The following is a 70962-nucleotide window of genomic DNA, read 5'->3' as shown; positions in this document are numbered from 1 at the left end:
ACAGAAGCCCGATACATCCGACCGTTTACTCAAGTGAGCCATTGAGCTCGCCCAATTCAACATAGAGAACAAACCAAGGTTAGTCGTCAAAGGGCAAGTGTTGGCAGATTTCATCGCAGAATTCGCGGGCCCAGTAAAGGAGCCCGCCTCTTTAGTATTTCCAGTCTGTAATTATTTGTGGATGGTTCTTCCAGCGAGCATGGATCTGAAGCTTGTGTGCTCTCGATAAGCCCAAAGGGACACAAGATCCCTTATGCGTTGAGATTTGGGTTCAAAGCAAACAATAATGAGGCCGAGTATGAAGTGTTGTTGGTAGGTCTACGTTTGGCAAGAGAAGTCAAGGCAGAACGATTAGCAGTTTTTAATGACTCCCAGCTCATAGTTTGTTAAATACAAGGGGAATATCAAGCAAAAGGCCCAAATATGGTAGCCTACCTCCAGAAAGTTCAGGAACTAATTCGTCTCTTCGAGAAGTGCAAGTTGAATCAAGTGCCAAGGAACCAGAACTCTCAAGCCGATGCCCTCACTCGCTTGGCGTCAGTAGGAGATGCAAACTCCTTAGGAGTCATTCCCGTGGAGTTCCTAGCTACACTAAGCACGAAAGGACAAAATGAGACGTTAGCAATCGAGCTGAGGCCGGGTTCATGGATGATACCCATCGTTAAATATCTACAAGAAGAAAAGTTACCAGGTGACAAGTTAGAAGCATGGCATACACGAGCTTGGGCAGCCATGTACTATATCCACAACGATATACTGTACAAAATGGGGGTTTCAGCCTCATTACTAAGATGCATCGATGAGCCTGATTTCCAAGTAGTCCTCATAGAAATCCATGCTGGTCACTGCGACAATCATGCTGGGGAGTATCCTTGGCCCAAAAAGTATTTCGTCGAGGGTTTTATTGGCCTACCATGAAGCAAGATGCTATAAATCTGGTAAAGAGGTGTGACACATGCCAAAGATTCACAAAGATACCACAAGCTCCCCCTACCTATCTACAATGGATGAGCAACCCATAGCCCTTCGCTATATGGGGTATCGCCTGATCGGGCCATTTCCAATAGCTCACAGCAGATACAAGCATGCTATAGTGGCTGTTGATTACTTCACCAAGTGGACAGAAGCAAAGGAGCTCGCACAGATATCCACTACAAAGGTAAAAAAGTTTGTATGGAGCAATATCATTTGCAAATTCAGAGTTCCTCAATAGATAGTCACAGACAATGGAACCCAGTTCACCAACGAGTAGTTTGTCCAATTTTGTGAATCGCTAGGGATCAAGAAGAGCTTCACAGTTGTGGACCATCCGCAAGCCAACGGAAAAGTCGAAGTTGTCAACAAAATAATCAAGCAGATATTGAAAACCAAGTTGGAGGGCAAAAAGGGAGCCTGGGTGAACTAGCTGCAAACCGTGCTTTGGGCCTACCGGACCACGGCTCGCACCACCACGGGAGAAACTCCCTTCTCTATAGTATATGGGTCTGAGGCGATGATCCCGACAGAAAATGAAGTGATCAATCAGCTTAGAGCCACCTTCGACCAAGAGAACAACGACCAGCTATTGGCCGCAAACCTTGATTTTCTTGAGAAGCAAGGGAGCTAGCTCGTATGAGTAGCGACCTACCAACAACGCGTGGTAAGATACTATAATCGAAGGGTTTGGTTCCGGTACTACAATGTCGGCAACCTCATGCTACGTCTTATTCTCCCCGGAGCTCGTAAGGCCAGCGATGGGACATTGGGCCCAAACTGGGAAGGCCCCTATACTATAAAAAAATGCCTCAGCAATGAAGCATATCACTTGGCCGACATGGATGGAGTCATTCTCCCACGAGCTTGGAACGCGGAACATCTTAGGTCATATTTTCGATAAGCAAACATTTCTCTTTCACATGATATTAGCTATCAATTAACATCTCATTTCTCTAGCATTACTTTGTTAAATTAAGCATTCGATTTATGCGATATTAATGTGTCTTTCTCCTGCCGAATCTTATTACACCCACATTTTTTGGTTGTTAAAAATAAGAATCAGAAGATAGTTTGGGGTATGGGGGCTATGGTCTGCGAGTTGGGTCCCATTCAACTTGGTTTACGCGCCATGGTTTGAGGATCACCTGAGCATTCACCATAGTCCTCACCCTATACCAGGCTTCGAAAAAATAGAATCCACTCATCTTGACTTAGTGTCATGGTTTGAAATCTACCAAGCAACCACTTCCATTAAATAATTTCAAGTCAAAAGTTCACTAGCTAGGGTCCTTTCATCTTGGCACAAGTCATGGTCTGCGACCTACCTGAGTGTTCTCTCTCGACTACATTATTTTTATTGATGTTCGATTGAATATCTTTAAAAGTTGCGAGCTGAGACCCATTCCTCTTGACTTAATATCAAGGTTTGGCACCTACCAAGCAAACACTCCCATTATTTAGGCTAAGGGTTCATTAGCTGGAGTCCTTTCATCTTGACTCAAGTCACGGTTTGCGACCTTCCTGGGTGTTCTCTCTTAGCTTATTAAACTTGCAATAAGCCACGGTGTGTTAACTGAGATCAGCCTATAACCCACCTGGACACATAACTCGGCAATACAAGTCAATTAAGTGCAAGCCATAATATGTCAACTGAGGTCGCAGGATGATCTACCTGGATGTACATCTCGGCAAGGTTTTCAATATGATCTTTTTAAAGACATGCTAATCTAAAAGGTCATCCCAACGGGCCTAAAGTATGGTAAATACCTTACCGGACATGCATTTGCGGTTGTTATGCCTATAGATTAATGACCTATCTTTAAGCTTGCTAATCTGCGAGCTGGAAATTCTCTGGATCTATCTGGGCTTATCGTTCTTAAGTTATATTCTTGAAGACTTCTTCCAAGTTATACCTTCAAGCTTATCCAGATATGCAGGAATTTCTTGGAGCTCGTGTAAAAGTTAAGTCATGGAAATGGACTCAAGTTATATTATGAAGACTGGTTCAAGTATTATTAAGTCTAATTTAAACTTTGAGTAAGCTTGAGTTCGTTGCAAAATTAAAGTAAGAAATACGAGTTCAGAAAATTTTGGTTTCATTAATGAAGTAATTCTATTACAAAGATAAAGAGAATACAGAAAGGAAGCCTAGCTAGGAGGAACGACATCTTCAACAGGCTGAGCTCTGACAGGCTGAATCTGGTCGGCTTCAGCGAGCTACACCTCAGCAACATCGACCGGTTGAGCTTCGACGAGAACAGCTGGTGGGGCGACCTCAGATGAATCTAACAGAGTGGCAGCTTCAGCATTCTCAGCAGCTTCGGTCGAGTACCGTTTCACCTCCTCAACGGCCTGTTCCCCGAAGAAAGCGAAATCCATCTCGGGATGGTTGAGCCAGGGGGTGTAAAGGAATGCCGAGTAGGTGTCGGACTTGGATTCCTTGCATGATAAGTTTATCCGAGCCTCCACTTCCACTTTGATGTCATCGATGGCCTCCTGCAGCCCCGCCTCGGTCGATTTCAATTTATCCTGGGTCTTCTGTAGCTCCTCCCTAGCTTTATTTAGCTCGCCAGGTGAGCTTGGAGTTGGCAAGCTCCCACATATCCTTTGCTCGGTGGAGCTCCTCATCGAGGTCTTTATTCCTTTGAAATGTTCCCTTAGCCGCATCTCGAAGCCCCCGACCTCCTTTTGGGCAGCAAGAAGCTCGGCATGTTAAGTCTTTTTCTCCCCCTTGAGCTTCTTTATTTCTTCTTCGAAGGCAACCATCGCTGCCTAAAGCCACCCTTCAAAATCCTACCGCTACTTTTTGGCTTTCATGGCGGCAAAAGAGGTCTAAAAGACACAAAGGGTTAGCTCGAAAAAAAAAAAAAAAAAAGAGCAAGCTTACCAGGAAACTGTGGTGAGTTATGTAGTCATCAAGCACCGCCCCACTCACCTCATCCTTATCCAGGGTCTTGACAGACGTGCCTACGATTTGGGACATCTCGTCCATGAGGGCGTGATAGTAGGCCGACCCAGGCATCAGCTCTTGAGTGGACCCTTGTTTCCCTCTTTCCTCGGGGATTCTGGCCCTTTTTCCTCTATCACTCTCCCGCTGCTGGTCTGGTCCTCTTTTTGACCCGGCAGCAGAAGTGTTGGAAGTCTCCTTCAAGATTTCTTTCCCGCGAGCTCCGCTAGAACTCTGGTCGCGGGGGAACAAGAGGTCTTTGCTCTTGTCACTGTTGGGATTGCTGCTCTTATGGCGACTGCTGTTGTTGGGGCCTTTGTTGCTATTGACGACGCGATCGTGGTTGCAGTTGCTCCAACCTCCCAACCCTTGAGCTTGAGCTCGGAGTCGCGGAGGCAGCAGCACCCGACCTGGCCACGGACCTCTTCGGCGTAACGAGGTTGAGCTCCACCATATCTTCGGCTTGACTTTCTTCCCCCCCTGTTATTGTCGCTCGACTCAGGGACTTAGAAGGTAAACAGGAGGACTGTGGCACCCAAAACCTCGATGTGATTTCCTTTGATAATCTCGGCATTAAGAAGGGGTGCGAGCTCGTTTTCTCTAAGCAGCTCGTTTGTAAGCTCGAGATCCTCTGAACCTGACCCCGCAACGATAAGCTTATCGAGGATGTCGATCTCGTAAGCTGACGAAATTGGTTTCTCATTCCCAAAACCTACATCACAGGATGAGGATGTCAAGTCATATATATGAAAAGTAAAAGAGCCCTGTGCTAGCAGATATGTTCTTACCTAGGGTCAACGCGAAGCTGAAGCTTCTGAGTGACGATAGCGAAGGGCAAGAAGCAAAGAACCAACTGGACTTATAGTCACCCACGTTGGATTTCCCTTTCACTTTGCCCTGCGAAAGGATGGCCTTATATTGAGAAGGACGAGCTGCCAGATAGTACAGCCTGCCCTTGGCATTTTTAAAAGAAAAAAGAAATTTTACTAGTTTTGGTGATGAGGGAGGAAGTTTATTCCTAAGATATAAGACAGTCAGGGAAGTGAGTTGGGTATTGATCGAGACTATCGAACCTCGATGATTGTAAAAATATATTTCGGATCTGCAGCAAGCGTGCGACCCCAAAGTCGTCTCTCAAAGGAACCTCAATACAAATCTGTCATGACAAGAACTGAACGAGGGAGGTTTTTTGATGAAAAAGAAAGTATGAAGATTGAGTAAAAATATAAAAACGAAACTGTCTATGGATCCAAACGCAACCAGTTACAAATCTTTCCCTTAAACCAGGTTTTCATCATCCCTTCTTATAGATTAGATCTAGTCGAGTTTCAACACCCAAAATCTGCATAAATAAATCTCCAACAACCGTCTAGAGATCAAATCAAAGCTGATATAAAAAATCAAAGAAAACCTCCTTCAATCAGTCTACCAATTTTAATCTTCATTCACACAGATTCCAGAACCTAGTATCCATAACCATCCATACCAAGTTATTTGTTTCTGCTTCTTTCCTTCGTGTGTTGTATCAACCGACTATAACATTAAAACCGCAATATAGAAAAGAGAAATCCACCCCGTATATGTTCATACAACAGTCTTGAACATGCACTAGAATAAGCGAAAAATAAGTAGAGAAAACTTAAAACAAATATAATTGAAATTCAAACCAAATTTCGTAGAAGCTTTCGGGATTCAAACCATGGAATAAGTTCGGATTTGCAACTGATTACAAGTGTTTAGCCCTCCATGGAGAAGAAAACAAAAATAGAGAAAAAAATGGCTACTATTCATGAGACAAAAAATATATATCGCCCTCCACCTAATGGCCTCCTAAGGTGCTTAAATAGAGCTTAAGGAGGAAACCCTAGGTTACCGTAACTTCACAGCCGATTTTGAATAGGATAACATGCGTTCTAGGCTTCTGCCCCTTCATAAAAATTGTAGATCAGGAAGAGTAGATGAATTTGGGATTTTTAATCACTTGATTTGGATATCGGACGCCCAAGTTATGGCCTTTTAAAGAATCAGTGTTCAGTGTAGCTTTCCTAATTTAACCCAGCTATCTGGTCTCGACTTTGAAGCGATGTTTGGAGGCCCAAACGAACTCGGATTTGGACAAACCATACCATTCCAGAAAGCCTAAGAAGTCCTCTACAATATCTCTGAAGACATCATTCACGTTCTGGGATTATAACTTGGCCAAAAATTTGAAAGGAGCACAGAAGCTCAAATCTGTCAGCACACTTTTGCTTCTTTGTCTCCAATCTCCTTGTTTCCCTTCTTGCCATCAAAATTCCTTATGACCCAGGAAGCCCTAATCTGTCCAAAATAAAATAAAATAGTGTGAAGCCCAATTCCTATAAAATAAAATAAAACAAAATCAAGATGAATAAAATGACACAACTAACGTGCAAAAAGACTAAAATGAAGGCTAAATAATATGAAAATATGCGCTCTATCAGGTATACAAATTTGGTGTCAATTGAAAAGGTGCGAGCTTGACCTCGTTAAGAAGGTTAAGAAAGTATGGAGCTATAGGGAACCTAAACCTAGACTCAAGGTGTTGGGGGCTAATGGCTATGAAACCAGGAGGTGGAGAGGCTACGTGAGAGCTCGAGGCGGGGATATATACTAGTCAGTTCTTCGGGAAACGAAACTCCCGAGTATAAGTCCCCACCTCAAGGAACTTGGCCTTAGAAGGAAATCTTTTAAAAACCTTGCCCCCCATGCTTCCCTCAGTGACCTGCTCGCCGATGACAGGATCAATTTCGAAAGACGACACATCTATGGCCTCCCTAACTCGTGAGCTCGTCTCCTCAAGGCTATGCATCTCTATCGCAAGGCAGTCTTTCAAGTTCGAGGTATCGTCCTCTCCTATGACATGGTTGCAGCGCTTTTGGCCTGAGTTCCCTTGAATAGATTCGGACATCTACAACGAAAAAGAAAGAACAGTCTGGTTGCACGTCGCAGACCAGACTTCAAAAGAAAATCGGAAGAACCCTAAAAAATATTCCTTATTTGAAAGGTCATGTGCTTTGCGACGAAGAGCCGCCTAAGGTGGAGGAGCTATGACTACAAGCCCGGTATTCCATTAAGGGCTAATCCTAAGGTCATTAAGCCCAAAGGCTCGGTGAACGCCTAACTAACAGATGCGAATCGATCCCCCAGAAAGCGAAAGTAACGCCAATAGAATCGAAAGACCGAAAGAACCATTGACGGCTAACCGACGATAGACGGTCTAAACAGAAGAAAGAAACAAAAGCCACGAGAAGCTTACCAATCACTGAGTCCTTCGCCGGTGTAAGAACTTGAAGCAAGCCTCGGGCAGAGATGGCCAGCGCCTAAACGGTTGCGGGCAAAAGAGCCTAGTCACAATGGAAGTCTCAAGGACGAAAGCAAAAGCAAGAAAATTCGAAATGGATTGAAGAGGGAAATAGTAAGGATTTCCCTTGCATTTATACCTTTTAGCTCAATCAACCTCAGCCATCAGATCATTGCGACTTATGGAATGCTCTGCATCTATCGGCTGCACGATAACATCTAGGTCCCATAGGCATAATCATGCATAGCAATGGGGACGTGCGCACTAAATGTGCAGCAGACAAGATGTGATGCATGAAACAGCGTGATTTGAACCAATTGGGCAGAAAGCTGAAAGGTGGATTAACAGTTGGAATAGCTGGCACGCGTCAACTCCTAGTCCGAAGATCGCACTGCAAGCTGGGGGGCTTAATGTTACGGGTATTTCCCGCTCTACTCCTTATGGGCTGGGCTCGACCCAGCAGGTTGGTCCAATCACATAAAGCCCAGTAGACCCCAAACTGAGTTCGCTGAAGCAAGCTCGCACATCGCTGGAGCCCAAGCTCAGATCGCAAGGCCAAGCGGACTTTATACTAGCAAGCTCCCAACTACACTTCGAACGAGCTCCCAGCGACTCTTGCAGTTTGCCAAATTAACTGATCAGCTCATATAACGAAAAGGCCACAGGCCAGAGAACATTAGTGGGCTAGGTGCCGTCCTAGTTAGGCCATTCAGGCCCAACCTGGCCCAATCCTCTCGGCCCATTTGACCGGCCCATGTCCGTCTCATCCTGGCCCCTTGCAACAACATCTGAATTTTTGCGCGCCCACCTTAGATCCCATCCTCAATAATGACGGATCCCATCAACATTAATGAGGGTCCCATCGGTACCTTGCCGCTACATGGGCGCCCCCTGCCGGCGTCGGATATTCTGTCCCATCACCTGCAAACGTACAGCACATGTAAGAGGACATCTCTCCCTCCTATATATCAACCAGCTCTCCCCAGAGCTAAGGAATGTTTTTTCCTGCCAACTTGCTGATACTCTGCATTTCCTTACTTACTTACTTGAGCATCGGAGTATTTTCCAGGGGCCGATCGGCCGGCGTATCAACAAAACCAAACCAGATAACACCTTTCTCCCTTTCAGATTCATTACACCAGTGCGGGCCAACGAATCACGGTCGACCAATTTTGAACGTCTACAACATATCTCTTTTACTTAAAAAAAAACCTTGAAACCTAAACTCTGAACTCAAAACCCTAAAAATCCTAAAAACCCTAAATACTAAATCCTGAAAACTCTAAATTCTAAACCCTAAAAACTCTAAACTTAGAGATGTCAAAAGCGTCGGCCCACGGGCTTTTTAAACGGGCCGAGCCAACCCATTTACTAAAAGGGTCCAACCTGGCTCGGCTCTTTCTACCATGGGTAGGGCCCGACCCATGGCCCCCTGTAAGAGGGTGTGGCGGGGCCAGCCCATAGGCCCTAGTAAGCCGAGCCCACCGAGCCCAACCCCTTTTTCTTTTTTTAAATAATTTTTTTTAAAAAATAACACATATATAAATATCAAAATAATGCATATATAAAAATTAATTCTTTTCTTTTTTTTCTTTTTAAACAATTTTCTTTTTTAAGTTTTAAATATTATTTTATTATTTTATATTTCAAAATTCTATATACCTTGTAAATTTTCTTAGAAATTGATATGAAAAATAGTGCACATATAAAAAGGAGAGTATTTATTTATAATTTAAACATATAAAAAAATTAGGTTAAAAATTTTAAATATATTTATGGTTATTATTATATATATTGCAAAATATAAATTTTTTAGCATCCAATATTAATAATTAATAAAAAAATAACATAGTTAAAAAAATAAATAAGCAACAAACGTTGAAATTCCCAACTTGGAAATAATATAAGGTCCCAAAGGGCCTGACCCAGTGGGCCTAACTAGCCGAGCCCATAAAGGCCTCATGGGCCCGGCCAGTTTGAACAGTCCCATCCCGGTCGTGGGCCACCCGGCCCTTTTGACACCTCTACCTAAATCCTAAACCTTAAAATTTTAAAACTCAAAAATCAAAACTCTAAACCCTAGATCCTAAACCTTAAACCCTTTGTTGGATGATTTTTCAACTACAATTATCCGTTTACACATAAATAAATTGGTGAATGGGTTGAAGAAATGGAAACAAAAGTCATTACCTTTCTATATTAATCATATTCAATGTTATGAAATAGTTGAATGTGATGCATGATTCTGGTTTCTTGTATAGATAATTATTATTTATGCATGTTGTGTGGTATAAAAGGATAAAGACGAAGAGAAAACCAATATGATTAAGGCTACTACTCCATTTTGCTGCCAACCCCACTCAGTGTGATTACGGCTTGGGATTCTTGTAATCTTTCATTCAATTTTGCTGCCAACCCCACTCAATGTGATTACGGCTTGGGATTCTTGTAATCTTCCATTCCATGTTGCCAATTTGGCATTGCTCCTGATGATGCGGTAGCCGATCACCCTCTTCCACCTCTTCCAGTGTGCCTACAATGGAGATGGGGACTTACTCCCCCTGTGAATCTCCGACGATCAAGTCAGATGTCTTTTTTACCAGTAAAAACCAATATAATTACTTATACTCCAATTATCAAGAGATGATTCGATCCCTTACCTTTGCTCTTCCTCCTTCTTTTATCCTTACGTTGAGATCAAGATTTTGGATAGAGATCTTCGGGATCTCTATCCCACTTTTCTTGGAATCTTATCGATAAGGATTCCTTAATAGTCGCCCTCTCCGAAGAGTTCGGGATAGCTTTCTTCCTCCGTCATCTTTGGCGAAAGGATTAGTCCCAAAGACCTCGGGGACTTCCTTACCGAGCATCCTGCCAACTAGCGTGGCGATACATATCTGCCATGTGTCCTTCTAGATCCAAACAAGATAGCATCTGCGAAGTACCCCTTAAGCAAACCCGTGGCACGACTACTATAGGACGCCTTTCCAGGGCATGGGAGTAATTACGGACCCGAAGGTATTCTCCTCATCATTTGCCCCCTCACTCCTTGAGCTCTTCGATTCGAAGGGCTCGTGGAGTGCTGGAATCTCCAAAGCTCAAGCTCTTATTATCCCAAGGGTTAGTATCTACGGGGCCCGAAAAGCCGATGCGTCTTTTTCTCTCACGCGTATATGGAGGGCACAAATATCCATTTTGTTCCAGCGATATTTTCTCTTCCCAATGCTCTATCCAAACCTTTTCGTCTTTGGAACCGTGCTGATCTGGGGTAGTTAATGTTCATCATTACTCGCCCTTTGATCTTCCGCTCCTATGATTTAAACAGGGGTCTTCCACTCTTCCTTTCTTTCTTCCGATTATTCTCCACTTCCTCCTCATTGTCACGGGGCCAGGTGTTCTCATCCTCTTTACCTTCCTTGATCAATCTCTCTACAATGGCGATCACTAGCTCCGGACATTTCACCTCAACCGGCGTCGAGCTCGTAGAATGGGAAAAGCATCATGCGGCCTCCATTACTTGCCAGTGGATGAGTGAGTCGGAATGCCAACAATTTTGGGAGAAGTACGCGATTCCCGACGAATGGGAGGTCGAGTTCAACACCCATCTCCGAGCGTGCCATCCCGTCGCAGGTCGACTCTGCGTTTACAAGTGCGCCTTTGATCGGGGCTTTCGACTACCTTCTCGGGGGTGGGTTATGTCACTTCTTCAACATCTTACTATCGCCCCTGCTCAACTTTCCCCTTTCGAGTGGATGTATTTGATGGGCTTCATCGTTATCTGCCGTTTTTCTCGAGTGGAACCCACGGGAGAGCTCTTTGACTGTTTTTTTACCACCAACCACGACCCCGGTGATTGGATTTCGATCTCTCCAAGAATCATAGAGGAGGGTTGCCTCCTTGCCCCCAAAGAGCGCATCGAACTTGAGATCAAAGCCTCAACCCTATTGCATTCCGACGGATCGAAAGACTCAGATGATTGGAAGGAGTGTTTCGTCTTCGTCCGTCCTCTATCAGCCGGCTCTACCGAAGAAATTTGATCTATTAGCAATGGATGGACTTTGGATACTAAGCACAAACGTCTGAGCATTGAGAACATCAAGGAACCTACCAGCAAGCTTATGAAGGTCAGCCGGGACTGGGTAGAGGGATGGCTTTCTAACCCAGCTCTTACCGAAGCGGGTTTGAAAGATGTGAATTGTAACTTTTCGCCCTTTGCCTTCTTCTTCATTTCCCACTCCTATTAAACGTTGACCTTTGTCGCTATTTTCGCAGTTGAAAATCATTGGGAGATAACATATTCTCCCATTACCGAGAAGACAATCTTAGACTTCCCGAAAAGCAAGGGCCCCTCGGCCCCTCCTAGCAACAGGAAGATACCTGAAAGGGCTGCCCCCCACTGAGCGAGCCTCGAAGAGCAAAAAGAGTAAAAAGTCCTCGACACCTTCCCGATCACGAAGAATGGCGAAGGAGGATCCTCGGACTTTCCAAGAGGCTTCCAAGAACGGCGCCAATGGGGGCTCAAAGGGCTTTTCTTCAGAGCCCCTTGCCTCAAAAACCAAAGACCCCCCTTCTACGCAACAAAGGTCCCCAGTCGTTTCTGCCCTCTTGCTGATCCCCTCCAAAAATGATACGGCGACCATCGCCCAGGTACTCGAAGCAACTAGCACGGAAGCACAGAGAAAACAAACTTCTGTAGGTACGGAGCCCACTATAACGTCTCTCAGCGTTCCTATCAGTTCTGTGTTTAAGCGAATATTAACGCCATTAGCACCAAAGGGGCTCTTAGAATTGACGGGGGAGGCTTCGCTGGAAGGGGCTTCGGTGCTATCAACGAGGGAGATACTAGTGCGCCGAACGAAACGTCGTAGGGTGGAGACTGCACCTTCTGCCGATACTATTTCCAAACCTTCGATTCCCGACGCCAACAATGCCCCCCCCAACTACTTTGGCCCTCTCTAGCACTCTACCAACTTCGAGCGAACCAGATTACTCTGCCGAGATTCTAAAAGTATGATCACAGTCTTTTCCTTTTGAATTTCTTTCATGTGGATGGATCTTAATCCTGACCTCGTTTCTACTTCTCAGAATCTTACGGGTTTCCAAGATTTTGTGTTCCGGCGAGAGTCCGAACTCCACGCCCAACTGTCAGGTCTCGAACACCGCGTCCATATTTTGACCAAATCTGTTGAGCTGGCACAAGAAGATGCAAGACTCGCCAATGAAGCCGAAGCTCAGGTGCGCGAGGATCTGGAGTTAGTCCAGAGAAACATGCTCGAGGCTAACCAAGCTAATTCCCGGCTCGGGGAGGAACTGGATGCTGTGAAGGACGCCAATGACCAGCTCCAAGAAAATATAAGCAAACTCACCTTAGAGCTGAAAGAGGCGAAAAATGGGCAAGTCGAGGCGCTGAAGTCCTATTCTCGGTGCAAGGAAGACCTTCGCACCGCTCATGCTCAACTTCAGTTTCCCCTCAAGGATGCCCAAGTGGCCTTCCAGAATGGTCGCGAGGATTTCCGAATCTCTGAAGCTTACGCCGCAGAGCTGGAAGAAGTCCTTCGGGGCGGGTTTGAGCATATGAAGAAACTTACAAAGGAGCATTTTCCGAACCTGGATGTGGACTCCATCCCCTTCGATATTACTGTTGCCTTATCCTCCTTAGAGTAGATATCTTTCTATTCAAGCTTCATAATAAAAAAATTTATCTTTTCGTCTGATCTTTGGAAATTTTCCTTAGCTATTGCCTTTCTTTTGTCGTCTTCTTTTTACTTTTCAAAAAAGGAAGAAGAAAAGGGAAAAAAAGAAAAAAAACCTTTAGGAATCGGTCTTGATCCTTCGGTTATTTTGTTTATCGCTGAACTTTATCGCTGAATTTGATCGTCAAGGATCCTGGCCCCCCCAAGGATCACGTCTGATTCCTTTCTTTTTTGTTGGGGGTTTATGCCCCTCGAGGATAGTATCCAATCCTTTTGTTTTGGTCGAGGGTTTGGGCCCCCCGAGAATCGCTATCCGATCCTATTGTTTTGGTCGAGGGTTCGGGCCCCTCGAGGACCGCATCCGATCCTTTTGTTTTGGTCGAGGGTTCAGAGCCCTCGAGGACCGCATCCGATCCTTTTGTTTTGAACGAGGGTTCGAGCCCCCTGAGGATTGCATCCGATCCTTTTGTTTTTGTCGAGGATTCGGGCTCCTCGAGGATCACATCCAATCCTGTTATTTTCGAGCTTAGGGCTCGAGGCCCTCCGAAGTTAAGCTCACTTTATTCAGGTGCACCCTCCTGGATCTTTGGAGACGAAGAGTTTTTACTCATAAGGGAAAGAATAAGCTTATTCCTGGATAACATATGAAAATAATAAGGAAATACTACTGCCAAGACATATGCAAGTAATTAAGAATTATTATCGACAGAATCATATGAAAATAATAAAGAATCATTACTGGTAGAACTTTCTTAAATTCTGCACGTTCCACGCATTTTTCACCAGTATACCCTCGAGGGTCTAGAGTTTGTAAGCCCCAGGGCTGAGAACCTTTGTTACCCTATACGGACCTTCCCAATTCGGTGTTAGTTTATTTGCTTCTCGCGCCCCCCGAATATCTGCTCGCCGCAACACCCAATCTCCAGGAAGAAAATTTCGCGCCCTTACCCTTCAATTATAGTATCTTTCTATGCGCTGATTGTAAACAGCTTGTTGAATCTTTACCTGATCACGAAATTCATCAAGGAGGTCAAGGTTGTCCCTCAAATTTTGTTCGTTAGATTCGGGGTTAAAAAGCTCCACTCTAGCGTAGGTACCCCAATTTCAACTGGGATCAATGCTTCCGAGCCGTAGCATAAGCTAAAAGGAGTTTCACCCATGGATACTTTCACCGTGGTACGGTAAGACCACTAGGATGTTCGGTAGTTCTTCCACCCAACTTCCATTTGCCTCATCCACTCGCGTTTTCAAACCACGTAACAAGGTCCTGTTGGCGAGCTCAATTTATCCATTAGCCCATGGATGGGCTACCGAGGTGAACTGCTACCTAATTCCCAATGCTTGGCACCATTCTTGGACAGATCGATCAGTAAATTGAGTGCCGTTATCGAAGATTAGTACCCGAGAAATTCTAAATCAACAAACCACATTCTTCCATAGAAATTGCTTCACCTGCCGGGCGGTAATAGAGGCCACTGCCTCGGCTTCGACCCACTTTGTAAAGTAATCAATAACGGCCATGATATATTTAACCTGACCAGCCGCTGGGGGAAAAGGCCCTAAGATGTCAATACCCCATTAAGCAAAGGGGCAAGGCGTAGCCAAATGAGCTAGTGCGACCGCCGGTACATGGACCAAGTTGGATGTCCGCTAGCATCGGTCGCAGGTCCTGGCTAGCTGTTCCGAATCTTTTACCATCGTTGGCCAATAATACCCCTGCCGAAGAGCCTTTTGGCTGAGAGTTCGGGCTCCGATTTGGCTTCCACATATGCCTTCATGAATCTCTCTCAAGATATAATCTGCTTCACTAGGTCGGATACACTTGAGCAATGGCTGAGCAAATGACCTTCTGTAAATCTCCCAATTGACTAATACGAAGCTTCGGGATTTTCATCTAACCTCCCGAGCTTCTGAATCATCTTCAAGGAGTTTCTCTTCCTTTAGGTACAACAAGAAATGATCCATCCAGCTAGGCTCATCCTCCACACATAATTGATCAGCGACCTCTTCGATACTCTTCTGTGGCAAGGACTCGATCCGAATTTCTCGAGAGCTCGTAGGGAAAGAGGAAGAGGTAATTTGAGACAACGGGTCCACCTCCGCATTCATAGCCCGAGGGACATACTCCACCTTTACATGTTGGAAACGTGCCATCAATTCTCTGACAATGGCTAGGTATCGTGCCATGTGGCCTTCCCGAGCTTCGTACTCTCCATTCACCTGTTGCACCACCAAATTAGAATCTGAACTCACCTCGACGTTCTGAGCTCCCAACTGTTCAGCCAATCTCAACCCTGCCAACAAAGCCTCATACTCCGCCTCGTTGTTGGATACTCGGAATTCAAAATGTAAAGTATAAGGCCATATTTGTCCCTCGAGACTTTTTATCATTAATCCTGCTCCTCCACCACCCGAGGTTGAGCTCCCATCTACAGCCACTGTCCATGGTCTCTGATTTTCCTCTGCCCCTTTGGGAGTCCCTATCCCTTCGGCGATAAAGTCGGCCAACGACCGTGCCTTAATAGCTGGCCGCAGCTTATACTCAATGTCAAAAGCAATAAGCTCCATTGCCCATTTTAGCATCCTCCCTAAAAGTTCTGGTTTGCTAAGAACCTGCCTCAAAGGTTGGTTAGTAAGCACAATAATCGTATGAGCTTGAAAATAGGGCCAAAGCTTCCTAGCCGAAACTATCAAGGCGAAAGCCAGCTTCTCCATGGGAGGATACCGGACCTCCACTCCTGTTAACCGCTTACTTGCATAATAAACGGGCCTCTGTATCTTATCTTCTTCTTGTACCAGCACCGAGCTTACAGCTTCCTCAGTCGTTCTCCTGGCTTTGGCTTGGTGAGAATCGGTGGCGTAGCCAGATGCTCTTTCAGCTTTTCGAAGGCTCTCTGACATTCATTATTCCATGTAAAGTTGTTTGCCTTTGCTAAGACCTTGTAGAAAGGAAGCCCTTTTTTTCGCCAAACGGGAGAGGAATCTCCCCAAAGTCGTCATCTTGCCCGTAAGACTCTGCACTTCCTTGATACTCCTCGGGGCTGGCATATCCATAATGGCTTTAACTTTTTTCGGGTTTACCTCAATCCCTCGGTGGTGTACTATATAGCCCAAAAACTTCCCTGCAGAGACGCCAAAAGCACATTTGACAGGATTAAGTTTCACATGGAACTTACGAAGGGTTTTGAAGCATTCCTCCAAATCTTCCGGATGATGCTCTACCTCCATGCTTTTCACCAGCATGTCGTCCACGTATGCTTCCATATTTCTCCCGAGCTGATGTTGAAAAAGCTTATTTACTAAGCGCTGGTAAGTGGCTCCTGCGTTTTTCAAACCAAAAGGCATCACTGTGTAGCAGTAAGTTACCTTATTGGTAATGAATGTTGTTTTCTCCTGATCTTCTGAGTGTAATGGAATCTGGTGGTATCCTTGGAAAGCATCCAGAAAACTCATGAGCAAACAACCGGCAGTCCCATCAATCAGGGCATCAATCCTCGGGAGAGGATAGCTGTCCTTCGGGCAAGCTTTATTAAGATCAGTGAAATCAATGCAAAGCCTCCACTTGCTATCCCCTTTTGGGACCAACACGACATTTGCTAACCATTCCGAATAATCAACTTCCTGAATATACTGTGCCTCCATTAACTTTGCAACTTCCTCCTCAATTGCTCGAGCTCTTTTAGGGGCGAAGCTTCACTTCTTCTGCTTGACAGGTTGGAAGCCCGGTCGTATTCCCAACTTGTGCATCATAACTTCTGGATCTACTCCTGGCATGTTCTGAGCAGTCCATACGAAGATGTCCACATACTGCCTAAGAAGTGCTCATATCCGACCCCTTAACGGGTCTTTTAACTCCGCACTCAACCTTATACAACGATCTGGGCAATCTTCCTTCAAAGGTACTTCCTCCAATTTATCCACTAGCTCCGCTGTTTTTGGATCTTCCAGCCCTTCTAGTCGAAAACTGACCTCCTTCGGAGGATCTTCCCCCTTTCTTCCTTGGGGATCCCTTCGAGAACCAGGAGCTTCTCATTGCAACATTGCTTCTCTGTCTTTTGCTATGCCTACAGAGGCCATATAACACTCACGTGCTGAGCGCAAATCTCCCCGTACTTCGCCTGTTCCACTGTCTGTAGGAAACTTCATCATCATATGGTACATGCTAGGAATAGCCCGAAGGGCGTTAAGTCCAGACCTTCCTAGAATCATGTTATAGGCCGAAGGCACGTCTGCTACCAGGATATCTAGGATGACTTGAGAAGTTCGGGAACCTTTCCCTACAGTCAGCGAAAGTTGAATGATCCCTTCTGAATATACGGCCTCCCCATCAAATCCCACCAAAAGGACCCTCGCTGGCCTTAGTTGCGCTATTTCGTACCCCATGCCTAAGAAGGCTTGCCGATACAAGATTTCAGAGGAACTTCCTGGATCCACGAGGATCCGTCGAAGCTCCCATTTCCAGAGCTCAGTTGTTATCACCAGCGGATCATTTTGATTCGAGTACCCCGGGAGGTCACTATCTGAAAAAGAGATTGGCTCGACATACCTCGACCTTTTTAACCCAATGGCTCGACTACCGGCGCCTCGTTCGCCTTTCAGGACTAGGACCTCCCCTACAGTGAGTGTATGGAATACTGGAGGCTGGGGATGATCATCTTCTCCCCGCTGTGATCTCTCTCCTCGAGGCGAACGTCGAGCATGATCTCGATCGTCCGTTCGGTCCCTCTTAGGGGGACTCCTCGACCGCGATCGTCGATCCTTCCTTCTCTGAGAATCGCCTTCCTTGGCCACATATCTGCTTAAGAAACCTCGATTGATGAGCTCCTAGATCTCCTCTTTTAACTGGTGATATTCCTCGTATCATGGCCATGGTCTCGATGGAATGGCAGTATTTATTTCGGTTCCTTTTATCAGATGGTGCCTTCATCAGTCGAGGTTTCTTCAGATAGTCCTTACCTTCGATGGTGGCCAGGATCTCCGCTCTCGGGGCATTCAGAGGGGTAAAACCACCCGAATCCCACCGAGGATGGTGTTTTTCCTTTCGATCATCATTCTTCCTTTCCTCGGGGTGCTTCTTTTTGTCTTTCTTCTCTGTGTGTTCTTCTCTCTTGGCTTGCATGACTTCTTCGGCATTTATGTACTTCGTAGCGCGACCCAAGATGTCCATGAACATAATCAGGGGCGTTTTGGCTAATGACTGAGCAAAAGAGCCAGGCCTTAGGGTGTTCTGGAATGCCACCATAGCCACACTGTGATCAAAGTTCCCAATGCTCAAAGCCTCCATATTGAAACGTGAAATGGAGTCTTTCAGAGGTTCTCCTTGGTTCTTCTTCATACTCACGAGGGCCATGGTGGACCTTCGATGCCTCCGAAAAGGTGCAAAATGTGCCAGAAAGCTGCTTCGGAGCTGTGCAAAACTCGCGATAGAATGGTGGGCCAGGTTTAAATACCAAGCCCGTGCGTGCCCTTCCAAGGTTGCCAAGAAGACCCTACACCACATCGCATCTGAGGCATCCTGCACCATCATATGAGAGGTAAAAAGATCGATGTGGTTTATCGGGTCAGAGGTCCCTGCATAAGGTTTGATGGTCGAAATGCGAAGACGCTCCAGTGGTACCGCCGCCATGATCTCTGGGCTGAGGGGGTGATTCACCCTTGTCCCCTAAGCCTCTCCAGACTTTGGCTTCAAAGCGACGATCTCCTCTTCCAATTGTCGTAGTCTCCTTTCTTGCCGCTGCTGCACATACGACAAGTCGGAAGATTCGGCTGCCTCGCCATGCCCGTCGTCTTACCCTGGCCTCCGCGAATTTGTCTCCCGCAGATATGACTCCTCCTCCCTCGGGGGCCCTTGCCTTTCCTCTGTCCGAGAATGCTGGGCTTGCTGTCGATCCAAGAAGCCCGCGAGTAACTCCGTCAGCCGCTGCACCTGACCTTCTATGAGTGCTATCCGATCAGGAGGGGGTGGAGGCCCCTCCAGACTCCGATCTCTCCCTGGCGGGCTTCTTGGAGGATTCTGCTGATTGGGCTTTGGAACGGGGTTACCCCCGGTGACTCGAGATTGCTGCCTCCTTTTCCCCATTATAGCAAAAGGAGATTACTAAAGAACGTCCCGACCTGCTGTGCTGGAGAGACAGAAAAGAAAATGCCTCAGCCCCACGGTGGGCGCCAATTGATGATGCGGCAGCCGATCACCCTCTTCCGCCTCTTCCAGTGTGCCTGCAATGGAGATGGGCCCGGTGAATCTTCGATGATCAAGTCAGATGTCTTTTTTACCAGCAAAAACCAGTATAATTACTTATGCTCCAATTATCAAGAGATGATTCGATCCCTTACCTTTGCTCTTCCTCCTTCTTTTATCCTTACGTTGAGATCAAGATTCGGATAGAGATCTTCGGGATCTCTATCCCACTTTTCTTGGAATCTTATCGATAAGGATTCCTTAATAGTCGCCCTCTCCGAAGAGTTCAGGATATATAGCTTTCTTCCTCCATCATCTTTGGCGAAATGATTAGTCCCTAAGACCTCGGGAACTTCCTTACTGAGCATCCTGCCAACTGGCGTGGCGATACATATCTGCCACGTGTCCTTCTAGATCCAAACAAGATAGCATCTGCGAAGTACCCCTTAAGCGAACACATGGCACGACTGCTATAGGACGCCTTTCCAAGGCATGGGAGTAATTACGGACCCAAAGATATTCTCCTCATCAGCTCCTATGTTTGGTATGTGGGAAATTAACTTGGTTTTTGTATTCCCTTGTTACGTTTAGATGGATTTGTAAACGAAAAACAGGATAGTTGTTGTTCTCATGATAGATCAAATTCACATTTCCTCTCTGCAACTGTCCTTAGTGTACAACAGGGTTAGTTTTTCCTAATGTAATATTTTCTTGTCCTTGAAAATTTGGATTAATGTAATGCTTATCAAACATTATGAAAACCATAGTGGATAATAATTACACTTTTAGGAGTTGGTCCTTCCACTTCTTGCATAGCAATATTCTTTCTACTTTTAATTGTGCCTATCGTCTTGTGTGTCATTGATAGGGTTTAATTGTTTACATATTTTTATCTTAACCTTGTGTTAATTTTTCTACATAAATGTGTGTTTATATGATTTTATATTATTTTAATCTCTTTTTGTAGGAACTCGGCAAAGGAAATTAATTTGAAGATTTGGGCGTAAAAGGAAAAAATATATATATATATATTATAAAATTAATTTTAAAATAAATAAATAAATATTTTAAATAATTAATATTATAATATAATTAAAGTTATTATATTTAATAGTATATTAAATATTATATGTATTATATTATATTATAATATTCATATATATTATATTTTATCTTATATTATTTATATATATAATATTATAATAAAATAACTATTATATATATATATATATTAATGGTGGCAGTGGCGTGTAAAGGGCCTTAGGGCTCCATGCGCCACACACATATATATAATAATAGTTGAGGAGGATGGAAAGGAAGTAAGCAGAAAAGAAGGATGCGGCACAGTGGAGATTGAAAAAGGGCTTCTGGAGACGCACAGGAAAAGAAGGAAGAAGCCGAGCACTTGAGGCGCGCAAAGAGAATAAGTAATTAGAGGGATTTTGAAGCCGCGTGCGGAGTAGAAAATTACAAGGGACGATTAACGCACACAGTGATAATTCCGACTCAATGCAACTGTGACCCAGATCTGATTTCAGATCTGGGCAGGAAGCATCTTTCTTTCCTTTTTCAATTTCAGTGTTTATTTTTAATGTTAATAATGTCTAGCTAAATTATTTTAGATAGGGTTTGGATGAATTTTAATATTGGGATTATGTGATTATTTGTTTAGTTTGATTCAAAATCCGATTATTATTTGCGTGAGAAATTTATATTATTGCGTTTAATGTTTTAAAAGATTGATCACATTTTAATGATCTAATGATTTATGCATGACTGAGTAAAGGATTGTTATAAATTAGATCCATAAGCAATATAAATTGCATGTTTGACTATGAGATCGAAAGATGATTAGCTCATGTATGAGAATCAAGAAGCTTAGTGAGTCAAATCTCCTTTCGAGATTAGAGGTTTCCAAAGAACATAATCCTTATTTATTTTGTTGATATCTGTTCAGAAATCTGGCAGTGAAATTGAATTAATAAAAGATTAATATGACTTGAAAAAGCTTATTAATTAATTGAGAGAAATCCACCATCACATGCAAATAATTATAAAATACTGTAAAGGTATTTGTGGTTTTGAATCGAGTTGAATAGATAATTACATAACCTAGATTAAATGAAATCTAAACCCTAGTGCATTAATTAATTAATCTTTCTCCCAAAGAATTTAGTTTTCTATTTATTTTTCTTTTTATTTATCCAATTAATTAATTAATTCAACTTAGACTAATTAAAATTGTTTTGGTATTGTGATCTAGTCGCGTGGAATCGACACTCTTTTTATCACTATATGCATATTTGACAAGAGTGCACTTACCCGAATTAATTGTGCATAAATTACACATCAGTCATGTCTACTTGACTTTGAAATTTGGTTCATTTCAACAAATAGAGTTGTGGAGGTCAGTGAGATGTGGTGTGTTCAACAGAAAGAACTGCAACTGGATAATAGGCTTAAAGGGAGATCTGAAGGTGACCGCAGCACTGATGGCAGTCACAGAGACATGAATGATTCACAAAGGGCTACTAGTACTGAAACAAGTGCTGGTGCTTCACGTTCATCAAGGGAAAGAGCAATGCAAGATTGCCATTCTAGGGTAGATGATGGTTTGAAGGATGAAGACATTAAGGAATTTCTACAGTCAAGATCCCTCCTCTTCCTCCCCACAACACAAGCCCCCCCACCCCCAACCACACAAAAAAAAAACAAAAAAAGCAAAACAAAAAGTGTTTATGTGCTTGTGAATTTCTGGAAACTTACTAAATCTTTATTTCCAGGGTCAAGCGTGGTAGGGGCTCTGTTGGTTCGCGAATGGATGGAACTGGTCCTTACCTTCCCCCTTCCCCAGATTCCCAGGCAAAGCATTTAGCTAACCATGATAGGGGCAGCAGGGGAGACTGGGGACATCGCATCAGTCTTGGTCCCAAGAAGCCTTTTTTCCTAAAGCCTCGTGCATCTTCTGAAAAGGAGCCTGTTGAGGATGAGTGGGAGGAAAAGAAAGTTGGCTCAAGCAAGAAACACTCGAGAAAACACAGGTCAAAAGAGGGAGGGAAAAAGATGTAGGCATCGCGAGTAAGGAGTTGTATATTTTCTCACCTTCCAATTTTACATTGATAGAGAGGTGGAACGCGGGGTTGGAAAATCTGTTGGCTTGTATCATAGTTTGTCTCTGTACAATAAGTAAGCAATTGCTTGTGGACGACTATTCTTGGTTAATTGCGCGTTTCTTCTTTATATGTTCTTTGTGAGTTGGCACGGTGAACTTTCTATATGAAATGGTTGTCTGCTGTTGCTGCTGCATTTTTTCTTATATTGGAGTCGTAGGAAATATTTTTTTTCTTATATTGGTTTGTTTCATATTTTGTCTATATGAAATGGTTGCTGCTATTACTGTTGGAAGTTTTAAGTTGCTCATGTAGATCTTATTAAAAGCATGGGCGTACGGTTTTATATTCAAACCGTACGCTCAAATTCTTCCTAGTCAATTCCTCAATTGGTGTGGCTCAATATGTTAGGGCAGATTCATCAATTAACACCTTAATGCCTCGTGGTGTGCGATACAATTGTAACCATAACAAAAAAATTCACATTAGTGTGCGTGCTGTAATTTACTATTGACGTCTGAATTTTGTATCTATAAAGAAAATCAGTGAAATAAAGACTCCACTTATAATTTATTTTTTTTGTTAAAATTGAAGGCACGAGCAGTCAAAGACCGTGCAAGGGTAATAATCCTAAAGAAAATCAGTTAAAAAATTCTGTCAAATTCATTTGTGCATATATATATATATATAAGTCAGCAGATGACTTTAATTGCTCGCTAAGATCTGAAATAAGTTTATGAAATTAACAAGTTTCAAACTAACGAGCTGGGAGAGGCTGTGGGAACATACTCCAGAGTAGCGAAGAACTTGGAGTCATTTGACATGACTTGCCGCTGCCCAACTAAATTTGGTCGCACTTTGTCGGTGTTAGCCTCTTATACGACCTTTCTTTAATGACATCCAGTGCACTATTAAAGGAAAAAAAAAAATCCATAAGTCGAGGCCAGCGAAAACCCGCCACAACATTAAAGAAAAAAATTTGAAAGAGAGTGCCACTAAATCATAAAGTTTCACACGGGAAACCCATCCCGGTGGACAATGTTATTTACGGTAGGCTCCAACCGAAAACGCTACTAGTGGTTAGGGTTGACATGGTTCGGTTTGATTTTTTTTTTTTGTTAAAATCATAACCAAACTAAATTTAAAATAATAAAATCAAAACTAAACCATTAACTCATTGGTTTTAAAAATTAAAAACCACAACCAAATCATTCGATTTCAATTCGATTTCAATTTTAACCATGATTTTTTTAGTTTAATCTATACTAACAAATAAAAACAAATTCTTGCAAATAGTATTTATAAAAAAAATTGATAATTCCACAATAAATAAAGACAAACTTTAATAACTCCACACTGAAACTAATCTCCCCAAATATTGGCCGCCACAAAATGTACCTAAAACAAATATGTGTCCAATGTTTGACAAGAATACAAAGTTAGCAAATAAGTGACCAAGGCCAAATATCAACTCAGTATAACCAAATTGATGGAAAAGAACAAATTTACTGCAAACCCACCACTTAAGCCATTGGCAACATCTCCTACATGAGATTAGAAACTTATCTTGAAAGATTTCATCAAGGGCTCTAATATGATGGCATTGCCAGAAACTAGGCTATTCTTAATTTGGGTTCGGTGATTGAAAATTATATTAATCGATACTATGTTTAAGTCTGCTATATAATTTTCAATTCGTTGAGGCAAAACAACATACATCATGACTGCACCCCAGAAACAATTTGATGGTTCAATCATGGTACAAACTTAAGAGTAACGTGGAACATAAATAGCAAGAAGAACAAGTGGATTGCAGAATTTATCGATCAATCGCCTCTTCTTGGTTCATACAGTGATTTCCCCTGTATTAGCAGAGCATTGGTGATCAACCATCTACGGATGTACAGGTCTAGTTATTGGGGAAAAGAAATTCTAGTTTCTGACCCACTTCTTCTGTCGTAGACAACTATGGAGTTGACAATCTATCTGGTTTTTGGGCAGCGAAACTTTGAAGCATTTGCTTCTAGAAAAAGCCCACCCACACGACGTGGTCCGAGTCTTATGAAAAATAAAGCCGTTTCGGTAAGCAAGGGCAAGAAAGGCAGAGAGCGAGGGCAAGCGAGAGCAAGAGAGGGCCAACGAGGGCGAGCAAGAGCAAGAGAGAGGCAGAGATCGAGCGCAAGCGCGAACAGACGAGCAAGAGAGATGAGGCAGAAAGCGAGAGGCAGAGATGGTGAAAGAGAGAGCTAAGGTGAGCGAGAGCAAGAGAAATGAGGCAGAGAGCGAGGGCGAGCGCGCACGAACGAGCAAGAGAAATGAGGTAGAGAGCGAGAGGTAGCGAGGGTGAGAGACAGCGAGGGCGAGGGCGAGAGAGAAGGAGAACTAGAGAAGAGAATGAGAGAAGGGTTTGCAAGCAAGGCAAGTGGGCTGGGGTGGGTTGGGCTCAAATGGGCCGGGTTGTATATAATATATATATTATATATACCTATTATATTATATATATATATTCGATTCGTTTGGTTCGGTTACTCATACATTCTGTTCGAGTATTGGTTTGATTTTAATGAAAACCATAACCAAACCATACTCATTGAAACAATGTTTGATTTTTTCCCAAATCAAACCATTACCCAATCAAACGATTTTTAACCGCGTTGACCAGTTCAATTTTGGTTCGATTTCCCACGATTTCGATTGCAATTGCCATGCCTACTAGTGGTGGCCACCACTAAAAGTTTTGACGACAATTTATTTAAAGCAAGGCCTTTCATCTTAAGTTTATCAATACGTAACGTTACATCATTGTATTGAAAATCATTAATTGAAGTGCTATTCAAACACGAAACTTAGGAATATTCCTTAAAGATGGTTTGACATTTCAAATCGAATTTCAATAAATTTAACATATATTCGTTAAATTTTAAAAATATAATTATTTACTTACTGAACTTTAAATTGTTATTACTTGTTCACTGAACTTTGTTAAATATCAACCATCCATCATCCGTTACATCTTATAAATGAAAAATATCCACGTGGCTAACGAAATCAAAAAAAAAAATTTAACAAACACTCGTTAAACTTTAAAAATGTAACTACTTGTTGAACTTTTGATTGTTATTACATGTTCATTGAATTTTGCTCAACGTTAACCATCTATCATCCATTAGATCACCGTTTGATCTTACAAACGAAAAATGCACATGTGGCTAACAGAATCCAAGTGGCCCAATCAACTTCTTATTTTCGGCCAACTCAGCTTTAGTTGTGGCGATCGTCGCTGACCCTTTCATTGCCCCCGCCTCGCCTCGCTGTTGTACTGCCTGGTGCCGGTGCCTCGTCGCCTCATCTCACCAATCGTCATTGTTGGAGCAAGGGGAGAGAATGAGAGAGAAAGAAAGACGACCCTCTCACCACAACCTAGTGCCTCGTCGTCATGTCACCTCTCACTACCTCATCACTCGCGTGCGAACCACTACTGTTGGAGAGAGAGAGAGAGGTGCTCTTGAGTTGGCCAAAAATAAAGATTTGATTTGGTCAATTCGAATTCCATTAGCCACATAGATATTTTTCATTTGCAATATCAAATGGTGAACGAATAATGGATAGTTGACGTTAAGCGGGGTTCTATAACTAGTTACATTCTTAAAGTTCAATGAGTATTTGTTAAATTTTTCTAGATTCCATTAACCACGCGAACATTTTCCATTTACAAGATGTAATGAGTGATGGATGGTTGACATTAAACAAAGTTCAGTGAGTAAATAATAATAATTTAAAATTTAATGAGTAAATAGTTACATTTTTAAAATTCGATGACTATACATTAAATTTACCCAATCAAATCTTCAAGGTTGAGAGGTTTCAGATAACTTTGAGGCCGTATCTCTGCAACATCAACATGACATGATTCTTCTAGCTAGGTTCAGCTAAATAACACTCTTGGGAGGTGATTTGATCTCCTTTGTCATTGATATTATCTTACATGGAGTTTAAATTTAAAAGACCTTACTACATTGCCCGAATGATGCATAAGATGACGGGCGATCAAACTTCATTCGGGATGAAGTTCGATTAGACCACCTAATTAGACTTCTTCTCGAATGAAGCCCATAAAACCCGATCGGGCTTCATCCAGGATGAAACGATTGGACTTCATCATGAGGCGACAACGTCGAGGCAACAAGGCAATGCAATGGTGGTTGGTATGAGGCGATGCAGTGATGGTTGACGTGAGGCGAGGCAACAAGATAACTATGGAAAGGGGAGAGAGAGGAGGCGGCAATGGAAGGGAAGTAGAAACATTTTTCCTAGGTAAAGGGAGTTTTGTCATTTCAACGCTTCCAATCATCCCATGCATCAACCAAGTGTTTGGTATTATTGTTTTTAAAAAATATTTACTAATAAGATTTTAAGAAGTCAAAAACTCAATTTAAAATGTTGTCAAAAATCCAAAAAATGAATCGAAATTTTCACTCAAAAATTACTTATGATTTTACAACCAAACACTCATTTTTTTTTATGAATTTCCATCAAAAGAAGTTAAGTAAAAATCTCATACCAAATAAACCCTTCACTGCCAGCATCCCTCGAATGCCCAACAGAAAGACCAACACAATGCCCAGAAATAGGAAATGAAGACCATAAAATAAAATTCCAATATTATAAGGTAAACCCAGTTCGAAAAGTCCACGATACATAAGGGGCTAGCTATGGCAGGAAATTTATGGAAAACGACCAAATTCTTACAAGACCATTTCTAAGCAGCAAAAGCAGGAATAGTTTCTTCTTTAATTCGCGTGAACGATACACAGGAACCCCATGTATAAATGGAATGGTTTGCCTAGTCTTTTTTGCCAAATTTTTGCAAAGCAAATGCCAAGCCCAAAATCAAGAGCGGTACAAGGAACTGCATTATCTTTAATAAAATACCTTGAGACTCGCTGGCTGCAACGGGCTGTTTTGGAGGTGGCTTGTACTGCTCCTTTGCTGGAAGAGTAGAGCTGTCAATCTCTCCAGCATAGTATTTGCTCATCATCTCTCTTGCGGAATCACTGTGCCCCACGTCCTCAAAATCGTCCGTTGCATCTTTCCCTACAAAGTTCCTCGGGTTTTGGTTTAATACAAGTGAATGGCCTTTTAATTCATCAAATAATAAAGCGGTGATGAATAGAGACGACTTCAAGAGTCAAAATCTTACCCGTTGCATTTAACAAGACTTCATCACCTCCAGGATGATCATCCAAGAATTGGGTTACATCATACACCTAATACAGAGATTTTGGATCTCCAGTCAGCAAAACATTGACTAAGCCAGGGGAAGTTCTTGTACAGACCCGTTTCAGTAAAGCGCACACGGAAGTTTTGTCAATTTTATTTATATTTTCTGTTAATTCATCTGTGGGCACAATGTCCAAGTACAAACCTTATTAGCAACAATACAGCTGTTCCTTTGAGATTGGGAAGTCATAGGATTGAGTTATAAAAACAGCCTCCAACCCTCCAAACACTCCCCCCCCCCCCCCCCCCCAAAAAAAAAAAAAAAAGAAAGAAAAAAAACCCAAAAAAAGAACAAGAACGGCGGGAAGACCGCGTACAACTCTCATAAAGCAGGAAACTCATGCAGAGGGTGCCCTGTTCGCAAGAGAAGAATGAATATACACCAGTCTCCTCTTTACCATTTGCACATGCCTAACCTAGGGCAGTTCTACTATCACACCAACACTTGTCAAATAAATAAAGCAAGTCCCTAGGTCCCTTAAATTTTGTTTCCCACACTCTTGCCTTGAGTTTTAAATAAACTTTGCCCCCAAAAAGGGTGCAGATGCAACAACAAACATATTACAGATACTACTTAAAGACATGTTAAATCAGAATTCATGTTTTTTCTATTTTTCACTTGGTAAAATTCAATTTTCCTTGTTCAAAAATTTCCAAAGTATGAGACAAGGAACAAATAAAAAGACAGACAGTCTACATGCCGCTTCCATCTAGCCGTCTAGAAAGGTAACTTAAGATATTTTGACAAAAATACCAGTCAAAACTTTCTATGCTATGTTTTGATCTTCGATCTGTGGAAGGAAATGTAGAAGAAAGGGGGACATAAATAATTTTTCAGGACGGAAGTTATTCCCCCCTCCCCCAAAACACACATTCCCCAGCTACCATGTCCAGTTTTGATGTAGGACACCTAAAAGATGAGTTTTTGGAGCAATGAGACTGATATAAGGCTAAAATAAGTTAAACTGAGATCAAGGGTAATATTATCATTCCCTTTTTAGGCTAAACAAAACTAGATCATTATTTCAAAAAAAAAGAAGCTAAAAACTTGATGGGTTAATCAAGATGACCCAACAAATAACACTCACATCTAAAGCAACAACCCATGATGACTTAATGTCAAACAAATTTTATCATTTAGGATCCCAAAATAGCAAAATTATCATTTAGTAATTGTTCTTTTAGGGATTTTTTAAATTCAAAACTTCAATTTAACATAGATTTCTTTTGACAGTTTTTGGACATCCATACAAAAACTATAAATAAATTGCAAATGTCTTGTGAAAATCCACAGTGGACATCCTGATCCTAGCCAAAAAAAAACATAGTGGACATGGAATTTGTGTTTTTTTTTTGGAAGATAAATGAGGAATTTTATTCATAAATAAGATATCCAGCCGAAAAGAAGCAAACATGCTTAGCAAAATTTAAATTTTTGAGTCATTTACTTTATGAAAAAATACTAATTAATATTTGTATTTTTATTTTACAAAAAAATGTTGAAAGTAAACCTTGCAAGCCAAAAAACAAAAAAGAAGGGCATGTGACTATCAATCTATCATTGACATATGCGGACACGGAAGCACCAAATGGCAAAATGCTCTCTTATTTTCAAAACAGTGTTAACAAAAAGTCAAAACGGAGAGATACTTTCAATTCAATAACAATCTAGCATCCTCTCTCCATCGCTCTTCGTCTCTGAGTGCGATCCATGGCTTCTCTTCCATGATCTTTTTGTTTTTTGATAAATAGAGACCTTAATTTGTTAATAAAGGGTCACCCCCACAAGAGGAGAGGAGAACGCACCCACAGAAGTATATTACACCCAGGAAAACTAAGCCCAAAAATCCGACATCTTCAGCTAAAAAATAACCGAAACCACATTGTAAAGCTTAGGGCCAGAAAACAAGATAATTCCTTCAGATCATGCTACCAGCCAAAAGCTCTCCTTATCCAAATAACACCACACTGATTATATCAATAGGAACAGCTCCCTCACCATAAACCCTCCGTTGCATCCCTGGCTTCTATTCCTGCCAACGAAAGTTCAATCACCCACATTGGAAAACCGAAAAATCACGAAAGGGTTTGCAGAGGAACCCCCTGCAGATGGAAAAATTTTAAAAGAAAGAGAAAGGGGTTGGGAAGGGGGGCGCTACCCTCCACCCCTGCATCGACAAGCGTAGAAGACTGACAATATTATGGGAAACCATGAATCAGCCCAAACACAGAAAGCTCCTAACGAAGTGTAAATAGATCCCCAGGGCACAGTTCAAGCGGTTGGGCCACAATAAGCTGGGATTCGCACTAGTACTTCGTGGGTTCCATTCCTCACTCTATGCAGTGAGGCAAAGCCTCCAACTGCGATTTAGGGTACGAGCGGCGGAGACCGCGCGGGGGCGATAATCCCAAGTGTAAATAGATCATGCTTGACGCACTATATAACAAGAAGAAACGCCTTGGGGCAACAGTGACCTAGAAAGCAAACGGTAAAGAACCTGACCTTCCCGGAGATGATAAGCCAGCAATCCTCTTTCTGATCGTGCTTTGCAACCTCCTCGAAGGGGTGAAATTTCAGATTTGAAGTCATCTCTGCCATTAATACTGTTCACACGCGGGATCGAACCCCAAAAGACGAAAAGGGAAACCAAACACAAACCCAAAAACGTTGTCAGATTCGATAAGGAAAGAAAAAGAAAAGTAATTCGGATACCAAAAGATAAATTCACTTACGGGAAAGAATGGGGAGAGGGAGGAGGGGATGGACAAAGCTGAATGAGGCAGGCAGGCAGGCAGTCCTCGAGATTTCCCTTCTCGCAGTCGCAGGGTCAGCCTTTGTTGTATTTTAGTCCCTGCTGGTTTCTTTTTTCGACCGACAAGTCCTTCCTACTTTTTCATATTACAATCTAAGGCCTTGAGAAACAGAGGCATGGCGTCAACCGTCGGCATAATTTTTTTATTTTTTTAATACTTCAAATCAATTAATTGTCTGTGGAGGTAATATTTGACTGAGGTTCCATTATTTTTTACCCTCAGGGTGATGGTCACCTAAAGGTGAACAAAATCGCACTCGATCCCGGATGCCATGCCCACCACATCTCTTCGCTCTTTCTTTTTTATTTTTTTTAATTATGCAGCATCACGCCTCTCGCCAAATCCGTCCCTGAATCATCACGAGAGTCTTTGTTTCTTTCTTTCTTTGAATAGTCATCTCATCTCACTTTAAAGTCAAAACTGACTGAGGGGTTGGTTGAAGATGTGGGTACGTGGCCGCAGCCTGCAGCATGTAGGAATTGAACGCCGCACTGCAACATTAATTGTCGTGCTTGGGGGCGTCCTCCCGTGTACACATATATAGTGTCGGAACATTTGGTATATTTGCTATATTTACATCTCTAAATTGATAAATAAATTAATTAAAAATTTATTTTTGGTGTATGTATATAATTTATATTATTATAAAAATAAAAAAATATAAAAAGTGCACTGTACGCGAGATTATGAAGGTACACCAGGGATTATTATTTAATTAATATAATATAAGATGTTATATTATATATATAAGAAGATATACTTTTATATTAGATTATATTATATTATATATTTAAAGGGAAGCAACCACCCCTCTCAAGAGTCGCCCTCCCCCCTCTTTTTTCTTATTCTTTTTATTTCATTCTTTTTTTTTCCTATAAATATAAATAAAGGGCTTTCTTTATCAAAAAAAAATAAAAAAATTCTAAGCATAATTATTTTTTAAAAATTCTCATACTTTTATAGTTTTAATAGTGTTCAATTAGTATTCTAATTCGTTGTTAGATTCTAAAGTTTATACTAGTTTCTCAGTATGCAAACAGACGCCAATTAATCTTTAGCATTTTCAGTGAAACGATTAATCTGTTTTAAGAAAATTATGTATTACACAAGTATTGATTTTATTATCTCTTTATATACTATTATATTTTTATTTTTTTTACGCAGTATTGTATTATTTTTATATTTTTATATTATTAATTTAAATATAGTATTATAATAATTATATTTTTTGAGCAATAATTATAATATTATAAATATAATTATTGTCTGACTAATAATATAATTATTTTATTATAGTTGTGGTGAGGGAAAAGAATTGAAAATCATAATGACCTTGATGCCATTGCGAATCAACCAACAGGTGAAGGACTAGTCTTTGCCAAGAAACAATTGGGAGTTACCACCTGATTTAAGTTGGGGAGGACACGTGTTCGGGCTAGAGGATACCCGGAAGTCCAAATTCAAGCCCAATAAGTGTATCCTGGTATCTTTGGTCCTCGTGGTTCCCCTGAAACCTCCAAAGGTGATTGTTGTCCTAAGATCCTTGAAGATGATGGACATATCCGTTCCTCTCAAGATCATGGTTTCTAAATTAAGGCTATCATTATCCCAAAATGCTTGGAGAATAATTTCTCCTCCACTGGTGGAAATAAAGTCAGCAACAAATCCCTTCGCAATATTAGGAAGATTTTCTTCAACAGAAAAGGAGGAAATTCCTATCTTTAGGGAACGACCCCCGCTCGTCATAAATATGAGTGAATCCACATAGGTAAAGGCGATTACTTTTCTTCTACTACTTCTAAATACTCTGATTTTAATAATCTTGGGAACTGATGAGGAAAATACCCTCGGGTCCATAATTACTCTCTTGTCCGCAGAAGGCGTCCAATGGCAGTCAAGCCACTTATTGTACTTTAGGGTATTCCACAGATGCGGTCTTGTTTGAATCTCAAAGGACACGTGGAAGATATGGGCTACCACGCCAATTGGTAGGATGCTCAGTAAGGAAGTCCCTAAGACCCTCTCGCCAATAATGACGGAGGGAGAAAGCTATCCTGAACTTCTCGGAGAATGCGACTATTATGGAATCTTTATCGATAAGATCCCATTAAAAGTGGGATAAAGATCCCGAAGATCTCTACCCGGAATCCTGATCTCAACGCAAGGATAAAAGAAGAGGGGAGGGTAAAGGTAAGGGATCGGATGACCTTTTGATGATTAGAGCATAAGTAATTTTACTAGATTTTCTTGAATAGAGGATATCTGACTTAATCATCGGAGATTGACCAGGGGGAGCAAGTGCTCGTCTCCATTGCAGGCACGCTAGAGAAGACGGAAGAAGGTGATCAGCTACTGCATCATCAATTGGCGCCCACCGTGGGGCCGAGACATCTTCTTTTCTATCTCTCCAGCGCAGTAGGGTGTGGCGTTCTTCAGTAATCCCTTTTACTTATAATGGCGACTAGGAGGTAGCAATCCCAAGCCGCTGGAGGTAACCCCGCTCCAGAGCCCAGTCAACAGAATCCTCCAAGAAGTCCCCCACGGAGAGATCGGAGTTCGGAAGGCCCTCCACCCCCTCCTGATCGAATAGCGCTTCTAGAAGGTCAAGTGCACCGGTTAACGGAGTTACTCGCGAGTTTCTTAGATCGACAGCAAGCCCAGCATTCTCGGGCGGAGGAGAAGAAAGAGCCCTCAAGGGAGGAGGAGTCCTATCGGCAGGAAGAAAATCTATAGAGGCTAGGGCAAGACGATGGGCATGGCGAGGCGGCCGAATCTACCGACTTGTCGTATATACAGCAGTGGCAAGAAAGGAGATTACGACAATTGGAAGAGGAGATCGCCGCTTTGAGGCCGAAGTCTGGAGAGGCTCAGGGGACGAAGGTGAATCAGCCCCTCAGCCCGGAGATTATGGCAGCGGTGCCACCGGAGCGTCTTCGCATTCCAGCCATCAAACCTTATGCAGGAACCTCTGATCCGATAGATCACCTCGATCTTTTTACCTCTCATATGATGGTGCAGGATGCCTCAGACGCGATGTGGTGTAGGGTCTTCTTGGCAACCTTGGAAGGGCATGCACGGGCTTGGTATGCAAACCTGGCCCACCATTTTGTCACGAGTTTCGCACAGCTTCGAGGCAGTTTTCTAGTGCATTTTACACCTCTTCGGAGACACCGAAGGTCCACCATGTCCCTCGTAAGTATGAAGCAAAACCAAGGAGAACCTCTCAAAGACTTCGTTTCACGTTTCAATATGGAGGCTTTTAGTATTGGGAACTTCGATCACAATATGGCTATGGTGGCATTCCAAAACGCCTTAAAGCCAGGCCCCTTTGCTCAGTCATTAGCCAAAACGCCCCCGATAACGTTCACGGATATCTTGGGCCGCGCTACAAAGTATATTAATGCCGAGGAAGTCATGCAAGCCAAGAGGGCAGAACACGCGAAAAGAAAGACAAAAAAAGCACCCCGAGGAAAGAAAGAACGATGACCGGAAGGAGAAGCATCGTCCTCGATGGGACTCTGGTGGTTTTACCCCTCTAAATTCCCCAAGAGCAGAAATCCTGGCCACCATCGAAGGTAAGGACTATCTGAAGAAACCTCGGCCGATGAAGGCACCGTCAGATAAAAGGAATCAGAATAAATACTGTCGTTTCCATCGGGATCATGGCCATGATACAGAGGAATGTCACCAGTTAAAAGAGGAGATTCAGGAACTCATCAACAGAGGTTTCTTATTGGGTTATGTGGCTAGGGAAGGCGATTCTCGAAGAAGGAAGGACCGACGCTCGCGATCGAGGAGTCCCCCCAAGAGGGACCGAACGGACAATCGAGATTATGCTCGACGTTCACTGCGAAGAGAGCGATCGTAGCAGGGAGAAGATGATCATCCCCAACCTGCAGTATTCCACACACTCACTACAAGAGAAGTCCTAGTCATGAAAGGCGAACGAGGGACTCGCGGTCGTACCGATGGGTTAAAAAGGTCGAGGTATGTCGAGCCAATCTCTTTTTCAGATAATGACCTCCCCGGGTACCTGAATCAAAATGACCCCCTGGTGATAACAACTGAGCTCGAAAAATGGGAGCTTCGACGGATCCTCGTGGATCCAGGAAGTTCCTCTGAAATTTTGTATCGACAAGCCTTCTTAGGCATGGGGTACGAAACGGCGCAACTAAGACCAACGAGGGTCCCATTGGTGGGATTTGATGGGGAGGCCGTATATTCGGAAGGGATCATTCAACTTCTGCTGACTGTAGGGAAAGGCTCTCGAACCTCTCAAGTCACGCTAGATATCCTGGTAGCCGACGTTCCTTCGGCCTACAACATGATTCTGGAAAGGTCAGGCCTTAATGCCATTCGGGCTATTCCTAGCACCTACCATATGATGATGAAGTTTCCTATAGATAGTCGAAAAGGCGAGGTACGGGGAGATTTGTGCTTAGCGCGCGAATGTTATATGGCCTATGTAGGCATAGTAAAAGACAGAGGAGCAATGTTGCAAGGAGAAGTTCTGAGCTCCCAAAGGAATCCCCAGGGAGGAAAGGGAGAAGAACCTCCGAAAGAGGTTAGCTTTCTCCTAGAAGGGCTGGAAGATCCAAAAACAGCAGAGCCGATGGATAAATTGGAGGAAATACCTTTGAAAGAGAATTGTCCAAATCGTTGTATAAAGATAAGTGCGGAGTTGAAAGACCCGTTAAGGGGTCGGATATTAGCACTTCTTAGGCAGTATGCGGACATCTTCGCATGGACTGCTCAGGACATCCCGGGAGTAGATCCAAAAGTTATGACGCACAAACTAGGGATACGACTAGGCTTCTGACCTGTCAAGCAAAAGAAGCGAAGTTTTGCTCCCGAAAGAGCTCGGGCAATTGAGGAAGAAATTGCGAAGCTAACGGAGGTACAGTATATCCGGGAAGTAGATTATCAGGAGTGGTTAGCAAATGTCGTGTTGGTTCCAAAAGGGGAAAGCAAATGGAGGCTTTGCATTGATTTCACTGATCTTAATAAAGCTTGCCCGAAGGACAACTACCCTCTTCCGAGGATCGATGCCCTGATTGATGGACTGCCGGTTGTTTACTCATGAGTTTTCTGGATGCTTTCCAGGGATACCATCAGATTCCATTAAACTCGGAAGATCAGGAGAAAACCGCTTTCATTACCAATAAAGCAACTTACTGTTATACAGTGATACCTTTTGGCTTGAAAAATGCAGGAGCCACTTACCAGCGCTCGGTAAATAAACTTTTTCAGCACCAACTCGGGAGAAATATGGAAGCATATGTAGACGACATGCTGGTGAAAAGCATGGAGGTAGAGCATCATCCAGTAGATTTGGAGGAATGCTTCAAAACCCTTCGTAAGTTTCATGTGAAGCTTAATCCTGTCAAATGTGCTTTTGGTGTCTCTGCATGGAAGTTTTTGGGCTATATAGTGCACCATAGAGGAATTGAGGTAAACCCGAAGAAAGTTAAAGCCATTATGGATATGCCAGTACGGGCAGGATGACGGCCTTGGGAAGATTCCTTTCTCGTTTAGCGGAAAAAGGCCTTCCTTTCTACAAAGTCCTAGCAAAGGCAAACAACTTTGCATGGAACGATGAATGTCAGAGGGCCTTCGAAAGACTAAAAGAGCATTTAGCTACACCTCCGATTCTGACCAAGCTGAAGCCAGGAGAGCCATTATATATCTATTTGTCGGTGGCAGAAAAAGCAATGAGCTCGGTGCTGGTACGGGAAGAGGATAAGATATAAAGGCCCGTTTATTATGCAAGTAAGCGATTAACAGGAGCAGAGATTCAGTATCCTCTCATGGAGAAACTGGCATTTGCTTTGATAAGTTTCGGCTAGGAAACTTTGCCCCTACTTTCAAGCTCATACGATTATTATGCTTACTAACCAACCTTTGAGGCAGGTTCTTAGTAAACCAGAACTTTCAGGAAGGATGTTGAAATGGGCAATGGAGCTAACCGCTTTTGACATTGAGTATAAGCCGCGGCCCGCTATTAAGGCACAGTCGTTGGCGAACTTTATCGCTGAAGGGATAGGGATTCCCAAAGAAGCGGAGGAAAACCAGAAACCATGGACAGTGGTTGTAGATGGGAGCTCCACCTCAAGTGGCGGAGGAGCAGGATTAATGGTAAAAAGCCCCGAAGGGCAGATATGGCCTTATGCTTTACATTTTGAATTCTGAGTATCCAACAATGAGGCAGAGTATGAAGCTTTGTTAGTAGGGTTGAGATTGGCTGAGCAATTGGGAGCTCAGAGAGTTGAGTTGAGTTCAGATTCAAATCTAGTGGTGCAATAGGTGAATGGAGAGTATGAAGCCCGAGAAGGTCACATGGCGCGATACCTAGCTTTGGTCAGAGAATTGATGGCACGTTTCCGACATGTAAAGGTGGAATACGTTCCTCGGACTATGAATGCGGAGGCAGACCTGTTGTCCCGAATTGCCTCTTCCTCTTTTCCTACAAGTTCTCGAGAAATCCGGATCGAGTCCCTGCCACAGAAGAGTATCGAAGAAGTCGCTGACCAATTATGTGTGGAGGATGAGCCTAGCTGGATGGATCCTTTCCTGTTGTACCTAAAAGAAGAGAAGCTTCCCGAAGATGATTCAGAAGCTCGGGAGGTTAAATGAAAGTCCCGAAGTTTCGTATTAGTCAGTGGGGAGCTTTACAGAAGGTCATTTTCGCAGCCACTGCTCAAGTGCATCCGGCCCCGGGAAGCAGATTATATCCTGAGAGAGATTCATGAAGGCATATGTGGAAGCCACATCGGAGCCCGAACTCTCAGCCAAAAGGCTCTTCGGCAGGGATATTACTGGCCAACGATGGTAAAAGATTCGGAACAACTAGTCAGAACTTGCGACTGATGCCAGCGGACATCTAACTTAGGTCCATATACCGGCGGTCGCACTAGCTCACTTGGCTACGCCTTGCCCCTTCGCTCAATGGGGTATTGACATCTTAGGACCTTTCCCTCCAGCGGCTGGTCAGGTTAAATACATCATAGCTGCTATTGATTACTTCACAAAGTGGGTCGATGCCGAGGCAATAGCCTCTAGTCACTGCTAGACGTGTAAAGCAATTTCTATGGAAAAATGTGGTCTCTCGCTTTGGAATTCCTCGGGTGCTAATCTCCGATAACGGCACTCAATTCACTGATCGATCTGTCCAAGAATGGTGTCAAGCATTGGGAGTTAGGTAGCAGGTCACCTCGGTAGCCCACCCATAGGCTAATGGACAAATCGAGCTCGCCAACAAGACTTTGTTACGCGGTCTGAAGGCGCAAGTGGATGAGGCAAATGGCAGCTGGGTGGAAGAACTACTGAACATCCTGTGGTCTTATCGTACTACTGTGAAAGTGTCCACGGGTGAAACTCCTTTTAGCTTATGCTACGGCTCAGAAGAATTGATCCTAGTGGAAATTGGAGTACCTACGCTAAGAGTAGAGCTATTTAGCCCGAAATCCAACGAACAAAATTTGAGGGGAAACCTTGACCTCCTAGATGAACTTCGTGATCAGGTAAAGATACGACAAGCTGTTTACAATCAGCATATTGAAAGATACTACAATCGAAGGGTAAAGGCGCGAAACTTTCTTCCTGGGATTGGGTGTTGCGTCAAGCAGATGTATGGGGGGCGCGAGAAGCAAATAAACTAACACCGAATTGGGAAGGTCCATACCGTGTAACAGAGGTTCTCAGCCTTGGTGCTTACAAACTCCAGACCCCTGGGGGCATACTAGTGAAAAACGCGTGGAACATGCAGAATTTAAGAAAATTCTACCAGTAATGATTCTTTATTATGTTTTGATGATAATAATTCTTTATTAGTTGCATGTGTCTTGGCAGTAGTACTTCTTTGGTACCTTCATATATTATTCAGGAATAAGCTTATCTTTTCCTCTACGAGTAAAAACTCTTCTTTTCCAAAGGTTCGAGAAGATGCGCCTAAATACAATGAGCTTAACTTCGGAGGGGCTCGAACCCTCGAACACAACTAAAGGATCGAATGAAATCCACGAGGGGCCCGAACCCTCAAACACTACTAAAGGATCGAATGCGATCCATGAGGGGCCCGAACCCTCGAACACAACTAAAGGATCGGATGCGATCCACGAGGGGCCTGAACCCTCGAACACAACTAAAGGATCGGATACGATCCACGAGGGGCCCGAACCCTAGAACACAATTAAAGGATCGGATACGATCCACGAGGGGCCCGAACCCTCGAACATAACTAAAGGATCGGATGCGATCCACGAGGGGCCCGAACCCTCGAACACAACTAAAGGATCGAATGCGATCCACTAGGGGCCCGAACCCTCGAACACAACTAAAGGATCAAATGCAATCCACGAGGGACCCAAACCCTCGAACACAACTAAAGGATCGGATGCAATCCCCGAGGGGCCCGAACCCTCAAACACAACTAAGGGATCGAATGCGATCCCCAAGGGGCTCGAACCCTCAACCAAAGCAAAAATAAAGGGAATCAGACGTGATCCTTGAGGGGCCAGAATCCCCGGATCCCTGAGGATCAAATTCAGCAGCAAACGAAGGATCAAGCCTGATTCCTAAAGCAAGAAGAAGACGACAAAAGTAAGGTAGTAGCTAAGGAAATTTTCAAAGATCAGACAAAGATAAAAAATTTTATTATGAAGATTGAATACAAAGATATCTACTCTAAGGAGGATAAGGCAGCAGTAACATCGAAGGCAATGGAGTCCACATCCAGGTTCGGAAAACGCTCATTGGCAAGTTTCTTCATATGTTCAAACCTGCCCCGAAGGACTTCTTCCAGTTTCGCAGCGTAAGCTTTAGAGCTTCGAAAATCCTCGCAACCGTTCTGGAAGGCCACTTGGGTATCCTTGAGCGCAGATTGCAGTTGAGCGTGAGCGGTATGAAGGTCTTCCTTGCACCGAGAATAAGACTCCAACGCCTCGACTTACCCCTTTTTTGCCTCCTTCAGCTCTAAGGTAAGCTTCTTTATATTTTCTTGGAGCTGCTCATTGGCATCCTTTGCAACATCCAGTTCCTCCCCGAGCCGAGAATTGGCCTAGATTAGCCTCGAGCATGTTCCTCTGGACTAACTCCAGATCCTCGCGCACCTGAGCTTCGGGTTCATTGGCAAGTCTTGCACCTTCTTGCGCCAGCTCAACAGATTTCGTCAAAATATGGACGCGGTGTTCAAGACCTGACAGATGGGAGGAGAGGGACTCAAACCCTCGGAACCTCTCGACCTCGGACTCTAGGGAGGTAATCTGGGTGCGGAGTTCGGACTCTTGCCGGGAGACAAAATCTTGAAAACCCGTAAGGTTCTAAGAAGAGGTAAGAAAGTGAGGATTAAGACTCATTCACATGAAAGAATTCAAAAGGAAAAGACCATGGTCATACTTTTAGAATCTCGGCATAATAATTTGGTTCGCTCGAAGTTGGTAGAAGGCTGGAGAGAGCCAAAGTCATTGGGGAGGCATGGCTGGCATCAAGAACTAAAGGTTCGGAGATAGTAGCGGCAGAAGGTGCAGTTTCCACTCTGCGGCATTTAGTCCAGCCCGCTAATATCTCCCTCGTTGATAGTATTGAAGCCCCTTCCAGTGAAGCTTCCCCCGTCAATTCCGAGCACCCCTCTGGTGCTAGTGGAGTTAATATTCGCTTAAACACAGAACTGATAGGAACGCTGGGAAGCGGTACAGTAGGCTCCATACCTGCAGGAGTTTGTTTTCTTCGTGCTTCCGAACGAGTCACTTCGAGCACCTGGGCGATGGTCGCCGTATCATCTTCGGAACGAATTGGCAAGATGGCAGGAGCGTTGGTAGATCTTTGTTGCGTAGAATGAGGGTCTTTGGTTTTCGGGGCAAGGGGCTCCGAAGAAAAGTCCTTCGAGCTCCCATCGGCGCTGTTCGGGGAAACCTCTTGGAAAGACCAAAGATCCCCCTCCGCCGTTTTTCGTGATCGGGAAGGTGTCGAGAATGTTTTGCTCTTTTTGCTCTTCGAGGCTCACACAGGAGGGGTAGCTTTCTCAGATGTCCTCTTATCGCGAGGAGGGGCCGAAGGGCCAGTACTCTTAGGGAAGTCTAAGATCGTCTTCTCAGTAATAGGAGAATAGGTTATCTCCCAAAGGTTTTCAACTGCAAAAACAACGACAAAGATCAACATCCGAAAGGGCCGAGAAACGAAGAAGAAAGCGAAGGGCGAAAACTTACAATTTACATTGTCCAAACCCGCTTCAGTAAGAGCTGGGTTAGAAAGCCATCCTTCTACCCAGTCCTTGGCTGACCTTCATAAGCTTGCCGGCAAGTTCCTTAATGTTCTCGATGCTCGGACGTTTGTGCTTGGTATCCAAAGTCCATCCATTGCTAACGGACCAAATTTCTTGGGTAGAGCCCGCTGATCGAGGACGGATGAAGACGAAGCGTTCATTCCAATCGTCTGAATCTTTCGATCCGCCGAAATGCAATAGGGTTGAGGCTTTGATCTCAAGTTCAGGGCGCTCTTTAGGGGCAAGAAGGCAACTCTCCTTTATAATTCTTGGAGAGATCGAAATCCAATCTCCGGGATCGTGATTGGTGGTAAAAAAGTAGTCGAAAAGCTCTCATGTCGGTTCCACTCGAGCAATATGGCAGATGACAATGAAGCCCATCAAGTACCTCCACCCGAAAGGGGAAAGTTGAGCGGGGGCGATAGTAAGATATTAAAGGAGAGACATAACCCACCCCCGAGGAGGTAGTCGAAAACCCCGATCAAAGGCACACTTGTAAACACAGAGTCGACCCGTGACAGGATGGCATGCTCGGAGATGGGTGTTGAACTCGACCTCCCATTTATCGGTAATCGCATACTTCTCCCGAAATTGTTGGCATTCCGACTCATTCATCCATTGGCAGGTAATAGAGGCTGTAAGATGCTTCTTCCATTCTACGAGCTCAACGCCGGTGGAGGTGAAATGACTGGAGCCAGTGATCGCCATCGTCGAAAGATTGAACAAGGAAGGTGATGATGCAGTAGCTGATCACCTTCTTCCGTCTTCTCTAGTGTGCCTACAATGGAGACGGGGACTTGCTCCCCCGATCAATCTCCGATGATTAAGTCAGATATCCTCTATTCAAGAAAATCCAGTAAAATTACTTATGCTCTAATCATCAAAAGGTCATCCAATCCCTTACCTTTACCCTCCCCTCTTCTTTTTTCCTTGCGTTGAGATCAGGATTCTGGGTAGAGATTTCTAGGATCTTTATCCCACTTTTCTTAGGATCTTATCGATAAGGATTCCATAATAGTCGCCTTCTCCGAGAAGTTCGGGATAGCTTTCTCCCTCTGTCATTATCGGCGAGAGGGTCTTAGGGACTTCCTTACCGAGCATCCTACCAACTGCCGTGGTAGCCCATATCTGCCACGTGTCCTTTGAGATTCAAACAAGACCGCATCTGCAGAATACCCCTAAAGCGCAACAAGTGGCTTAACTGCCATTAGACGCCTTCTTCGGACATGAGAGTAATTATGGACCCGAGGGTATTTTCCTCATCATTTGCCCCCCCCCCACTCCTTGAGCTATTCAGGTCGAAGGGCTTGTGGAGTGCTGGAATCTCAGAAACTCAAGCTCTTATTATCCCGAGGGTCAGTATCTATGGGGCCTGAAGGGCTGATGCGTCTTTTTCTTTTACGCATGTATGGAGGGCACAAATATCCATTTTGCTTTGGCGGTATTTTCTCTTTCCAATGCTCTATCCGATCCTTTTCGTCTTTTGGCGACGGCCTGGGGTGTTTAATGTTTATCATTGCTCGCCCTTTGATCTCCTACCCCTATGATTTAAACGGAGGTTTTCCATTCTTCCTCTCTTTCTTCCGAGTATTCTTCACTTCTTCTCCATTATTACGCGGCCAGGCATCCTTACCCTCTTTACCTTCCTTGTTCAATCTTTCGACAATGGCGATCACTGGCTCCGGTCATTTCACCTCCACCGGCGTTGAGCTCGTAGAATGGGAGAAGCATCATGCGGCCTCCATTACCTACCAATGGATGAATGAGTCGGAATGCCAACAATTTCTAGAGAAGTATGCGATTCCCGACGAATGAGAGGTCGAGTTCAACACCCATCTCCGAGCGTGCCATCCTGTCGCGGGTCGACTCTGTGTTTACAAGTGTGCCTTTGATCGGGGCTTCCGACTGCCTCCTCGGGGGTGGGTTATGTCTCTCCTTCAACATCTTATTATCGCCCCCCACTCAACTTTCCCCTTTCGGGTGGAGGTACTTGATGGGCTTCATCGTCATCTGTCGTATTGCTCGAGTGGAACCCACAGGAGAGCTCTTCGACTATTTTTTTTACCACCAATCGTGAACCCGGAGGTTGGATTTCGATCTCTCCAAGAATTATAAAGGAGAGTTGCCTCCTTGCCCCTAAAGAGTGCCCTAAACTTGAGATCAAAGCCTCAACCCTATTGCATTCCGGTGGAACGAAAGATTTGGACGATTGGAAGGAGCTCTTCGTCTTCGTCCGTCCTCGATCAGTGGGCTCTACCCAAGAAATTTGGTCCGTTAGCAATGGATGGACTTTGGATACCAAGCACAAACGTCCGAGCATCGAGAACATTAAGGAACCTGCCAGCAAGCTTATAAAGGTCAGCCAGGACTGGGTAGAAGGATGGCTTTCTAACCCAGCTCTTACTGAAGCGGGTTTGGACGGTGTAAATTGTAAGTTTTCGCCCTTCGCTTTTTTCTTCGTTTCTTGGACCTTTCAGATGTTGATCTTTGTCGCTGTTTTCGCAGTTGAAAATCTTTGGGAGATAACCTATTCTTCTGTTACTGAGAAGACGATCTTAGACTTCCCTAAGAGTACAGGCCCTTCGGCCCCTCCTCACGATAAAAGGATATCTGAGAAAGCTGCCCCTCCTGAGCGAGCCCCGAAGAGAAAAAAGAGCAAAAAATCCTCAACACCTTCCTGATCACGAAAAACGGCGGAGGAGGATCTTCAGACTTTCCAAGAGGTTTCCCCGAACAACGCCGATGGGAGCTCGAAGGACTTTTCTTCAGAGCCCCTTACCCCGAAAACCAATGACCCCCTCTACGCAACAAAGATCTAACAACGCGCCTTCCATCTTGCCAATTCCTTTCGAAGATGATACGGCGACCATCGCCCAGGTGCTCGAAGCGACTCGTTCGGAAGCACGAAGAAAACAAACTTCTACCGGTACGGAGCCCACTGTACCGCTTCCCAGCGTTCCTATCAGTTCTATGTTTAAGCGAATATTAACTCCACTAGCACCAGAAGGGCGCTCGAAATTGACGGGGGAAGCTTCGCTGGAAGGGGCTTCAATACTATCAACGAGGGAGATATTAGCGCGCCGGAAGAAACGTCGCAGGGTGGAAACTGCACCTTCTGCCGCTACTATCTCTGAACCTTCGGTTCCTGATGCCCACCATTCCTCCCCAACGACTTTGGCTCTCTCCAGCGTTCTACCAACTTCGAGCGAACCAGATTATTATGCCAAGATTCTAAGAGTATGACCATGGTCTTTTCCTTTTAAATTCTTTCATGTGAATGAATCTTAATCCTCACTTTGTTTCCTCTTCTTAGAACCTTACGGTTTTTCAAGATTTTATCTCCCGGCGAGAGTCTGAACTCCGCACCCAGATCACCTCCCTAGAGTCCGAGGTCGAGAGGCTCCGAGGGTTTGAGTCCCTCAAATTTTGTTCGTTGGATTCCGGGCTAAATAGCTCTACTCTTAGCGTAGGTACTCTAATTTCCACTAGGATCAATGCTTCCGAGCCATAGCATAAGCTAAAAGGAGTTTCACCCATGGACACTTTCACCGTAGTACGATAAGACCACAGGATGTTCGGTAGTTCTTCCACCCAGCTGCCATTTGCCTCATCCACTCGCGCCTTCAGACCGCGTAACAAAGTCCTGTTGGCGAGCTCGATTTGTTCATTAGCCTGTGGGTGGGCTACCGAGGTGAACTACTGCCTAATTCCCAATGCTTGACACCATTCTTGGACAGATCGATCAGTGAATTGAGTGCCGTTATTGGAGATTAGCACCCGAGGAATTCCAAAGCGAGAGACCACATTCTTCCATAGAAATTTCTTTACACGTCTAGCGGTAATAAAGGCTACTGCCTCGGCTTCGACCCACTTTGTGAAGTAATCAATAACAGCTATGATGTATTTAACCTGACCAGCCACTGGAGGGAAAGGTCCTAAGATGTCAATACCCCATTGAGCGAAGGAGCAAGGCGTAGCCAAGTGAGCTAGTGCGACCGCCGGTATATGGACCAAGTTAGATGTCCGCTGGCATCGGTCGCAAGTTCTGACTAGTTGTTCCGAATCTTTTACCATCGTTGGCCAGTAATATCCCTGTCGAAGAGCCTTTTGGCTGAGAGTTCGGGCTCCGATGTGGCTTCCACATATGCCTTCATGAATCTCTCTCAGGATATAATCTGCTTCCCGGGGCCGGATGCACTTGAGCAGTGGCTGCGAGAATGACCTTCTGTAAAGCTCCCCACTGACTAATACGAAACTTCGGGACTTTCATTTAACCTCCCGAGCTTCTGAATCGTCTTTGGGAAGCTTCTCTTCTTTTAGGTACAACAGGAAAGGATCCATCCAGCTAGGCTCGTCCTCCACACATAATTGGTCATCGACTTCTTCGATACTCTTCTGTGGCAGGGACTCGATTCGAATTTCTCGAGAACTTGTAGGAAAAGAGGAAGAGGCAATTCGAGACAACAGGTCTGCCTCCGCATTCATAGTCCAGGGAACGTATTCCACCTTTACATGTCAGAAACGTGCCATCAATTCTCTGACCAAGGCTAGGTATCGCGCCATGTGACCTTCTCGGGCTTCATACTCTCCATTCACCTGTTGCACCACTAGATTGGAATCTGAACTCAACTCAACTCTTTGAGCTCCCAATTGCTCAGCCAATCTCAACCCTGCCAACAAAGCTTCATACTCTGCCTCGTTGTTGGATACTCGGAATTCAAAATGTAAAGCATAAGGCCATATCTCCCCTTCGGGGCTTTTTACCATTAATCCTGCTCCTCTGCCACTTGAGGTGGAGCTCCCATCTACAGCCACTGTCCATGGTTTCTGGTTTTCCTCCGCTTCTTTGGGAATCCCTATCCTTTCGGCAATAAAGTTCGCCAACGACTGTGCCTTAATAGCGGGCCGTGGCTTATACTCAATGTCAAAAGCGGTAAGCTCCATTGCCCATTTCAACATCCTCCCTGAAAGTTATGGTTTACTAAGAACCTGCCTCAAAGGTTAGTTAGTAAGCACAATAATCGTATGAGCTTGAAAATAGGGGTGAAGTTTCCTAGCTGAAACTTATCAAAGCAAAGGCCAGTTTCTCCATGAGAGGATACCGGATCTCTGCTCCTGTTAATCACTTACTTTCATAATAAACGGGCCTCTATATCTTATCCTCTTCCTGTACCAGCACCGAGCTCACTACTTCTTCGGCCACCGACAAATAGATATATAATGGCTCTCTGGCTTCAGCTTGGTCAGAATCGGAGGTGTAGCCAAATGCTCTTTCAACCTTTCGAAGGCCCTCTGACATTCGTCATTCCATGCAAAGTTGTTTGCCTTTGCTAGGACTTTGTAGAAAGGAAGGCCTTTTTTCGCTAAACGAGAAAGGAATCTTCCCAAGGCCGTTATCTTGCCCGTAAGACTCTGTACTTCCTTGATGCTCCTCGGGGCTGGCATATCTATAATGGCTTTAACTTTCTCCGGGTCTACCTCAATTCCTCTATGGCGCACTATATAGCTCAAAAACTTCCCTGCAGAGACACCAAAAGCACATTTGACAGGATTAAGCTTCACATGGAACTTACAAAGGGTTTTGAAGCATTCCTCCAAATCTATCGGATGATGCTCTGCCTCCATGCTTTTCACCAACATGTCGTCTACATATGCTTCCATATTTCTCCCGAGCTGGTGCTGAAAAAGCTTATTTACCAAGCGCTAGTAAGTGGCTCCTACATTTTTCAAGCCAAAAGGCATCACTGTATAATAGTAAGTTGCTTTATTGGTAATGAAAGCGGTTTTCTCCTGATCTTCCGAGTGTAATGGAATCTGATGGTATCCCTGGAAAGCATCCAAAAAACTCATGAGTAAACAACCGGCAGTCCCATCAATCAGGGCATCGATCCTCGGAAGAGGGTAGCTGTCATTCGGGTAAGCTTTATTAAGATCAGTGAAATCAATGCAAAGCCTCCATTTGCTTTCCCCTTTTGGAACCAACACGACATTTGCTAACCACTCCAGATAATCTACTTCCCGGATATACTGTGCCTCCGTTAGCTTCGCAATTTCTTCCTCAATTGCCCGAGCTCTTTCGGGAGCGAAACTTCGCTTCTTTTGCTTGACAGGTCGGAAGCCTGGTCGTATCCCCAGTTTGTGCGTCATAACTTCTGGATCTACTCCCGGGATGTTCTGAGCAGCCCATGCGAAGATGTCCGCATATTGCCTAAGAAGTGCTAATATCCGACCCCTTAACGGATCTTTCAACTCTACACTTATCTTTATACAATGATCTAGACAATCCTCTTTCAACCAATTTATCCACCAGCTCTGCTGTTTTTGGATCTTCCAGCCCTTCTAGGAGAAAGCTAACCTCTTTCGGAGGATCTTCTCCCTTTCCTCCCTGGGGATTCCTTCGGGAGCTCGGAACTTCTCCTTGCAACATTGCTCCTCTGTCTTTTGCTATGCCTACAAAGGCCATATAACATTCATGCGCTAAGCGCAAATCTCCCCGTACCTCGCCTGTTCCACTATCTGTAGGAAACTTCATCATCATATGGTAGGTGCTAGGAATAGCCCGAAGGGCATTAAGGCCTGACCTTCCCAGAATCATGTTGTATGCCGAAGGCACGTCGGTTACCAGGATATCTAGCGTGACTTGAGAGGTTTGAGAGCCTTTCCCTATAGTCAGTGGAAGTTGAATGATCCCTTCCGAATATACGGCCTCCCCATCAAATCCCACCAAGGGGACCCTCGCTGGTCTTAGTTGCGCCATTTCGTACCCCATGCCTAAGAAGGCTTGCCGATACAAAATTTCAGAGGAACTTCCTAGATCCACGAGGATCCGTCGAAGCTCCCATTTTCTGAGCTCAGCTGTTATCACCAGGGGGTCATTTCGATTCGGGTACCCGAGGAGGTCATTATCTAAAAAAGAGATTGGCTCGACATACCTCAAACTTTTTAGCCCACCGGTACGACCGCGAGTCCCTCGTTCGCCTTTCACGACTGGGACTTCTCCTGCAGCGGGTGTGTGGAATACTGGAGGTTGGGGACGATCATCTTCTCCCCGCTGTGATCACTCTCTTCACGCCGAACGTCGAGCATGATCTTGATCGTCCGTTCGGTCCCTCTTGGGGGGACTTCTCGATCGCGAGCGTCGGTCCTTCCTTCTTCGGGAATCGCCTTCCCTAGCCACATAACCCCTTAAAAAACCTCTGTTGATGAGTTCTTGGATGTCCTCTTTTAACTGGTGACATTCCTCCGTATCATGGCCATGATCCCGATGGAAACGACAGTATTTATTCCGATTCCTTTTATCCGACGGTGCCTTCATCGGCCGAGGCTTCTTCAGATAGTCCTTACCTTCGATGGTGGCCAAGATTTTCGCTCTTGGGGCATTTAGAGGGGTAAAACCACCAGAATCCCACCTAGGACGATGCTTCTCCTTCCAGTCATCATTCTTTCTTTCCTCGGGGTGTTTTTTTTTGTCTTTCTTTTTCGCATGTTCTGCCCTCTTGGCTTACATGACTTCCTCGACATTAATATACTTTGTAGCGCGACCCAAGATATCCGTGAACATTATCGGGGGCGTTTTGGCTAATGATTGAGCAAAAGGGCCTGGCTTTAAGGCGTTCTGGAATGCCACCATAGCCACACTGTGATCGAAGTTCCCAATACTAAAAGCCTCCATATTGAAACGTGAAACGAAGTCTTTGAGAGGTTCTCCTTGGTTTTGCATCATACTTACGAGGCCCATGGTGGACCTTCGGTGTCTCCGAAAAGGTACAAAATGCGCCAGAAAATTGCCTCGAAGCTGTGCGAAACTCGTGACAGAATGGTGGGCCAGGTTTGCATACCAAGCCCGTGCGTGCCCTTCCAAGGTTGCCAAGAAGACCCTACACCACATCGCGTCTGAGGCATCCTGCACCATCATATGAGAGGTAAAAAGATCGAGGTGATCTATCGGATCAGAGGTTCCTGCATAAGTTTTGATGGCTAGAATGCGAAGACGCTCCGGTGGCACCGCTGCCATAATCTCCGAGCTGAGGGGCTGATTCACCTTCGTCCCCTGTGCCTCTGCAGACTTCGGCTTCAGAGTGGCGATCTCCTCTTCCAATTGCCGTAATCTCCTTTCTTGCAGCTGCTATATATACGACAAGTCGATAGATTCGGCCGCCTCGCCATTCCTATCGTCTTGCCCTGGCCTCCACAGATTTACTTCCCGCAGATAGGACTCCTCCTCCCTTGGGGGCTCTTGTCTCTCATCCACCCGAGAATGCTGGGCTTGCTGTTGATCCAAGAAACTCGCGAGTAACTCCGTCAACCGCTACACTTGACCTTCCAGAAGTGCTATTCGATCAGGAGGGGGTGGAGGGCCTTCCGGACTCCGATCTCTCCATGGGGGACTTCTTGGAGGATTCTGTTGACTGGGCTCTGGAGCGAGGTTACCTCCAGCGGCCCAGGATTGCTGCCTTCTGGTCCCCATTATAAGTAAAGGGGATTACTGAAGAACACCACACCCTACTTCGTTGGAGAGACAGAAAAGAAGACGTCTCGGCCCCACGGTGGGCGCCAATTGATGATGCAGTAGCCGATCACCTTCTTCCGTCTTCTCTAGCGTGCCTGCAATGGAGATGGGGACTTGCTCCCCCGGTCAATCTCCGATGATTAAGTCAGATATCCTCTATTCAAGAAAATCCAGTAAAATTACTTATGCTCTAATCATCAAAAGGTCATCCGATCCCTTACCTTTACCCTCCCCTCTTCTTTTATCCTTGCGTTGAGATCAGGATTCCGAGTATAGATCTTCGGGATCTTTATCCCACTTTTCTTGGGATCTTATCGATACGGATTCCATAATAGTCGCCTTCTCCAAGAAGTTCGGGATAGCTTTCTCCCTCCGTCATTATCGGCAAGAGAGTCTTAAGGACTTCCTTACCGAGCATCCTGCCAACTGGCGTGGTAGCCCATATCTGCCACGTGTCCTTTGAGATTCAAACAAGACCGCATTTGCGGAATACCCCTAAAACGCAACAAGTGGCTTGACTGCCATTGGACGCCTTCTCCAGACATGAGAGTAATTATGGACCCGAGAGTATTTTCCTCATTCAGAGGGTAAGGACGCCTGGCCGCGTAATAGTGGAGAGAAAGTGAAGAATACTCGGAAGAATGGAAAACCTCCGTTTAAATCATAGGGGCGGGAGATCAAAGGGTGAGCAATGATGAACATTAAACACCCCAGGCCGCCACCCAAAGACGAAAAGGATCGGACAGAGCATTGGAAAGAGAAAATACCGCCAAAGCAAAATGGATATATGTGCCCTCCATACACGCGTAAAAGAAAAAGACGCATCAGCCCTTCGGGCCCCATAGATACTGACCCTCGGGATAATAAGAGCTTGAGTTTCGGAGATTCCAGCACTCCACAAGCCTTTTGACCTGAAAAGCTCAAGGAGTGGGGGGCAAATGATGAGGAAAATACCCTCGAGTCCATAATTACTCTCATGTCCAGAGAAGGCATCCAATGGCAGTCAAGCCACTTGTTGCGCTTTAGGGGTATTCCACAGATGCAGTCTTGTTTGAATCTCAAAGGACACGTGGCAGATATGGACTACCACGCCAGTTGGCAGGATGCTCGGTAAGGAAGTCCTTAAGACCCTCTCGCCGATAATGACGGAGGGAGAAAGCTATCCCGAACTTCTCGGAGAAGGCGACTATTATGGAATCCTTATCGATAAGATCCCAAGAAAAGTGGGATAAAGATCCCGAAGATCTCTACCCGGAATCCTGATCTCAACGCAAGGATAAAAGAAGAGGGGAGGGTAAAGGTAAGGGATTGGATGACCTTTTGATGATTAGAGCATAAGTAATTTTACTGGATTTTCTTGAATAGAGGATATGTGGCTTAATCATCGGAGATTGACCGGGGGAGCAAATCCCCGTCTCCATTGCAGGCACGCTAGAGAAGACGGAAGAAGGTGATCGACAACTACATCATCAGGAACTAACTTGAGCGTTGGAGTGATCACGGGAAGCAAGTCCCTAGCTCTTTTCGCTGGTACTTGGTCCGAGATAAGAATAGTGATCGTCCTCACATCATCAAGTTGACTAATAATCCTAAATCAAAGAATAAAAGGCTACTAATAATCTTAAATCAAAGAATAAAAGGCTACGAGAACTATGAAAACAAATCTTATTATGTTTTTCTAACATATAGTATGGAAAACAATCTAAGTGATTGCTACTTGTAAGCAACTTGATCAAGTTTCAATGTCGCCCTGCAGTAAAGTGTTTGCTATATGTGCAACTACGTTAATTTACACGAAACTTATTATATAAACACACAGCAAACTGAACCATTTATTACTGACTGCTTGACACGTAATTATACAGTCATACCAAACACAAGTAGGCTATTATTTTTGGACCCTCTTCACTCAATTACCTTCCATGACAGTAGAAGGCAACAATAGAAGAATCAGAATCCATGCATATGCCCCCCCACCCCTCCCCCGTAGTCCTCATCACGACTCTCTCTCTATATATATATGTGTGTGTGTGTGTGTGTGTGTGTGTGTTGTCTCACTCATAGCAATTATTCCACATTATACTCTAGTACATGATCAAGAACACGAAAGTTAAATACTTGATACCCTTTTTTAATTTATTTCTCGCATCTCGATTGACGTCTATATGAAGCTTTAACCATTCTTGCGCTCCTTGAGGTGAATCCCATTGCTGCCGGCAGCAACATGATCAACCTTCCTTGAGAGAGAGAGGTGGACGCCAGGATCATGGTGAGTGCAAGAACAGTTGTAGAGAATTGAGTTGTTCACACCCTGAACGTTGCTGTTTACGAAAGCATTTAATGGCGGCGAGGAGGTTGCCATTGTGTGACCGCTCTTGTCCTTGATCTTCGGCTTCCCTTCTTCTTTAGCGTGGCTTCCGTTAAGGGTCGTTGGACGGCCTCCATAATGATCATGTCTTCCCCGGGACGGGTTCAGCTCCATGATTGCACCTTTGTTTTCACCTGCTATTGTGATGATTCTCATGCCAAACTCTTCGGAATCGGACTGCTTCTTCTGATCGGTGCCTTGCTTGTCTTTGGTTTTCATCGTCATGTCTTTGGTTTTCTCACCGTTGGAGCTTCTAGGCACTGCCTTACTCGGTTTTTCAGTGGTTTCCTGGACAAGGACTCTTTTCTGCTCAGCGACGGGAGGAATCATGGGTTCAGCAGCATCTGCAGGCTTCAATTGTGCAGCTGCAGCAGGTGGTAGTTTGAATGGAGATGGGAATGGAGGAACGACGGGTTTGGTCTTTTCCTGGGACGAAGGGCTGGGGGAGGGACGAGCAGTGGCCGTGATGGTGGAAGTGGCAGGTTGCACGGTGCTGCTGGGTACAGCTGGGAAAGAAAGTAGAGCCGGTGCAGGCACTGGTCGTGGGAAAGGTGACGGCGCCGGTTCGGGTGCTGGCGACAGGGAAGAAGCAGGAGAAGGAATTAACCTTGTTTGTGGGGAAGGAGCAGGAGAGGGCTGCGCCACGGCAGGTTGTGGCGGTGGGGCAATAGCAGAGGCAAGGGGTGGTGCAGTAGCAGGAGCAACAGGGCTCGGTCGCGGTGGTACTGGCTCTGCTTGAGGCGCAGGTCGAGGTGGTGAAGAAGGTCCTTGAGGAGGCGGTGGCGGTGGCGGTGTAGATTCTTGGACTGTTGGTTGTGGCGGCGGCGGAGGTGGGGCAGGTTCTTGAGGGGCAGGAGGAGGAGGAGGAGGAGGTGCTGTTGTTGGTAGGACAATAGTTGGCCGAGGCTGAGGCTGAGGCTGAGGAGGAGCAGGGGGTTGAGTCTCCGCCGGAGGTGGTGGTGGATCTGTTGCTGGAGCAGAAGCAGGGGCAGGGACAGCGGGTGAGGGGGCTTGGGCTGGACGATTGAGGGAAGCTAGCCTGAACCATGGACGAGCTGCGGGTGGTTGGGTTGCCATTATATCTCAAAAGCAAATGTTAGAAATGGCAGGCGGGGGAACAAACAAGAATGAATGGGAATGAATGGCTTCTCGATCTGAGCTCTTTATATACAATATAATTATAGGGCTTTTGGTTTCTGTATTGTCATGAAACACCCCACCCCAAGACACAAAAACCAGCCAGCAGACATACACACTGGAAGAAGAAAGAATCAGATTCATTGCCAAATTAAAGCACGCACCCACAGTTACATCCTACGTACCAAAATCAAAAAAGTCAGACATGCAAGGCAAGCTAGGAATCAACTCTCTCTCTCTCTCTCTCTACTCAATCCCTGACCATTTTCATTTTCATTTTCATTTCATTTATATGTGCTGGCTCCAATTAATCAATATATATTGTGGTTAGCTGCTGCCTTCATGGCATGGTTACGTTACTGCTCGATCCCCCCCCCCCCCCCCCCCCCCATTCATGAACTACTTGCAATATATATATATATATATATAATCAATATATATAATATTATTCAAAATCTGCCTTATTAGTTATTCATTTCTTTTTCACAACCCACAAAATTCTTTTCGATGAGAGATCAAGATACTTGCATTGAAATTCACAAAAGGGAGGGGGAGGAGGTTTTGTTTTTTGGTATCGTTGCTGTCCTGTCCCCACTTGTTAATTTTGTCTCTCTTGCTTCTTTTCCATTTGCTTTGTTAAGAGAAATATATTATTCTCTACAAATGCCATTGTTAATTTTGCTTTGTTAATTTTGTCCTCTCTTTTCCCCCACCGTATCAATTGCCTTTTTCCTCGTTGGCTTCAAGCTTTCTTCACCTTCTCCGCAGATCACTCTTTCCTCCATTTAATTTGGCCATGTCGACAATGTCCATCAAGAGAGAAGATCCTACATATGTTGCCTCCTTTCCTTTGTTTTTTTTTTTTTTTTTTCCAATTAATTAATTTGTACTTCCTATTTTCAATTGTGGGGAAGGACCGTTCTACTTTCAGAGCCAACCTTGCTCTTTGCTTTACAAAGAAGTTATATTTACAACACTGAGTTCAAATATAATCCTTTTCAGTCACACATGAATAATTATACCCTTACCAAACAAGGAATATCAAAAATTAAAATACCAAACAAACTAAAACAAGAAAAGAATTTCACAACAGACGGGAGAATAATTACCATCTAGAAAATCTGGTCCTCGGTATCTTTCTTTTTTTTTGTTTGCTTTCATAAAGACAAGAAACTTGTTACTTAAGCTATATATGGTGCCGCAAGGCTCAGCTTGTATATAAGTTCCCTTCGTGAAGTGTAATTCAATTTCAGTGCACGGGACGCTCTTCTCTCAAAGTTGAGCAAGAAATTAATAGGATTCTTCAACCGTACTCTGTGTAAGTCCTCACATCTTATAAAAGGATGTTTTGACAATAAACTGCAGCCCAAGAGACCTCGCTTCTTGCATTCCTCTTACTCTACAAATGATATGATGCAATATTCTGAGTTTGAGAATCTCTTGATCTGTTTCCTCAGAACACTGCACAACTGGCAAGAACAAGCAAATATAATTCCTTGATACACTGTCAGTTTCAGCTCCTCCAGTCGCATCACTCAATACAAATGTTTTATGAACTGGAAAGCAGATGTAAAGCAAACTTGCGCGACTGAAATATCACATCTTTACTCATAGAAAATGATAAGCAGCGACAGAGATAAAAGGAGAAAAATTGGGATCCTAAGTGAGCAAACAGGACTGCCAATTAATATTTTGAGTCATTGTTTGTCACTTAAGGCCAATTAGTGAATTCGAACACTTTGAAGACTATATCAATTCCAGTGGGAATTTGCCATACAAAGAGCAACACGTTCAACGCATTCAGTGCAATGTGAAGATTTCTTGCTGTTTCATTCCCTTTCTGCATTGCTGGTACGAGAGCTGCAGCTGCTGCCCACAGAACAGTTATCCCTGTTCACCACAAATATTCGTTCATTCGTAGTTACCCAATAAATAGAGAAATACATGAAACTGATGCCACTAAGACTTGGGACTGGAACTAGCTAGGGACCATATATACCAATTCAACCTTGGTTTAACCTACGTCTATGGCTACCAATTCCACCATGTCGACAAAGATTGGAAAAATTACTACTTAAATTTTGGATTTTTGTCTTAGCTTTCATTTATTCTACAAGTGTTGTATATATGTAAAAGTGTAAAGCCAGAAAAGTTGTCTACTCGATGCGAGGGCAGCTAGGTCCCCTCTACCATCCATAGAATCCTAGTTAATGAACAGATTAATGGTGGTTGGCATGCCCCATTGAGTGTCACCATACAGAAATTCGGTTGGCTGGGGAAGACGCTAGGCATCGGTATGTGCACAACCAGCAAAAACAAACAATCAACGGCTGCAAGTATTGGTACGTATTTAATTTCCTATTGACATTAGAATAAAACAACGTCTTAGTTTAGTTTAACTTAAACATTCTTTGCTTTGTGGTATCAAATGCAAAAATCATAAATACCTGCCCCTGCAAATAAATGAGGCCCTGGAAATAGCTTTCCTGTCCTGAACCATGTGTTGATTCCTCCAAAAATTGCTTCAAAGACGCCAAATCCCAACAAGATTGAACCCGCATTAAAGTGCCTATCCCTAAATGACCCTTTGATCAGTTCCTTCCGCTCCTGAATTAATTATGACAAAAATCAATAGGTGAGATACTGTCTGATAGGTAATAGGTTAGCGTAGCGAGAAGAACAACTGCTATTTCTCTAACATAAGCACAAGTTTCTTTGTACTGTAGTAACTGATGGGCGAACTAGAACGGAACAAGTTCACCCACCATTTAATAATATATCTTAGATTAAACGCCTTTGGAAATGGTCATCTGACGATATCATTTCCAATTTCAAAATCATTGTTTGGTTGGATAGTGAAATTATTTAGATTTTGGTTCAAATACACACTAAATATGAATTAAAAAATTAAAACATATATATATATATATATGATATAACACCTATACACGAACACGATAGAATTTGAAATTTTGAATGACATCATTCACACCTCAACACGGCCAAGTTATAAATTAAAGAAACCCAGGCGGGCGTAGGCAGTAGTACCTCAGAAAGTTGCTGGATCTTGAGTTCAACGGGAGATGGTGGAGGTGGGGGTTGGGCGGCGGCGGTGTTACCTTCTGGAGTGACCGCAACTGGAGGCGGAGGCTTCACTTGGACTTGCTTCTTGAGCTGATTAATCTCGTCCTGTATGGTCCGAACTCGGCGCCACTGCCAGCCCAGGTAACCGGCCCACAAGGTGTAGACAAACAAGCCGCTCATCACAGCGGGGTGAATCAGAGCAAATGTTCTGCCCTCCAGAATTCCAAATTGCCCGCCAACCGCAAGCGCATCCTACAGTAATTGTACTAGTACACCCAATTAATCAATTAATTTTGACCAACCCAGCACGCACGAAATGAATTCATGTGGAGAAAGCCGGAAGAAGAATTAAAGATAGAAGATTAATTGATTGAATGACACTTGCCTTCGGGTCGAGAAGAAAGGGCAGTGCGGCTGCTGTGAGGGGAACAGAAGCTGATTTTAGGTGCTGAGCAGCATCAAGCAAGTGTTTTTGTGGGTCAAGGGAGAGGTGATGATGATGATGGCTGCTGCGGTGGTGGTTGGAGAGATTTGGGAGTTTGGAAGAGTTGCAGTAGGGGGATTGGTTTTTGAGGGACAGATCAACTGCAGGGCCAGGGAGCTTAGGCAGGCAAAGTGTGGCAGCCATGCTCGTCACTCTTGTCTGTTCCAAATTTTAGGATGTCAGAGGGAGAAAGAAGCTAACAACAGTAGTCACTGAGGTGCAAAAGGATAAGGAGGGGTGCGTCTGTGCGCGTGCGTGCGTGTGTGTGAGAGAGAGAGAGAGATCTGCAGGTTGGTTGGTCTCCTCTCCCCCTCCATATGGTGGCTCCTGATTTGCCTGCTGCTAAAGATGGTCCCCGAGGTACCAGGAAAGCCCCTAGATTATGCCTTTTCAAGGACTGAGGCCACCGCCAGACCATCGTTTTTTTTCTTTTTTTTTCCACCTCCTCCATTTTATTTGTTATTTGTCTTAATGTGACATTAGATATTATTTATATTTCAAACTAAATTAAATTATTTTGTTGAATTTATGTTTCTTAATAAAGCTTAAGACAATAACGATTTTTCAAATTAATCTAATCTTCATAGATCTCGATATGTGATTGAAGTATAATTGAATTCCATATCACTACTTATTGGCAACCCAAAATAGAAGTTGGACCATAAACTCATTAACCCTTATTTTGGAGAAGAAATGAGAGTCCAAACCCAACCTCTGTTTGTCCTAACTATCCACACACACACACATATATATATATATATGTTCTTTTGGGAGACTTTCATAATCACCATCTCTCTCTCTTTTTGGCGTCGATCTCCCATGTCCATTTCCTATTGTCGGCAACACCATGTGCATTGCCTCTCTCACGATTGTGTGCGTCATCCCTTTGCTACTTTGTGTTGCATATCTCGAATTTCTTTTAACCTTTTGGCTGATCTAACGAAGCCTCTTGCGTTGCCTATTTAATCGATTCTTGACATCTCTCTTTGTATGAAAAAGGCTGGTAAGGTCTTCTTCAACCCATTTATCTTCGTGATTTTTGTTCTTGTGTGGACTCTACTTTACGTAGAAGTTTTGATTCTTTTTTTTAGGGCGAGTGGACAGATTCAACTTGGGCTCTTTGGTAACTTGTTGGTCATATTTTTTATGTTACCTAAGTGATGATTGGATACCCAAATCTAAGCCTTGATCTATAGTCTTTGTGACTGTCATTCGTTGGCGAAATGGAGTTCTTTAATTATTTGTACACCTTCGGTATTCTGTTTTGATTCAATCTGTAATACCCGAGAATTTTTAAAGGACTCAAGAGTAAATTATCTTGGGCCGAAAATGGGAAATTTCAAATAAATTGATGTTATAAGGTAATTTCTTACTGCTATGAATGATCGAATCGACTGTATGGAGTGCCTTGGAGTCTAGATATCTAAAGAAAATGATATAGAATTGATGAGCATCCCAAGATAGGATTTATGGTATCGAAAGAAATTAGATCGGGAACGGTTTTCGGTACAGCTAAAATGCAGCTGCGAATCAGGCTAAAAAATCGAATTTTTATAAGGGACTTCCGAGAAGTCAACAGAAGGCTATGAGGGCTTCGATTTTTCATAAGGAATAACCCTTCAGTGGTTTCAAGATGAAACAATAGCCTGGTGATGACACTGGGGCAAAATCGTCATTATCAAGTAACTTTGAAGTTATTAATTTTGTGTTTTCAGTATTGTAATGCAAATTAAATTGAGATTTAAGAGCATAGTTGCAATAAGGGAATTACCCAAGTGATATTATTATGAAATTGGGGATTAATGTGTGTGACACCCCGACCCCACTACCGGGTGCCATCATAACCCACATTACGACCCCAGCCTGCTACGAAGGACGGTTATGCCCCTACCAATATAAAATATTAAAATAATATGGGCGCCCTAGGTGAGGTCTAGGCTTCACCACCTTCGACCAGTCGAGAACTAGGGAGTAAAATGCGTAGGCAGCGAAAACTTACACGAGTCCCGTACCTGATTAGGCCCTTGGAGTATAAATTCAATTTCAAAAAGCAATTATCAACATGCACAATTGTTATGGGCGATCTCCGGAATTCAGCCGACGGGCTGGACTCGGTTGCGCAGGGCAAACCCAAAATACCCAAGGCACAATAGGCCGGCCGGAGTTCCTTAGAGGCTCACCAGGCCCAGAGATCGAGAACCACCAATGAAGTCTCACGGTAAAAAGTCAGGTCACCTGAAGACAGCGAGCTCGCTCTAAGCGAGCGAGCTCAAAACAACATCCCAGCATCACAACATCACGACTTCCGCTTTGCCGAAGGATGTGCCAAAGATTAGAACAGCTAGGAGACCGCGAGATTATCGGAAGCGATATACACCTGCCTATCAGAAGTAATTCAAATCCCTGAAGACAAGGAACCTATCCCTGATATTCCAGAGCCGATAAGGAAAGCGCCATCAACGGAATAGACTCCTTCCATATTTAGAACTGATTCGAATTGTAAACAACACGACTCTATTTATAGAGAAGAAGACGCCACTGTAAAGGGATCGATCACAAAAATTACATACTGTGACTCTGCCAGAATAACCAGAGAACAGCCGTGGACTAGGCATCATTCGAGCCGAACCACGTAAAAATCTTGTGTGCTTATTGTTGGTTCCTTTGCTTCTGTTCCTTACTCTTCAGCACCTGTTATTGTATTGCGGGCTCTCGAACTTCGATTGACGGTTCTCGTACGTCAACATCTTGGCGCTAGAAGGAGGGCCCCGCACTGATCGATAGCAATGGCGAGAGGAAGGAATGCGCGAAGCTCTGATGCAATCGTCGATTTGCCAAAAAATCGTGACAACTGACCGCACGATGATCCGCCTGTCGGAGGGTCCGTTGCCCCAGCAACGGAAACTTCGGTTCCACTAATTACCCGAGTCACTGCTGGAATGCCCCCGCGGGCTCCGGCTCAACCTGCCGCCCCGACCGACGGAGCAGGGGCGATTCAAGCTTGGCAGCAACGTCAGGAAGCACTGGAAAACACCGTAAGGCAACTCGCTGAGGCGGTCAGGGCCCTTGCCCAGGCTCAGCCGCAAACGGCCCCGAGACAGCCAGAACCACCATCACCCCGGAGAGCTCGCCACCCACGAGAGGAAAGGCCCCTGCCAAATGAAAGAGAAGCTGACAGAGTTCCCTCGCCAGAAGGGTCAGTAAATTCCTCCAACTCAAAGTTCAAAAGTACAGACTCCCCGTTATATCGCTCCCCAGGGAGAGGAAGCAGGCGACCGCAGCCCCAGTGATCTGCAGACCAGGACACAGCTATAGAGGAGTTACTCCAAAGGGTGCAGGAGTTGGAGGCACGGCAAGGAACTCGTGGCTAAAATAGTGGCTACGGAGAGAGGACGCCGTTCACGAGAGAAGTCGAGCTCGAAGCTCTCCCCAGGAGATTCAAGGTTCCAAGCATACCGCAGTACAATGGGGACAGCGACCCCTATGACCATCTGGACGCATTCAATGTCCAGATAAACCTGCAGACCACTAGCTCGCTGGTAAAGTGCCGAGTGTTCCCCGCGACCTTGGGAGACATTCCGCATGCTTGGCTCAGAAGCCTTCCATCTCGCAGCATTGGCAGTTGGGAAGAATGCCAGCGGAGGTTCCTCGATCAGTACAGGGCACTGAGGCGGCAGCTCGCTCCTCCGTGCCACCTCGCCACGGTCTTCCAAAGGTCGAGTGAGTCCCTCAAGGACTACATTGCCAGGTTCTGGCGCGAGGTGAGTAACGTCGAAAGTCCCTCTGATGAAAGTATCTTGACGGCCATCTCGGCAGGCCTCCGGAAAGACGGGAAGCTCTATGAGAGCATTTACAAATCCCCCGTTACAGATCTGGGGGAGTTCTATGAGCGAGCTGCAAAGGAGATCCGGTGGGAAGAGGCATTCGGTTCGAAGAAGCCCACCGGACATAAGGAGGAAGCCGGGAGTTCTAGTTGAGATAGGAAAAGAAACGACGGGGGAAATGGAAGGGACAACCGTGATAAGCGTTCTATCAATCAGGTAGCCAAGCGAGCTCGACGGGAAGAGCGGGAGGAGCAACCTCCAAGGCAGGGCCATTTCAATAGCTATGCGACCCTATCGGATTCTCAAGAGAGGATTTTCGCTATGGAAAAGATGAGAGAAGATTTCGGGAGGCCGAACCCAATTAAAACTCCCAATAAGTTCAGAAACCGGGAGAAGTTTTGTGCGTACCACAACGAGGTAGGGCACGACACCTCCGAATGCTACGCCCTAAAAGATGTAATTGAAGAACTGGTTCGAAGGGGCCGACTGCGAGATTACGTGGTGCGACCTGCAAACCAGCCACCCCAGCAGACGAATCAACGACCTCCCCCCGAGGATGAGCATGCGCCTGCAGTTCAAACGATCTACACAATCCACGGTGGACCTCACCTGGCAGGCACATCGAACAGGTCGCATGAAAGGTATGTACGCGAAGCTAATCACGTCTTGATAGCAGGATTTGTTGAGCAGACGGGACCATCTAAGCAAACTAGGGTGGCAATGAAAGAAATCACCTTCTCCGAAGATGATGCCAGGGACATACACTGGCCGCACAATGACGCCTTTGTCATTCGTGCTCGCATCGGCAACATGGAGGTACGAAGAATAATGGTAGACACTGGCAGCTCGGTGAACGTGATGTATAGGGCCTGTTTCGACCAAATGGGACTAGGGCCCGAGCAATTGAGCTCGTCCCCAGAGCCACTCTACGGATTCACGGGAGACGCAGTTGTTCCCATAGGGCGGGTTAAACTCCCATTCACTGTTGGGAGCCCAGGTCGCGAAGCAATGGCGATGGCAGAATTCCTCATTATTGACTGTCCCTCAGCGTACAACGTCATGCTCGGGCGGCCGGTGATGAACGAGCTGGACACGGTCGCCTCAATTAGGGCTCTAACCGTCAATTTCCCGACCGACAATGGAACAGGATGCGTACGGGGAGAACAACACCTCGCAAGACGCTGCTATGAGGATGCGGTCAAGATGGAGGCTAAAGGAAAGAGAGTGAACGTGGTCGCAGGAGGAGCTCAGCGACCTTCAAGTCAAAGCGGGGTAAACTATGACCTGGATCCTCGAGAAGTGGATTGTGACAAAGCCTCTGGCCCGGTGGAAGAACTTGAAGAAGTCCCGGCCAGCGAAGTGGATGCTGAAAGGTGTCTGAAGCTCGGAAAGAATCTGGCCCCTGAGGTAAAGTATCAATTGGTTGAATTCCTTAAGGCTAACCTGGACGTGCTTGCTTGGAACCATGAAGATATGGTAGGCATAGCCCCGGAGGTCATGTCGCACAGGCTCAACGTGGACCCCAGCTATAGACCAGTGCGGTAGAAGAGGAGGCCAATGACTCCAGAGCGTTACGCCGCCCTTAAAGAGGAGGTGGATAAGCTCTTGGACAATGGATTCATCAGAGAAGCCCAATACCCAGTCTGGGTAGCCAATCCAGTCCTGGTGAAGAAAAAGAACGGAAAATGGAAAACCTGCATCGACTTCACCGACCTGAACAAGGCCTGCCCGAAAGACAGCTTTCCCCTTCCCAGGATTGACCAACTCGTGGATGCAACAGCGGGGCACCAGCTCCTCAGTTTCATGGACGCCTACTCGGGATACAACCAGATCCCCATGAATTCTAGCGAGGAGGAGCACATGTCGTTTATCACCGATCGTGGGCTGTACTGCTACAAAGTTATGCCGTTCGGACTGAAGAATGCTGGGGCCACCTACCAGAGGCTCGTGAATACAATGTTCGAAGCGCAGATCGGGAGAACAATGGAGGTATATGTCGACAATATGCTGGTTAAATCTGAGCAGGTCGCAGATCATGTTCGTGATTTAGGAGAAATGTTCGAGGTCCTCAGGAGCTATCGCATGAAACTAAATCCACTGAAGTGCGCTTTTGGAGTGGCTTCCGGGAAATTCTTGGGATTCATGGTCAACAACAGAGGCATCGAGGCCAACCCGGAGAAAATAAAGGCCTTGCTGGATATGAGATCTCCCACAAAGAAGGATGTACAGAGCCTTACCGGTCAGGTCGCTGCCCTGAGCCGGTTTATCTCCAAAGCGACTGACAAGTGTATTCCTTTCTTTAATACGTTAAGGAAGGCCCAAGGCTTCGATTAGAGTGAAGAATGCGAGCTCACCTTCCAGCAGTTGAAGGCGTATATGGGGCAAGCGCCGCGACTTTCAAAACCTAAGGATGGGGAAAAATTGGTCGTCTATCTGGGAGTGTCAGAGCACGCTCTTAGCCCATCATTGGTTCGGGAGGAAGAAGGGGTGCAATACCCCATCTACTACGTCAGCAAGAGGTTGGTGGACGCGAAAATAAGGTACACACTAATGGAGAAGCTCGCATACTGCCTAGTCACAGCATCGAGGAAGTTGCATCCCTATTTCCAAGCCCATCAGATCGACGTTCTGACCAAGTACCCCCTGAAGTAGATTTTGTAGAAACCAGACACCTCAGGTCGCCTGCTAAAATGGGCGATCGAGCTCGCTCAGTTCGACTTGGAATATAGACTAAGGACGGCTATCAAAAGACAAGCACTCGCGGATTTCATTGCTGAATTCACTGGACCAGCCCAAGTGGGAGAAGAAACCTCGGAAGGACCATCCTAGGAACTATATGTTGACGGATCGTCAAATGATCAAGGAGCTAGGGCTGGAGTTATGTTAATCAGCCCGGAGGGCCACAGGATCCTCTATGCCCTACGATTCGATTTCCGAGCTACCAACAATGAGGCGGAGTATGAGGCATTGCTCGCAGGGCTACGCCTGGCAAAAGAAGTACGAGCTGAAGCAGTTGTAATCCTCAGCGACTCCCAACTGGTCGTTAATCAAATACGAGGGGAATATCAAGCGAAAGGTGCAAAGATGGCAGCATACCTGCTCAAAGCGCGCGAACTTCTGTCCCTTCTCCCAAGATTCGAGGTACGCCAGATTCCCCGTTCTCAAAATTCTCATGCGGACGCACAAGCTCGACTGGCAACTGCTCGAGATATAGAGTTCCTGGGGGCTATACCGGTGGAATTTCTAGCTGCCCCTAGCACGGAACAATCGGCTGAGACAATGGAGATTGGCGCGCCCCGGGGTTCATGGATGAGCCCTATTCTAGAGTATCTACGGGGCAGAAAGCTTCCAATAAACAAACTCGAAGCGCGCAGACTGCGAGCTTGAGCTGTCCGCTATTGTATCCACGATGAGGTGTTATATAAGCGAGGATTCACAGCTCCACTGTTAAGGTGTATCGAGGGCCCTGATTGTTGGATCGTGTTGGAGGAAATACATGCTGGACATTGCGACAACCACGCTGGGGCTCTGTCGCTATCCCAGAAAGCACTTCGGCAGGGATTCTATTGGCCCACGATGAAACAGGATGCGATAGAGCTGGTAAAGAGGTGTGAAAAGTGCCAACGATTTGCTAAAGTCCCACGAGCTCCTCCGGCCTACCTCCAACAGATGAGCAGCCCGTGGCCATTTGCTTTCTGGGGCATGGACCTAATCGGGCCGCTCCTAACGGCTTGAGGCAACTGTAAGCACGCTATCGTGGCGGTAGATTACTTCACCAAGTGGGCCGAAGCGAAAGAACTCGCTGAAATATCCACCTCCAAGGTATAAAAATTCGTCTGGGATAATATCATTTGCAGGTTTGGGGTCCCACAGCAGATAATTACGGACAACGGGACTCAATTCACCAGCGAGTAGTTCATTCGGTTTTGTGAGTCATTAGGCATTCAAAAGAGCTTCACAGCCGTAGATCACCCCCAAGCGAACGGGCAGGTCGAGGCAATTAACAAGATCATCAAACAGGCCCTAAAAACGAAGCTGGAGAACAGAAAGGGCGCTTGGGCAGACGAACTGCAAACAATGCTCTGGGCATATCGGACGACAGCTCGCACCAGCACAGGGGAGACTCCTTTTTCGTTGGCCTACGGATCCGAAGCTATGATCCCAGCAGAATACGAGGTAACAAGCCAGCGAAGAGCCACTTTCAACCTAGAAGGGAATCACGAACTGCTAGCTGTAAATTTGGACCTACTGGAGGAAGCAAGAGACATAGCTCGTTTATAGAATGCCATATACCAACAAAGGGTAGCGCGTTACTATAACAGAAAAGTCCGGATCAGGCATTATAAAGTTGGGGATAGCGTACTACGCTTAATACTTCCCGCAGCTCGGAAAGCCAGTGATGGCACGCTTGGCCCAAACTGGGAAGGACCCTTTGTCATCCACAAAGACTTGCGCAATAGGGTGTACCATCTAGCCAACATGGACGGGGCTGTCCTCCCGTGAGCCTGGAACGCGGAGCACCTCCGCCCCTACTATCAATAAAAATGTTTATTTTTGCCTATGTTTCATGTTACAATTCTTTAAGCTCGATTGAGATCAATAAATTTTTGCCTGATCAATTTTGTGGCACTTTGTTGTCTATTCTCCACCACGACATCTTAACATTTTCGGGGGAAGGGTAAAAACCATGGTTTGCGAGCTGGGGCCCATTCATCTTAGTCGACGGGCTATGGTTTGCGGCTTATCTGAGCATTCCTCTTGGTCCTCCCCCAGGTTGTGGTTTGCCAGCTGAGGCTCATTCATCTCGACCCAATGTCACGGTTTGGCGCCTACCTGGGCAACCACTTCCATCTCAAGCGAAGGGATCACTAGCTGAGCCCCCCATGGTCTGCGATCTACCTTGGTATTCCCCCTCCTCGAACCAACCATGGAAGAGCCATGGTATGTTAGCTGAGGTCGCTATGCGACCTACCTGAACATATATCTTGGCCGGATCTTCAACTCCACGAATTTACAAGAAAAGCCTTGATATGTTAGCTGAGGTCGATCCGCGACCTACCTGGACATCTATCTTGGCTGTCGCAAAAATCACGGGAAGCTCGTCTTGAGCCGCAGCCCGTTAGCTGCGATCGCGAAATGGTCTATGCAAGCGTATGATTTGGCCAAGTCGCCCTACAACTCCTCTATGTTTGTGATAGCTCGTTTTGGTTTTATAAGTTACTTCAAATAGCAGATCATTTATCCTCTCGACGAGCTGATCAAAGGATTTATAAATTATTTACGACCTGCCGCTCAACTAGGCAAAGCTTTCACGACAAGCAACATGCGACCTATAATCAATGATTTATTATTAAAGAACAATCGTTCTGAGAAACTCTTTAAGATCACAGGATTAATTCAAGGCGAACATCGTTTTATTACAAGAAGGTATCTGATACAAGAATTTTCTACCGAACTACAACATGAAGGAATGAAGCCTAAACAAACTAGAGGATAACCAGAGTCCACAATGATCTCTGGCCTCCCCTGAAAGCAAGAAAAAGATAAAGTTCGCCGGATCCCAAGTGGCTCGATAGTCTTCAAGCTTTAGCCGCGCGATCCAACAATCTTCAGCTTTGACCGAGCGGCCGGCAATCTTCTTCCTCCCACATTCGACGGAAAAAGAAGAAGAAGATTGCCGGACCGCTTGGCCGTAGCTAAAATATCGGGGTACAGCGAGCAGCCTCATGCCTGCAAGAACATTCCACTAAGCAACCCAGAATAAACATGCCCCGATAGCTTGAAAACAAATAGGGTATTTATAAGCCCCATCCTGGAACTGTTGGAAATGTATGCCCTAAAGACACGTTTTGTTTAATTTATGGTAATGATGTTTCTCTTATTCAGTTTATGGCACACATATTATTTGCATTTAATTGTTGGAAAGGTGTCCATGCTATTAAGTAAGTAATTCATGTGATGGGTCGTTCTTCACAGTTAGGCATGAATCATGGGTACTTAATAAGCAAGAAAATATTACTCTTGATCTTTTGATAGAACTGGGCATTCTATCATGATAAGATCATTGTGCAATAGATCCTAATGGAGGATGGCTTGCCTTAGCCAGTAAACAGTCCGTTTACTCTAATTGTACAAGCGCATTTGGAATGCGTAGAGTGGACCTGTGATAGAAGCTAATGACAAAGTACTAATTATCATGGAGCTAGTCTATCACTGCTGCTACGTGGACGAGTACTCTAATACTTGAGTATTAGTTGGTGGTCTAGTGAACCTAGAGCTATATTCTTAGATTCATTGTAGGTGAGGTCTATCAAAGATCAATATCCTTTTGAGTTGGGAGTATGGTTTCTAATTAGCTAAGACAGACTAATACAAGATAGTTTCTGTGATTCACCCCCTTGTGATTGTCCAAGAATAATCGAATAATCCAGGGCCCTGGGAACGTGACTTAAGAGTGTGTGCTTCTGGGTAGCTCCCAGTGATAAGCAAGTACATTCGAGTAGTCACGGATTATTGGACTAGTGATCTAAGGATGGTAGAAGTCATTTAGAAAGGTGTTAGTACATTATTCCTTTCTAAATGATGGGTGTTACGCAGAGGGGTATTTTCGTCATTACACTAGTAGGTCAAAGACATGGCATATGCAAAATTATTCGTGGGGTCAGTGTTACCATATGGTGATAGTTGGAACACTTAGAATGACAAAATATAGCTACTAGGTAGCAGGGATATTTTGGTCATTTTAGTAGCCGTGAATAATTTGTCTTTTGGTCCCCGGGGTAGCTCGATGTAACTCATGTATTTTTTAATACATTTGGCTTGTTGGATGAATTACATTGAGAGAGAATTATTTTATTGAGAATGGTCCATAATTAATTGGGCTAGAATAAAATAATAGTACATTAGGGTTTTTAATTAATTAATTGGGCTAACCCAATTAGAAAATTAATTAAAAGATCTTGGCCCATTAGGGTTTGGCCCACTAGGGTTTTAACCCTAGGGTTCTCCCTATATATATCTCTCTTTAGTTGTTTTTTCATCCAAGTCGTTTTTCATTCTTCTTCACCGAAGAGAGGCCACGAGTTCGAGTCATACTCCGGAAGACCGAAAGGGTGCGTTTGAGTTCTGATGCGACGAAGCCGAAGGCTAGCAGGACAGCCGTCGTCTCCACAACGCGAAGAAGCTCCCATCGCTCCATTCCGTCCGGTAATCCGCCGCAAAAGTAAGTCTCTTAGATTCTAATCAATACGAGGAACGGTTTTGATTTTAAAACGCTTCCGTTGCATGCTTTGTTTCCTCGTGTATGATCCTTCAGGAACAAGGGGGGAGACACGGTCAAAACCATGAAAAGCGGGGCCATAATGGTAGCCCTCGTTCCTAGGTCCGCTGACTATTCCCGGAGTCCAAAAATTGTTCCCAAGGATATGGCGAGTCCCAAGACGACGGTCCGACTTCATAAAGCAAAGGATAGGTCGCCGGCGAATTAAACCTTAGCTCCCAGATAACATGACGAACTGTGAGCTAGGGGGGATGCGGTAAGGGGGTTGCAAGGTTGAGCATTGAGCTGGGCCAATATCCAAAGCATTGCGAGGTGAGAACTCCTTGACGGGTCTTCGAACAGCCGATAACGAGCTAACAATGCGAAAATTTGGAAATTTCCAAAAAACCAAAGAGATACAAAAGCATTGGGGTTTTCATTGAAACGCAAATGTCTTACAAAAAAAAGGGGGGGGGGGAGAAAAACCCTAGTCAGAGGGGGAGCCACGGTTTCATGAGGAAGGTCGGCAACATCTTGAGGAGGAGCAGCCGCCTCGAGCTGAGCATCTTCAGTAGGAGGAGCAGCCTCGAGCAGAGCATCTTCAATAGGGGGCTTCGGCCTGATCAGGCTGAGCGGAAGTCCCAGCAGCCTTTCCTTCAGTTGCCTCAGCTGCATACCTTGCGAACTCTTCCACGGCATCATCGCCAAAGAAAGAGACGTCCAGCTCGGGGTGAACTATCCACAAAGTATACAGAAACTCGATTGAATTTTCTGAAGCAGCCTCTTCGCGCTCTCAGGTCACCCGAGCTTCAACCTCGACTTCTTTCCGCACGAGCTCCTCCTTGAACTTTTCCGGCTCACGAGCGACAGCATCAGCTCGCTCCTCCTGGTGACTCCGCATCTTCTGGGTCTCCTCCGTCAGATAGGAGAGGCTATCTTGCAACTTCCTCTTATCCTCCTTGAGGTCCCTCGCGAGAGTCACGAGCCTCTCCTTCTCCTTCAGGAGGACAGAAAGTTCCTCCGCTTGTTTGACACAGCTGAGGACAGATTGAAAGGCAAAACAAAACATGTAAACTTGCAAGCAAAAGGAACGGGAGATAGTCTGAAACGCGGATAAACAGGTCGCGGCAACTAAAACAACTCTCAGTCCGTAGCTCGCACTAAGAGCTGGGGGGCTTATGTTATGGGCGATCTCCGAAATTCAGCTGACGGGCTGGACTCGGTTGCGCAGGGCGAACCTAAACTACCCAAGGCACAATAGGCCGACCGAAGTTCCTTAGAGGCTCGCCAAGCCCAGAGATCGAGAACCACCAATGAAGTCTCACGGTAAAAAGTCAGGTCACCTGAAGACAGCGAGCTCGCTCTAACCGAGCTCACTCAAAACAACATTCCAGCATCACGACTTCCGCTTCGCCGAAGGATGTGCCAAAGATTAGAACAGCTAGGAGACCGCGAGATTATCGGAAGCGATATACACCTGCCTATCAGAAGTAATTCAAATCCCTGAAGACAAGGAACCTATCCCTGATATTCCGGAGCCGATAAGGAAAGCGCCATCAACGGAATAGACTCCTTCCATATTTAGAACTGATTCGAATTGTAAACAACACGACTCTATTTATAGAGAAGAAGACGCCACTGTAAAGGGATCGATCACAAAAATTACATACTGTGACTCTGTCAGAATAACCAGAGAACAGTCATGGACTAGGCATCATTCGATCCGAACCACGTAAAAATCTTGTGTGCTTATTGTTGGTTCCTTTGCTTCTGTTCCTTACTCTTCGGCACCTGTTATTGCATTGCGGGCTCTCGAACTTCGGTTGACGGTTCTCGTACGTTAACAACAATAAATTAACCCAACTACCAAACATATTTAAACATATCTCAGATTCCAGCCATAGCTAACCGGTACAAGTTCCCTACACCTACTGGGTTTACTCATAGTGGGAACCTTAACTTGTTTCCAATTTACTTCTAGTTAAACCATAATCGTCACTCATAATTAATATACAGTAGATATATTACATTATTAACATTTGAGGTTAACCCACACCCTCATGATTAACGGTCACTGCCAATTCGCGACTCATCTATCAGCACCGTCTTTCCCTTCTCGGATCCCGAGCCACCTGTTGGGTTAGTGGGAAAAATATAGGGGTGAGTATGGGAACTCAGTAAGGGCGATATGAGTTGCAGTAAATTAAAATGTATGATAATTATAGAATAATGTGAAGTGTATATTGCATGCAGGCCTATCCACCTCACCCTAATCCGGATTTTGGTGGCCCCATTGATTTAAACTAGGACCCCATCTCGAGACTCACACGGCCCAAATCTACAGCCTCATGCCTAGACACTTCTCCCATAGTCTAATGCAAGCCATGCTAAAATGAATTTACACGCAAATCATATTAAACCTTACCTCGATCAATCTGGTGAAGAAATCAAAAAAACGTCCACACGATGTTGCCTTCTAAACTACCACCTCGCTCCCAAATTCCCATTTTCGAGCCTTTAGCATGCTTCTCAAACCCTAAATTAATTTTTAGAAATTTTTCCCAATTTTTCAGGAATTTCTAATTATTTTCCCATATTTTTTCCATTTTCCTTTTATTTCTTTTTCCTTTTCTTTTCTTTTTTCCTTATTTCTTCCCCCTTCTTCTTCCTCCTCTGTTCTTCTTCCCCGCGGCCCCCTGCACGCGCCAGCTCCAGCCTCCGCCAGCCACCGCCGAGGCCAAGCCTGCCGTCGTCGGTCGCTCCTCGTCATAACGCTACCATCAGCTTCTGCCGCGGTGGCATCGCTGCTTCGCTCGCAGCCACCGCGAGCTTCCAGCTTGCGCGCGCACAGCAACGCCTCCAGCCGCCGCTCGCCCCTACTGCTCCAGCCACTGACGTCGCGACCACCATAGGCTGCCACCACCCCAAGCTGCTGCTCCACACAGCATCGCTGTCAGCCCCCACGCTTCTACTACCCCAACCAGCCTCCATGGCTGCTCCAGCTCCACCCGGGCTTCATCGCGGCACAGCCATGGCCGCTGCTCCAGGTTGTCGCCTCTGAAAACGCTTCTTGCTCCCACTCAATCTCTTGATCTCTCTTTCTCTGCTCTCAGCTCCCTATCTCTCTCCCACACTCTCTCTCTCTACGTTACAGAATATTAGAGAAAAGCACTCCAGGAAGCTTGGCCTCCAAGCACGTGCACCGCCACATATATATATATATTATACATCTATATAATTTATTATATAATAAAAATTACATATAACTCATAAATTAGTTATTTTAAAGTTAGGGGTGTTACAATGTACAAATCCCATATGTGTGGGTGTATTATATAGATATATATATATATACATATACATATTCACGTGCGTGCGTATGGCTGCAATGAAGCTTCTTGAAGCTTCCAGATCCGTCTTCTGCAAACGTAACAACTAAGTTTTGATGCAAGTAGGAGCAAGGAGTGGTGGCCAAGGCTCTTGAGTCGATGGGATCTCTATAAATAGGGGTCGTTTGAGAGCAAAATGGGAAATTAAAGGAAAGAAGAAATGAAGAAAAGCAATGGTCGAATGGCAGCAAGCTTGGGCGAGCAAATGGCCGAGAGGTCGAGGGAGAAGTTGGGAATCAAAGATGGAAGTCGAAGGCGGCCACAAGGGTTGTCGGAAGCAGCCAAAGCTGACCGCAATAGGGGGATACAACTCGAGGGCGAGGCAGGGCAAC

General features: G+C 44.8%; 5 protein-coding genes across 5 annotated transcripts; 1 reads left to right on the top strand and 4 right to left on the bottom strand.

The window, feature by feature from the left end:
* Positions 1-21531: 21531 nt before the first annotated feature.
* On the top strand, positions 21532-22184 carry LOC127787677 (uncharacterized). The gene is made up of 2 exons (XM_052315733.1): positions 21532-21761; positions 21899-22184. Exons 1-2 carry the CDS (start codon positions 21532-21534, stop codon positions 22182-22184), a joined length of 516 nt encoding a protein of 171 aa, XP_052171693.1.
* Positions 22185-26869: 4685 nt separating this feature from the next.
* Positions 26870-30403, bottom strand: LOC127787463 (cytochrome b5-like). The gene is made up of 4 exons (XM_052315521.1): positions 30239-30403; positions 30009-30109; positions 27426-27492; positions 26870-27319 (listed from the first exon to the last, which is right to left on the bottom strand). The coding sequence occupies exons 2-4, from the start codon at positions 30102-30104 to the stop codon at positions 27069-27071; spliced, it is 414 nt and encodes a 137-aa protein (XP_052171481.1). The 5' UTR covers positions 30105-30109; positions 30239-30403; the 3' UTR covers positions 26870-27068.
* Positions 30404-44273: 13870 nt separating this feature from the next.
* Positions 44274-45521, bottom strand: LOC127787675 (uncharacterized). Its single transcript, XM_052315732.1, has 3 exons — positions 45174-45521; positions 44853-45083; positions 44274-44786 (listed from the first exon to the last, which is right to left on the bottom strand). The coding sequence occupies exons 1-3, from the start codon at positions 45519-45521 to the stop codon at positions 44274-44276; spliced, it is 1092 nt and encodes a 363-aa protein (XP_052171692.1).
* Positions 45522-50827: 5306 nt separating this feature from the next.
* LOC127787384 (vegetative cell wall protein gp1-like) lies at positions 50828-52634 on the bottom strand. The gene has a single exon (XM_052315401.1). It carries the CDS (start codon positions 52529-52531, stop codon positions 51260-51262), a length of 1272 nt encoding a protein of 423 aa, XP_052171361.1. The 5' UTR covers positions 52532-52634; the 3' UTR covers positions 50828-51259.
* Positions 52635-54061: 1427 nt separating this feature from the next.
* On the bottom strand, positions 54062-56459 carry LOC127787385 (uncharacterized). The gene is made up of 4 exons (XM_052315403.1): positions 56061-56459; positions 55640-55927; positions 55039-55198; positions 54062-54481 (listed from the first exon to the last, which is right to left on the bottom strand). Exons 1-4 carry the CDS (start codon positions 56301-56303, stop codon positions 54303-54305), a joined length of 870 nt encoding a protein of 289 aa, XP_052171363.1. The 5' UTR covers positions 56304-56459; the 3' UTR covers positions 54062-54302.
* Positions 56460-70962: the final 14503 nt, after the last annotated feature.

This window comes from Diospyros lotus, chromosome 12, assembly GCF_014633365.1.
Source record: "Diospyros lotus cultivar Yz01 chromosome 12, ASM1463336v1, whole genome shotgun sequence".
NCBI lineage: Eukaryota > Viridiplantae > Streptophyta > Magnoliopsida > Ericales > Ebenaceae > Diospyros > Diospyros lotus.
This window is presented reverse-complemented; position numbering and strand designations above follow the sequence as displayed.

Coding starts and splice junctions, on each gene's coding strand:
- LOC127787675 (XM_052315732.1), bottom strand. CDS start 45,521: ATGGAGCTTACCGCTTTTGACATTGAGTATAAGCCACGGCCCGCTATT. Junction 45,084..45,173: donor CCAATCTAGTGGTGCAACAG/GTGAATGGAGAG, acceptor TGACATGTAAAG/GTGGAATACGTTCCCTGGAC. Junction 44,787..44,852: donor ACGATTCAGAAGCTCGGGAG/GTTAAATGAAAG, acceptor TCATTCTCGCAG/CCACTGCTCAAGTGCATCCG.
- LOC127787384 (XM_052315401.1), bottom strand. CDS start 52,531: ATGGCAACCCAACCACCCGCAGCTCGTCCATGGTTCAGGCTAGCTTCC.
- LOC127787677 (XM_052315733.1), top strand. CDS start 21,532: ATGTGGTGTGTTCAACAGAAAGAACTGCAACTGGATAATAGGCTTAAA. Junction 21,762..21,898: donor GACATTAAGGAATTTCTACA/GTCAAGATCCCT, acceptor CTTTATTTCCAG/GGTCAAGCGTGGTAGGGGCT.
- LOC127787463 (XM_052315521.1), bottom strand. CDS start 30,104: ATGGCAGAGATGACTTCAAATCTGAAATTTCACCCCTTCGAGGAGGTT. Junction 27,493..30,008: donor GGCTTATCATCTCCGGGAAG/GTCAGGTTCTTT, acceptor TCTCTGTATTAG/GTGTATGATGTAACCCAATT. Junction 27,320..27,425: donor AGTCTTGTTAAATGCAACGG/GTAAGATTTTGA, acceptor GGAACTTTGTAG/GGAAAGATGCAACGGACGAT.
- LOC127787385 (XM_052315403.1), bottom strand. CDS start 56,303: ATGGCTGCCACACTTTGCCTGCCTAAGCTCCCTGGCCCTGCAGTTGAT. Junction 55,199..55,639: donor AGATCCAGCAACTTTCTGAG/GTACTACTGCCT, acceptor TAATTAATTCAG/GAGCGGAAGGAACTGATCAA. Junction 54,482..55,038: donor TCATTTATTTGCAGGGGCAG/GTATTTATGATT, acceptor TGTGGTGAACAG/GGATAACTGTTCTGTGGGCA.